This window comes from Triticum dicoccoides, chromosome 7A, assembly GCF_002162155.2.
Source record: "Triticum dicoccoides isolate Atlit2015 ecotype Zavitan chromosome 7A, WEW_v2.0, whole genome shotgun sequence".
NCBI lineage: Eukaryota > Viridiplantae > Streptophyta > Magnoliopsida > Poales > Poaceae > Triticum > Triticum dicoccoides.
This window is the reverse complement of record NC_041392.1, coordinates 303,090,593-303,162,681: the sequence shown is the minus strand read 5'-3', so window position 1 is coordinate 303,162,681 and position 72,089 is coordinate 303,090,593.

Sequence of the window (72,089 nt, the reverse complement as noted above, 5' to 3'; positions counted from 1 at the left end):
AGTTTAACATGGATAAATCCAAATTAAACTATGGGCTAATGTCGGGGATATAGCCCGTGGTATGACCCGGCCGGGCTTAGTGATTCACTGGTGACCCGCCATGACTTGGTGACTCACTAAGTGACCCGCCCGGATCTCTCCACTTGCGGATGACCCGGCCGAGCCTGGCGACTCATTGGTAACCCGGCGGGCGGGTCAGATGGATGACTAGACTCGATGGCCCATAAGGTGGCTCATGGGAAGGCCGACTCGTATTATGGTGGGTCGGCTTAAGATGAAAGGCGCAAGGAATATTCTCCTACAAAGGAAGCAAGACTAGGACTCCACTTGTAATAGAGTAATCCTAATCATAATAGGACTAGTCATGTAAGCCGCCCCTTCAACATATATAAGGAGGGGCGGGGCACCCCAAGAGGGACAAGATTCATAAGTTTTCACAAGTTAGGTTTAGACAGAAAAGTCAATAGCTCTCGAATAGAGCACCTTTGTAATCGTGATCATCATCATCAATATCAATGAAGAAGGATGTAGGATTTTACCTCCACCGTGAGGGGCCGAACCTGGGTAAAACCTCGTGTCTCTCGTCCACTCAACCCCTCTCAAGCTACCACATCGATGCGTTGACCTCATGACTAAGTCCTTTCAACGAGGACATCTTCCATGACAATTCCATGACAGCAAGGGAAAGCAACATCGGCACCGGAGATAATGACACTCCGGACAATGCCAAAGACTCCGACCACCCCGTCGAGCCTATGTTTGAGCAGGATGAGAGGGAAGAGGGACAAGTCAACCCCGACGAACTTGTCGATCATGAGGATTCAGAAGATAGTAACTATCTACTGGCCTCCAAAGAGGATATTAGCCTCGGTAACAAAGATTTCATCATGCCAGAGGAGCCACTAGAACAAGAACGCTTTAAATGACAGCTCATCGCCACTGCATGAAGCCTGAAAAAGAAATAGCAACAGCTTCAAGCCGAACAGGATACACTCAACGATAGATGGACCAAGGTCCTGGTTGCCAAAGAATACGGCCTTGAGCGCCCGACAAAGAGCTACCCAAAATGCAGGCTACTACCACAATTCGACGACGAAGCCTTCGAGCCAATACCGTCAAAATACAATCATGTTGATCAACCGGACTGACTACCACGTGAATAGGACAAAATGGCTAATTACACCGAATACCAGCCCGCGCCCCCTCATTGTAGAGGCAAGGAGACATCGGCCCTGGGTTACACGTACGACCTATTTCAGGACCTAAATAATAGAGCTGATCAGACCCGATCAACCTATGGATCAAGAGGACGCGCACCAACACGAGATGATGGCCATCAGGCCTGGCACGACAATCATAATTGAATACGGGGTCAGCCTTGCACCTTGATCTCATCTGAACTCCGTTGCATTGTTGCCCGATATAGAGGCGTCGTACACCCCATGTGCTTTACCGCTAAGGTAATGCAACACCATTTTTCGGAAGGATTTAAACCCATAAACATCGAGCCTTACGATGGCACGACAGATCCTGCCATATGGATTGAAGATTTTCTTCTCCACATTCACATGGCTCGTGGAGATGATCTCCACGCCATCAAATACCTCCCCCTAAAGCTAAAAGGACTAGCACGGCACTGGTTGAATAGCCTCCCAGAGAATTCCATTGGCAGTTGGGAGGACTTGTAGGATGCTTTTCGAGACAACTTTCTGGGCACTTATGTCCGTCCACCGGACAGTGGTGACCTGAGTCACATAGTCCAGCAACCCAGAGAGTCGGCCCGAAAACTTTGGACTCGGTTCTTAATTAAAAAGAACCAAATCATCGACTATCCGGACGCTGAAGCCTTAGCGGCATTCAAACATAGTGTCTGTGATGAATGGCTCGCCCGACACCTCGATCAGGAAAAGCCGAAGACTATGGCATCTCTTACTGCACTTATGACCAACTTCTATGCAGGCGAGGATAGCTGGTTGGCTCATAGAAGCAACAGTACCAGCGACCCCGGCACCTCTAAGGCCAGGGATGGCAATGGAAGGCCACGACGTGGCAAAAATAACCGTCGGAACAACAACGAAGAAACTGAGGATGCACTGGTAAATGCCGGATTCAGCGGCTCTAAACCCGGTCAACGGAAGAAGACGTTCAAAGGAAATAGGGACGGTCCATCCAATTTGGACGAAATATTGGATAGGCCTTGCCAGATTCATGGCACCCCGGACAAGCATGCAAACCACACCAACAGAAACTGCTGGGTTTTTACACAGGCCGGTAAATTAAATACTGAACATACAGGGAAAGGACCTCAAAGCGAGGACAATGAAGAGCCCCACCCATCGAACACAGGGGGACAGAAGAAGTTTCCCCCTGATGTGAAAATGATGAAGATGATATATGTCACCCACATCCCCAAGACGGAGTGCAAACGCGCATTAAGGGACGTCTACACCGTAGAGCCCGTCGCCCCAAAATTCAACCCGTGGTCGACTTGTCTGATCACCTTTGATCGCAGGGACCACCCAACCAGTATCCATCACGGAGGTTCGGCGGCCCTGGTGCTCGATCCCAGCATCAACGGATACCATCTCACTAGAGTGCTTATGGACGGCGGAAGCAGTCTCAACTTGATCTATCGAAACATTGTCCGTAAGATGGGTATTGACCCGTCAAGAATCAAGCCTAGTAACACCACCTTTGAAGGAGTGATACCTGGCGTAGAGGTCCGCTGCACGGGGTCCTTAACACTGGAAGTAGTATTTGGCTCTCCAAATAAATTTCGAAGTGAAGAATTGATATTTGATATCGTCCCTTTCCGAAGTGGTTATCATGTGCTACTTGGACGAAATGCTTTTGCCCGCTTTAATGCCGTCCCACACTATGCTTATTTGAAGCTCAAAATGCCCGGACCGTGCCATGTCATCATAGTAAATGGAAATATGGAGCGCTCCCTCCATACCAAGGAGCACACCGTGGCCCTAGAAGCCGAGGTACAGAGCGGCCTCATTAAGCCAAATAGCTCATCGGTCAACAAGACCCATGACATTGCTAAGCGAGTCTGATCCGTATTAAAAGCGGTAGCTCGGCGGATCCGGAGTTGGAATAGCAGTTTAGCCTCCGCCGATCACCCTATAAGGTTGTGGCATACGTACCGCGCGTACATAATTATGCACTTCAAATACCTTGGGCATCGCCGGAGGCACACCGTGGAAAAGGTCTATAGTATGGCTTGACCCAATTCGTACCTCAATATTTTCCCACTTAAAGTTCAGAAAAACCTGCCCACTCTACGGTTGTACAAGGGCTCTTTTATAGGTCCTTCCTTCTTACAGACGACCACCGACCTCTCCTCTCAAAGGATTTCTCACCAAGGAGAAACGGCGCAGACGTGAGGTAGGGCATTATTGGGATCTTCAAACCACTACTTTTAGGCCCTGTGTAAAACTTTCCCTTGTGTAAACCCTCGGCATGTAAAATAACCTCAAAATTTATGACATTATCTGTAATAAACGTCTCGCCGTATTAATCAGGGTATAAAGGCAACAGTTGATCACCACTTTCGTTTGGTACTGATTTATTTCATATTGCCATATGTATTCCCTCCTTATTTCAGATTACCACACGTGCTTTAGTCCGGCCTTAACACCGGGGGTTGTATTCGGCTCCACACGTTTTTAAGTCTAAACACCTATAGGGTACTCTTCGGCGTCCCGGATATTGCATTATATGCATCGGCTCCGAGTCATGTCTTTCGTCTATAGTTGGGTTGCCCGGCTCCTGTGCTTACCACCTTACGTTCCACTCGTTCAGCTAAGGTAGTAAAGGGAGAACTACTGTGATTGTATTTCTGGTTCGTCTGGTCAAGTACCTCAGTAGATAAAGCCAAAAATTAATGATAAGCGAGAGCTGGTCGGCGATTCTATGACTTGCTACCTCTTGAGCATGCGTTGGTTTTCCATTGAAGAGGAAAGGTTGATGCAGCAAAGTAGTGTAAGTATTTCCCTTAGTTTTTGAGAACCAAGGTATCAATCCAGTAGGAGACTACATGCAAGTCGCCTAGTACTTGCACAAACAATCATGAACCTCGCAACCAACGCGATAAATGGGTTGTCAATCCCTTCACGGTCACTTACGAAAGTGAGATCTGATAGAGATAAAAAGATAAATATTTTTGGTATTTTTGTTGTATAGATTGAAAAGTAAAGATTGCAAAATAAATAGTAAACTATAATTGTAGATCGGAAACTTCTATGATGTAAAGTAGACCCGGGGGCCATAGGTTTCACTAGTGCTTCTCTCAATATAGCATATATTACGGTGGGTGGACAAATTACTGCCGAGCAATTGATAGAAAAGAGCATAGTTATGATGATATCTAGGCATGATCATGAACATAGGCATCATGTCTGTGACAAGTAGACAGAAATGATTCTGCATCTACTACTATTACTCCACACATCGACTGCTATCCAGCATGCATCTAGAGTATTAAGTTCATAAGAATAGAGTAACGCATTAGGCAAGATGACATGATGTAGAGGGATAAACTCAAGCAATATGATATAAACCCCATCTTTTTATCCTCGGTGGCAACAATACAATACGTGCCTTGCTGCCCCTGCTGTCACTAGGAAAGGACACTGCAAGATTGAATCCAAAGCTAAGCACTTCTCCCATTGCAAGAAAGATCAATCTAGTAGGCCAAACCAAACTGATAATTCGAATAGACTTGCAAAGATATCAAATCATGCATATAAGAATTCAGAGAAGAATCAAATATTGTTCATAGATAAACCTTAATCATAAATCCACAATTCATCGGATCTCGGCAAACACACAACAAAGAGAATTACATCGAATAGATCTCCAAGAACATCAAGGAGAACTTTGTATTGAGATCCAAAGAGAGAGAAGAAGCCATCTATCTAATAACTATGGACTCGAAGGTTTGTGGTAAACTACTCACACATCATCGGAGAGGCTATGGTGTTGATGTAGAAGCCCTCCGTGATCAAATCCCACTCCGGCAGATCGCCGGAAAAAGGTCCCCACATGGGATCTCACGGGTACAGAAGGTTGCGGCGGTGGAAAAGTGGTTTCATGGCTCCCCTCGATGTTTTCAGGGTATAAGAGTATATATAGGCGAAAGAAGTAGGTCCATGGAGCTGTGAGGGGCCCACAAGGGTGGGGGCGCGCCGCCCTACCTCGTGGCCGCCTCGCTGCTTCGTTGACGTCCACTCCAAGTCTCTTGGATTGCGTTTTTTCCAAAAAAGATCCTCGCGAAGTTTTCATTCTATTTGATATTCCTTTTCTGTGAAACACTGAAATAGGCAAAAAATAGCAATTTGCACTGTGCCTTCGGTTAATAGGCTAGTCCCAAAAATAATATAAAAGTGCATAATAAAGACCATTAAACATCCAAACAGATAATATAATAGCATGGAACAACCAAAAATTATAGATACGTTGGAGACGTATCAAGCATCCCCAAGCTTAATTCCTGCTCGTCCTCGAGTAGGTAAATCATAAAAACAGAATTTTTGATGTGGAATCCTACCTAACATAATTTTCAATGTATTTTCGGCATGAATGTTTAGATCCGAAAGATTCTAGATAGAAGTTTAATATTGACATAAAAATAATAATACTTCAAGCAATGATAACCAAGCAATCATGTCTTATCAAAATAACATAGCCAAAGAAAGCTTATTCCTAGAAAATCATATAGTTTGGCCATGCTTCATTTTGTCACACAAAATTCTCCCATCATGCACAACCCCGATGAAAAGCCAAGCAATTGTTTCATACTTTAGCCTTTTCAAACTCTTTCAACTTTCACACAATATATGAGAGTGAGCCATGGACATAGCACTATGGGTGGAATAGAATATAATGATGGAGGTTGTGTGAGAAGACAAAAAGGGAGAAAGTCTCACATTGACGTGGCGAATCGACGGGCTATGGAGATGCCCATCAATTGATGTCAATGCAAGAAGTAGGGATTGCCATGCAACAGATGCACTAGAGCTATAAATATGAAAGCTCAACAAAAGAAACTAAGTGGGTGTGCATCCAACTTGCTTGCTCACGAAGACCTAGGGCATTTTGAGGAAGCCCATTATTGGAATATACAAGGAAAGTTCTATAATGAAAAATTCCCACTAGTATATGAAAGTGACAACATAAGAGACTCTCTATCATGACGATCATGGTGCTACTTTGAAGCACAAGTGTGGAAAAAGGATAGTAACATTGCCCCTTCTCTCTTTTTCTCTCATTTTTTTCTTTGGCCTCTCTTTTTTTTCTCTTTTTTCGAAGAACTTTCCTCACATGGGACAATGCTCTAATAATGAAAATCATCACACTTTTATTTACTTACAACTCAAGAATTACAACTCGATACTTAGAACAAAATATGACTCTATGTGAATGCCTCCGACGGTGTACCGGGATATGCAATGAATCAAGAGTGACATGTATGGAAGAATTATGAAGGTGGTTTTGCCACAAATATGATGTCAACTACATGATCATCCAAGGCAATATGACAATGATGGAGCGTGGCAAAATAAACTGAACGATGGAAAGTTGCATGGCAATATATCTCGGAATGACTATGGAAATGCCATAATAGGTAGGTATGGTGGATGTTTTGAGGAAGATATAAGGAGGCTTATGTGTGATAGAGCGTATCATATCACGGGGTTTGGATGCACCGGCAAAGTTTGCACCAACTCTCGAGTTGAGAAAGGGCAATGCACGGTACCGAAGAGGCTTGCAATGATGGAAGGGTGAGAGTGTGTATAATCCATGGACTCAACATTAGTCATAAAGAACACACATACTTATTGCAAAAAACTACAAGTCATCAAAACCAAGCACTACGCGCATGCTCCTAGGGGGATAGATTGGTAGGAAAAGACCATCGCTCGTCCCCGACCGCCACTCATAAGGAAAGCAATCAAAGAACACCCCATGCTTCAAATTTGTCACACAACTTTTACCATACGTGCATGCTACGAGACTTGCCAACTTCAACACAAGTATTTCTCAATTCCACAATTACTCAACTAGCACAACTCTAATATTACCATCTTTATATCTCAAAACAACTATCAAGTATCAAGCTTCTCATAACATTTAATGCACTTTATATGAAAGTTTTTATTATAACCATCTTGGATGCCTATCATATTAGGACTAATTTCATAACCAAAGCAAATTACCATGCTGTTCTAAAAGACTCTCAAAATTATATAAGTGAAGCATGAGAGATCAATAATTTCTATAAAATAAAATCACCACCGTGTTCTAAAAAGATATAAGTGAAGCACTAGAGCAAAATTATCTAGCTCAAAAGATATAAGTGAAGCACATAGAGTATTCTAATAAATTTTGATTCATGTGTGTCTCTCCCAAAAGGTGTGTACAGCAAGGATGATTGTGGTAAACTAAAAAGCAAATACTCAAATCATACAAGACGCTCCAAGAAAAACACATATCATGTGGTGAAAAAAAATATAGCCTCAAGTAAAGTTACCGATAAATGAAGACGAAAGAGGGGATGCCTTACGGGGCATCCCCAAGCTTAGGCTTTTGGTTGTCCTTGAATTTTACCTTGGGGTGACTTGTTCCGAAATCCATCAAATCTTTACCCAAAAATTTGAAAACTTCACAACACAAAACTCAACAGAAAATTTCATGAGCTCCGTTAGTATAAGAAAACAAATCACCACCTTAAGGTACTGTGATAAAGTCATTCTTTATTTATTTTGGTGTTAAACATACTGTATTCCAACTTCTCCATGGTTCATACCCTCTGATACTAGCCATGGATTCATCAAAACAAGCAAACAACACACGAAAAATAGAATCTGTCAAAAACAGAACAGTCTGTAGTAATCTGTAGGTTTCGAATACTTATGTAACTCCAAAAATCCTGAGAAATTAGGACATCCTAAATAATTTGTATATTGATCTACTGCAGTTGGAATCTGTATTTTACTGCTCCTTTCTTAAAATGAAAATTATTCTCGTGAGCGCAAACTTTCTGTTTTTTCCAGCAAGATCAAATAACAATCATCCAGAAAGATCCTAAAGGCTTTACTTGGCACAAACACTAATTAAAACATAAAAACACAATCATAACAAAGGATAGATGATTTATTTATTACTAAACAAGAACAAAAAGCAAGGAACAAAACTAAAATTGGGTTGCCTCCCAACAAGCGTTATCGTTTAACGCCCCTGGCTAGGCATAAAAGCAAGAATAGATCTAAGTATTGTCCTCTATGGTGTTGGGAAAGAAAAGAGAAAATTTCTTGTCTATAGCATTTATCTTTCTATTTTGAGAAAGCACAGGGCCATTAATGGTAGAAGAAAGATTAAGCACGTTACAAAAATTTGCATCTAAGCTAGCCTTCATCTCTTTGATAATTTCATTTTGATAAAAGCACAAAAGAGAGGTGGATTCAACCTTATCACTCATGGGGTGGCCAAATATAGTTTTCATATTTTCATAGGTATCTATGGCATCCCCCTCAAGAAAACCTTCTTCAAAAATAGAATCTAAAACTTTCTTGAACGAAGAAGGTAAGCCAACATAAAAGCTTTTTAAGTATATCTCAATTTGATATTGGGGCACATAGCAAGCTCGGATCCTTAATAACCTATCCCAAGCGTCTTTCAAAGACTCATCAAGCAGATAACGAAAAATTCCGGGATCATCTTCATCGAAAGTATCCAAAGTCTCATTGATAACCCCGGTAGGTCTTTCCATAGCATCATTATTTATGAGCTTATAATGGACAGAGGGTCTATCCAAAGTACTAGAACTCTGGAGACAACCCTTACCCCTTTTCGATTCGGCCATGGCAAAAGAAAGGCAAACGGGAAATAGGAAAATAAAATGGCGAGGGTGAAGTGGGGGCGAGGAAAACGAGAGGCAAATGGAAAATAATGTAATGTGAGGAATAAGAGTTTCTGATGGGTACTTGGTATGTCTTGACTTGGTGTTGATCTCCCCGGCAACGGCGCCAGAAATCCTTCTTGCTACCTCTTGAGAATGCGTTGGTTTTCCCTTGAAGAGGAAAGGGTGATGCAGCAAAGTAGCGTAAGTATTTCCCTCAGTTTTTGAGAACCAAGGTATCAATCCAGTAGGAGACTACACGAAAGTCGCCTAGTACCTGCACAAACAAACAAGAACCTCGCAACCAATGCGATAAAGGGGTTGTCAATCCCTTCACGGTCACTTATGAAAGTGAGATCTGATAGAGATAATAAGATAAATATTTTTGGTATTTTTGTTGTATAGATTGAAAAGTAAAGATTGAAAAATAAATAGTAAACTAGAATTGTAGATCGGAAACTTATATGATGTAAAGTAGACCCGGGGGCCATAGGTTTCACTAGTGGCTTCTCTCAAGATAGCATATATTACAGTGGGTGAACAAATTACTGCCAAGAAATTGATAGAAAAAACGCATAGTTATGATGATATCTAGGCATGATTGAGGGATTCCTAGATTAGGGGGGCTCGGGCATCCAGACTATGGTATGTGGGCTGGACTGATGGGATGTAAAGATATCGGGCTGAAGATTATCTCCCGTGTCCGGACGGGACTCTCCTTGGTGTGGAAGGCAAGCTTGGCGTCCCAATATGAAGATTCCTTTCTCTGTAACCGACTTTGTACAACCCTAGTCCCCCAGTGTCTATATAAACCGGAGGGCTTAGTTCGTAGAGACGAAGAATCATATTCATAGTCATACAGGCTAGACTCTTAGGGTTTTAGCCATTACATTCTTGAGGTAGATCAACTCTTGTAATACTCATATTCATCAAGATCAATCAAGCTGGAAGTAGGGTATTACCTCCATAGAGAGGGCCCGAACCTGGGTAAACATCGTGTCCCATGTCCCCTGTTACCATCGACCTTAGACGCACAGTTCGGGACCCCCTACCCGAGATCTGCCGGTTTTGACACCGACATTGGTGCTTTCATTGAGAGTTCCGCTATGTCGTCGTCAAGAGGTTCGATGGCCCCGTCAATCATTCACAACAACATTGTCCAGGGAGGAACCTTCCTCCCCGGACAGATCTTCATGTTCGGCAGCTTCGTACTGTGGGCCAACTCACTTGGCCATCTAGAGCAGATCGATAGCTACGCCCCTGGCCCTCAAGTCAGGTTTGGAAGATTGAATTACGTCGCGCACATCCGTGGAGGCTTGATCTTTGACGGATTCAAGACCGCGGCAGTAGCCGCTCCCTATCACCACGATGAACGTGACTTAAATCTGTCATTGAACCACACCCAGGAGATAGAACCTGCAACTTCTCTGGCTCTAGATCCGGAGCAGATCTCGCCATCCGACGACAGGATGCTTAACCCCGCCACGAAGGCCGCAGACTCAGTGGCATTGGAGCCGAACACAGACCCAACCTCAAGTGAGATCTGTGTTACTAGAACCTCGGACACATTTCCGGCTACAGGTTCCGAAGCATGTGCATCCGCGCACGACGAGCTTGATCGGGCGTCGATTGTTGAATTCAGCTCCACGGACATCTTCCAGCACTCGCCTTTAGGCGATGTGCTAAACTCATTAAAAACACTCTCCTTAGTGGGGGACTCACAACCGAATTATATCCAGTTCGAACTAGAGGCTGATGACGGAGAATTTCACTTCCCACCCCCCGCCCACTAAATAGCCACTATCGAAGACTTAACTGACATGCTCGATTATGGCTCCGACGACATCGATGGTATGGACGGCGATTCCAGAGAAGAAGAGGCCCAAAACCCGCCATTTACCGGACGCTGGACGGGTACTTCCTCGTATGACGTATACATGGTGGATGCACCAAAAGAGAATAGCGGCGATGACAAGGAAGATCCAGTTGAGGATAAACCTCCCGAGATACAACCAAAGCGCCGGCATCAGCGGCGCCGCTCTAAGTCACGCTGCAGCAAAGACAGCAACACTGGCACGGGAGAAGATAACACTCCGGACGGTGCCGAAGACAATGAAGACCCCGTTGAGGCAACTTCCGAACAAGATGAACGGGAAGACGAGCAAGTTAGCCCTGATGAACAGGCCACGCATGAAGACTCAAAGGACAGTAATTATCTTCCGCTCTCTGAGGTTGAGGCGAGCCTCGGCGCCGAGAATTTTATCATGCCTAAGGAACCTCTCGAGCAGGAGCACTTCAAGCGCCAGCTAATAGCCACTACAAGGAGCCTGAAAACAAAATAGCAGCAGCTTCAAGCTGATCAAGATCTTCTCAATGATAGATGGACGGATGTCCTGGCAGCCGAGGAATACGGTGTCAAGCGCCCAGCCAAAAGTTACCTGAAGCACAAATTGCTACCTCAGTTCGATAACAAGGCGTTGGAGCCCGTACCATCATCACGCAATGCGGCTGACCAACCAGCACATGGTCGGGATAAAGCGGCAACTCAAGCCGAACACCAGCCTGCCCTACCTCACCGTAAAGGCAGAGATAAAATAGCTCGGGGACACACATATGACCTACGACAGGACTTGGACAGTAGAGCAGGTCAAAACAGATTGATCTATGGATCACGGGGATGTGCCCCGACAAACGATAACGGCTATCTAGCCGGACACAATAGTCATTCTCACGCCCGGGCCGAGAACCGCAGATGGACTCCATCCGAGCTATGTCGCGACGTGGCCCGATATAGAGGCGCCGCTCACCCACTTTGCTTCATCGGCGAAGTAATGGAGCACGAATTCCCAAAAGGGTTTAAACCCGTAAACATCGAATCATACAATGGGACAATAGACCCCGCGGTATGGATCGAGGACTTTCTTCTTCACATGCATATGGCCCACGGCGATGATCTCCATGCCATGAAATACCTCCCACTAAAACTCAAAGGACCAGCCCGGCACTGGTTGAGCAGTCTGCCTGAAAACTCCATCGGCAGCTGGGAGGACTTGGAAGAGGCCTTCCTTGACAACTGATGTATACTACACAACCTTCTTCTTATAGACGTTGTTGGGCCTCCAAGTGTAGAGGTTTGTAGGACAGTAGCAAATTTCCCACAAGTGGACGACCTAAGGTTTATCAACCCGTAGGAGGCATAGGATGAAGATGGTCTCTCTCAAGCAACCCTGCAACCAAATAACAAAGAGTCTCTTGTGTCCCCAACACACCCAATACAATGGTAAATTGTATAGGTGCACTAGTTCGGCGAAGAGATGGTGATACAAGTGCAATATGGATAGTAGATAAAGGTTTTTGTAATCTGAAAATATAAAAACAGCAAGGTAACTAATGATAAAAGTGAGCGTAAACGATATTGCAATGATAGGAAATAAGGCCTAGGGTCCATACATTCACTAGTCCAAGTCCTCTCAACAATAATAACATAATTGGATCACATAACTTTCCCTCAACATGCAACAAAGAGTCACTCCAAAGTCACTAATAGCGGAGAACAAACGAACAGATTATGGTAGGGTACAAAACCACCTCAAAGTTATTCTTTCCAATCAATCCGTTGGGCTATTCCTATAAGTGTCACAAACAGCCCTAGAGTTCGTACTAGAATAACACCTTAAGACACAAATCAACCAAAACCCTAATGTCACCTAGATACTCGAATGTCACCTCAAGTATCCGTGGGCATGATTATACGATATGCATCACACAATCTCAGATTCATCTATTCAACCAACACATAGAACCTCAAAGAGTGCCCCAAAGTTTCTACCGGAGAGTCAAGACGACAACGTGTGCCAACCCCTATGCATAGGTTCATGGGCAGAACCCCCAAGTTGATCACCAAAACATACATCAAGTTAATCACGTGATATCCCATTGTCACCACAGATACGCACGGCAAGACGTACATCAAGTGTTCTCAAATTTTTAAAGACTCAATCCAATAAGATAACTTCAAAGGGGAAACTCAATCCATTACAAGAGAGTAGTGGGGGAGAAACATCATAAGATCCAACTATAATAGCAAAGCTCACGATACATCAAGATCGTACCACCTAAAGAACACGAGAGAGAGAGAGAGATCAAACACATAGCTACTGGTACATACCCTCAGCCCCGAGGGAGAACTACTCCCTCCTCGTCATGGAGAGCGCTGGGATGATGAAGATGGACACCGGAGAAGGATTTCCCCCTCCGGCAGGGTGCCGGAACGGGTCTAGATTGGTTTTCGGTGGCTACGGAGGCTTCTAGCGGTGGAACTCCCGATCTATTGTGCTCTCCGATCGTTTTAGGGTATATGGATATATATAGGCGGAAGAAATACGTCAGGGGAGCCACGAGGGGCCCACGAGGGTGGAGGGCGCGCCCTTGGGGGGAGGGTGCGCCCCCCTGCCTCGTGGCTCCCTCGTTTTTTCCTGACGTGCACTCCAAGTCTACCGGGTAGCTTTCCTTCCAAAAATAACTTCTCTAGAAGGTTTCATTCTGTTTTGACTCCGTTTGATATTCCTTTTCTTCGAAACACTAAAACAAGGGAAAAACAGGAACTGGCACTGGGCTCTGGGTCAATAGGTTAGTCCCAAAAATAATATAAAAGTGGATAATAAAGCCCAATAATGTCCAAAACAGAAGACAATATAGCATGGAGCAATCAAAAATTATAGATACGTTGGAGACGTATCAGCATCCCCAAGCTTAATTCCTTCTCGTCCTCGAGTAGGTAAATGATAAAAGCAGAATTTTTGATGTGGAATGCTACCTAACATATTCATCATGTATTTCTCTTTATTATGGCAAGAATATTCAGATCCATAAGATTCAAGACAATAGTTTAATATTGACATAAAAATAATAATACTTCAAGCATACTAACCAAGTAATCATGTCTTCTCAAAATAACATGGCCAAAGAAAGTTATCCCTACAAAATCATATAGTCTGTCTATGCTCCATCTTCACCACACAAAGTATTTAAATCATACACAACCCCGATGACAAGCCAAGCAATTGTTTCATACTTTTGATGTTCTCAAACTTTTCAATCTTCACGCAATACATGAGCGTGAGCCATGGACATAGCACAATAGGTGGAATAGAATGGTGGTTGTGGAGAAGACAAAAAAGGAGAAGATAGTCTCACATGCATCAACTAGGCGTATCAACGGGCTATGGAGATGCCCATCAATAGATATCAATGTGAGTGAGTAGGGATTTGCATGCAACGGATGCACTAGAGCTATAAATGTATGAAAGCTCAACAAAAGAAACTAGTGGGTGTGCATCCAACTCGCTTGCTCACGAAGACCTAGGGCATTTTGAGGAAGCCCATCATTGGAATATACAAGCCAAGTTCTATAATGAAATATTCCCACTAGTATATGAAAGTGACAACATAGGAGACTCTCTATCATGAAGATCATGGTGCTACTTTGAGGCACAAGTGTGGTAAAAGGATGGTAGCATTGCCCCTTCTCTCTTTTTCTCTCATTTTTTTATTTTTTTATATTTTTATTTTGGGCCTTTTTGGCCTCTTTTTTCTATTTTTTTCGTCCGGAGTCTCATCCCAACTTATGGGGGAATCATAGTCTCCATCATCCTTTCCTCACTGGGACAATGCTCTAATAATGATGATCATCGCACTTTTATTTACTTACAGCTCAAGAATTACAACTCGATACTTAGAACAAGATATGACTCTATATGAATGCCTCCGGCGGTGTACCGGGATGTGCAATGACTCATGAGTGCCATGTATGAAAGAATTATGAATGGTGGCTTTGCCACAAATATGATGTCAACTACATGATCATGCATAGCAATATGACAATGATGGAGCGTGTCATAGTAAACGGAACGGTGGAAAGTTGCATGGCAATATATCTCGGAATGGCTATGGAAATGCCATAATAGGTAGGTATGGTGGCTGTTTTGAGGAAGGTATATGGTGGGTTTATGGTACCGGCGAAAGTTGCGCGATACTAGAGAGGCTAGCAATGGTGGAAGGGTAAGAGTGCGTATAATCCATGGACTCAACATTAGTCATAAAGAACTCACATACTTATTGCAAAAATCTATTAGTTATCGAAACAAAGTACTACACGCATGCTCCTAGGGGGATAGATTGGTAGGAAAAGACCATCGCTCGTCCCCGACCGCCACTCATAAGGAAGACAATCAATAAATAAATCATGCTTTGACTTCATCGCATAACGGTTCACCATACGTGCATGCTACGTGAATCACAAACTTTAACACAAGTATCTCTCAAATTCACAATTACTCAACTAGCATGACTCTAATATCACCTTCTCCGTATCTCAAAACAATTATCAAGTATCAAACTTCTCATAGTATTCAATGCACTTTATATGAAAGTTTTTATTATACCCCTCTTGGATGCCCATCATATTAGGACTAAATTCATAACCAAAGAAAACTACCATGCTGTTCTAAAGACTCTCAAAATAATATAAGTGAAGCACGAGAGGTCATCTATTTCTTCAAAATAAAACCACCACCGTGCTCTAAAAGATATAAGTGAAGCACTAGAGCAAATGACAAACTACTCCAAAAGATATATGTGAAGATCAATGAGTAGTCGAATAATTATGCAACTATGTGAAGAGTCTCTAACATTTAAAAATTTCAGATCTTGGTATTTTATTCAAACAGCAAGCAAAACTAAATAAAATAAAAAGACGCTCCAAGAAAAACACATATCATGTGGTAAATAAAAATATAGCTCCAAGTAAAGTTATCGATGAACGAAGACGAAAGAGGGGATGCCTTCTGGGCATCCCCAAGCTTAGGCTCTTGGTTGTCCTTGAATATTACCTTGGGGTGCCTTGGGCATCCCAAAGCTTAGGCTCTTTCCACTCCTTATTCCATAGTCCATCGGATCTTTACCCAAAACTTGAAAACTTCACAACACAAAACTTAACAGAAAACTCGTGAGCACCGTTAGCGAAAGAAAACAAAACACCACTTCAAGGTACTGTAATTAACTCATTCTTTATTTATATTGGTTTTAAACCTGCTGTATTCCAACTTCTCTATGGTTTATAAACTATTTTACTAGCCATAGATTCATCAAAATAAGTAAACAACACATGAAAAAACAGAATCTGTCAAAAACAGAACAGTCTGTAGTAATCTGTATCAGACGTATACTTCTGGAACTCATAAAATTCTCAAATAAATTGCTGGACGTGAGGGATTTACCTATTAATCATCTGCAAAAAGAATTAACTAAACAACACTCTCCAGTAAAAATGGCAGCAATTCTCGTGAGCGCTAAAGTTTCTGTTTTTTACAGCATGATCATAAAGACTTCACCCAAGTCTTCCCAAAGGTTCTAATTGGCACAAACACTAATTTAAAACATAAAACTACATCTAAACAGAGGCTAGATGAATTATTTATTACTAAACAGGAGCAAAAAGTAAGGAAGAAAAATAAAGTTGGGTTGCCTCCCAACAAGCGCTATCGTTTAACGCCCCTAGCTAGGCATGATGATTTCAATGATGCCCGCATAAAAGATAAGAATTGTAACATAAAGAGAGCATCATGAAGAATATGACTAGCACATTTAAGTCTAACCCACTTCCTATGCATAGGGATTTTCTGAGCAAACAATTTATGGGAACAATAATCAACTAGCATAGGAAGGCAAAACAAGCATAACTTCAAGATTTTCAACACATAGAGAGGAAACTTGATATTATTGCAATTCCTACAAGCATATGTTCCTCCCTCATAATAATTTTCAGTAGCATCATGAATGAATTAAACAATATAACCAGCACCTAAAGCATTCTTTTCATGATCTACAAGCGTACAAATTTTATTACTCTCCACACAAGAAAAATTCTTCTCATGAATAATAGTGGGAGCAAACTCAACAAAATAATCATCATGTGAGGCATAATCCAATTGAAAACTATAATCATGATGACAAGTTTCATGGATATCATTATTCTTTATAGCATACAAGTCATCACAATAATCATCATAGATAGCAACTTTGTTCTCATAATCAATTGGAACCTCTTCCGGAATAGTGGATTCATCACAAAATAAAGTCATGACCTCTCCAAATCCACTTTCATCAATATAATCATCATAAATAGGAGGAATGCTTTCATCATAATAAATTTGCTCATCAAAACTTGGGGGACAAAAAATATCATCTTCATCAAACATCGCATCCCCAAGCTTGCGGCTTTGCATATCATTAGCATCATGGGTATTCAAGGAAGTCATACTAACAACATTGCAATCATGCTTATAATTCAAAGATTTAGTGCCAAACATTCTAATGCATTCTTCCTTATGAGTGGAATCCTTATTTTCACGGAAGACATTGAAAAGATGAAGCGTATGAGGTAAACTCAATTCCATTTTTTATAGTTTTCTTTTACAAACTAAACTAGTGATAAAACAAGAAACTAAAAGACTCGATTGCAAGATCTAAAGATATATCTTCAAGAACTCACCTCCTCGGCAACGGCGCCATAAAGAGCTTGATGTCTACTAAACAACCTTCTTCTTGTAGACGTTGTTGGGCCTTCAAGTGCAGAGGTTTGTAGGACAGTAGCAAATTTCCCTGAAGTGGATAACCTAAGGTTTATCAACCCGTAGGAGGCGTAGGATGAAGGTGGTCTCTCTCAAGCAACCCTGCAACCAAATAACAAAGAGTCTCTTGTGTCCCCAACACACCCAATACAATGGTAAATTGTATAGGTGCACTAGTTCGGCGAAGAGATAGTGATACAAGTGCAATATGGATAGTAGGTAAAGGTTTTTGTAATCTGAAAATATAAAAACAGCAAGGTAAATAATGATAAAAGTGAGCATAAACGGTATTGCAATGATAGGAAACAAGGCCTAGGGTTCATACTTTCACTAGTGCAAGTCCTCTCAACAATAATAACATAATTGTATCACATAACTATCTCTCAACATGCAACAAAGAGTCACTCCAAAGTCACTAATAGCGGAGAACAAACAAAGAGATTATGGAAGGGTACGAAACCACATGAAAGTTATTCTTTCCAATCAATCTATTGGGCTATTCCTATAAGTGTCACAAACATCCCTAGAGTTTGTACTAGAATAACACCTTAAGACACAAATCAACCAAAACCCTAATGTCACCTAGATACTCCAATGTCACCTCAAGTATCCGTGGGTATGATTATATGATATGCATCACACAATCTCAGATTCATCTATTCAACCAACACATAGAACCTCAAAGAGTGCCCCAAAGTTTCTACCAGAGAGTCAAGACGAAAACGTGTGCCAACCCCTATGCATAGGTTCATGGGCGGAACCCACAAGTTGATCACCAAAACATACATCAAGTTAATCACGTGATATCCCATTGTCACCACAGATACGCATGGCAATACATACATCAAGTGTTCTCAAATCTTTAAAGACTCAATCCGCTAAGATAAATTCAAAGGGGAAACTCAATCCATTACAAGGGAGTAGAGGGGGAAAACATCATAAGATCCAACTATAATAGCAAAGCTCGAGATACATCAAGATCGTACCACCTCAAGAACACGAGAGAGAGAGAGAGAGATCAAACACATAGCTACTGGTACATAGCCTCAGCCCCGAGGGGAACTACACCCTCCTTGTCATGGAGAGCGCCGGGATGATGAAGATGGCCACCGGAGAAGGATCGCCCCCTCCGGTAGGGTGGCGGAACGGGTCTTGATTGGTTTTCGGTGGCTACGGAGGCTTCTGGCGGCGGAACTCCTGATCTATTGTGCTCTCCGATCGTTTTAGGGTATATGGATATATATATATATAGGCGGAAGAAATACGTCAGGGGAGCCACGAGGGGCCCACGAGGGTGGAGGGCGCACCCTAGGGGGGTGGGTGTCCCCTGCCTCGTGGCTCCCTCGTTTCTTTCCTGACGTGCACTCCAAGTCTATCGGGTAGCTTTCCTTCCAAAAATAACTTCTCCAGAAGGTTTCATTTTGTTTTAACTCTGTTTGATATTGCTTTTCTTCGAAACACTGAAACAAGGGAAAAACAGGAACTGGCACTGGGGTCTGGGTCAATAGGTTGTCCCAAAAATAATACAAAAGTGGATAATAAAGCCCAATAATGTCCAAAACAGAAGATAATATAGCATGGAGCAATCAAAAATTATAGATACGTTGGAGACATATCAACATCCCCAAGCTTAATTCCTGCTCGTCCTCGAGTAGGTAAATGATAAAAACAGAATTTTTTATGTGGAATGCTACCTAACATATTCATCATGTATTTCTCTTTATTATGGCAAGAATATTCAGATCCATAAGATTCAAGACTAGTTTAATATTGACATAAAAATAATAATACTTCAAGCATACTAACCAAGTAATCATGTATTCTCAAAATAACATGGCCAAAGAAAGTTATCCCTACAAAATCATATAGTTTGTCTATGCTCCATCTTCACCACACAAAGTATTTAAATCATGCACAACCCCGATGACAAGCCAAGCAATTGTTTCATACTTTTGATGTTCTCAAACTTTTCAATCTTCACGCAATACATGAGCGTGAGCCATGGACATAGCACAATAGGTGGAATAGAATGGTGGTTGTGGAGAAGACAAAAAAGGAGAAGATAGTCTCACATCAACTAGGTGTATCAACGGGCTGTGGAGATGCCCATCAATAGATATCAATGTGAGTGAATAGGGATTGCCATGCAACGGATGCACTAGAGCTATAAATGTATGAAAGCTCAACAAAAGAAACTAGTGGGTGTGCATCCAACTCGCTTGCTCACGAAGACCTAGGGCATTTTGAGGAAGCCCATCATTGGAATATACAAGCCAAGTTCTATAATGAAATATTCCCACTAGTATATGAAATTGACAACATAGGAGACTCTCTATCATGAAGATCATGGTGCTACTTTGAGGCACAAGTGTGGTAAAAGGATAGTAGCATTGCCCATTCTCTCTTTTTCTCTCATTTTTTTATTTTTTTATATTTTTATTTTGGGCCTTTTTTGGCCTCTTTTTTCTATTTTTTTCGTCCGGAGTCTCATCCCGACTTATGGGGGAATCATAGTCTCCATCATCCTTTCCTCACTGGGACAATGCTCTAATAATGATGATGAAAGTGCATTATATCGACTAGAGGGGGGTGAATAGGCGATTTTTATGAAAGTCTTCAAAACGTGAGAGTTATGAAGACAAACAGCGAAGATTATGCCTTTTACTATGCAGCGGAAGTTAGATTACACTAGGCCAGCCATGGTCATGTATTCAATAGAGTGAAAGCACAATGACAAACAACTGCAATGTAATAAGGATCAGGTAGGAAGAAGTTATGAAGCCAAACAGTTCATACATACACGTTGTGAAGACAAAAGATAAAGCAAGCATGCAATGGCTTCACAATGTGTAACAGTAAGAAAAGGAAGTGAAGATGAAACCAGTGACTCGTTGAAGACAATGATATGTTGGACCAGTTCCAGTTGCTGTGACAACTGTACGTCTGGTTGGAGCGGCTAGGTATTTAAACCTTAGGACACACAGTCCCGGACACCCAGTCCTGAACACACAGTCCAGGACACCAAGTCCTCACCGTATTCTCCTTGAGCTAAGGTCACTTAGTCCTCGCCCAATCACTCTGGTAAGTCTTCAAGGTAGACTCCCAAACCTTCACAAACTTCGTTCACTGGCAATCCACAATGTCTCTTGGATGCTCTGAACGCGACGCCTAACCGTCTGGAGGATTCACAGTCCTCAAGTGTAATAAGTCTTCAGATCACACAGACAAGAAGACTCAAGTGATGCCCAATTTGCTCTGGCTCTGGGTGGTTAGGGGTTTTCTCCTCACTAGGAATTTTCTCTCAAAGGCTTCGAGGTGGGTTGCTCTCAAACGACAAAAGGCGTGCACTGAAATCTGAGTAGCCAACCGTTTATGGGTGTGGGGGTGGGCTATTTATAGCCACTTGGCAACCCGACCTGATTTGTCCGGAATGACCCTGGGTCACTAAGGAACTGACACGTGTCTCAACGGTCAGATTTCAAACTCTCATGGCAACTTTGCTTGGGCTACAAGAAAAGCTGACTTGTCCGGCTCTGGACAAGATTCGCTCTCATTGTCTTCGCTCGAAGACATAGGTTTTTGATTTAGGCATCACTTCAGTCATTCTGACTGGTTCTCCTGGACCCCACTTAACAATACGGTGGTTCCTATGACTCAACACAAAAGAAAAAGAACTACGAAAGATCTAAGTCTTCGAGCTCCATAGGCTTCATAACATGTCTTCTTTTGTCATAGTCTTCAATGTGAATATCTTCATATACCACCTTTGTCTTCAATGTCTTCATACATTTTTAGGGGTCATCTCTGGTAGTAAAACCGAATCAATGAGGGACTTCTACCTGTGTTTTCCTGCAATTCTCACAAACACATTAGTCCCTCAACTAGGTTTGTCGTCAATACTCCAAAACCAACTAGGGGTGGCACTAGATGCACTTACAATCTCCCCCTTTTTGGTGATTGATGACAAACTAGTTGAAGTTTTCAACGGGGAATATAATGTGTGAAGTTTGTAAAGGATAGGGAATTGTCTTCATAAGTTGCAAAGGCTCCCCCTGAAGATGTGCATATAAGTTAATTTGCTTTTGGGATGCAAATGCACATGGCAGGTTGTACTTGTGGAGATCCTCTTCAGCTTATGATGACAATCCACTATGCATGTGAAAGTATATGAAGATAATGACATGCATAATGGAAAATGGACGTCTGCAGAATGAGATAAGTGCGGAATTTATCGTCGCACATGCGGAATTTATCTTCGCAAACAGAGTGGCAAACAAGTAGCAGACGACCATCGAGTTTTAGTGTTTACAACTCAAAGAACCAAATGAAGCAAAAACAAGAGTTGTAAACACGAAGCAAAATATGACAAAACATAAGGCACCCGCCCATATTGACCCGCTTGAAGACTATAAACATCATATGCTTCTCCCCCTTTTGTCAGTAATGACCAAAAAGGTTTGAAGACATAGAGTTTGCTATGCGTTCCCAGGCACAGCAGGGTCGGTGGATTTGTTTGGCGGTGCAGAGCTGGGATGTGCTGAAGCAGGTGGTGGTGATGTGGCATCGTCGTCTTCATCAATGATCCTTGCAGTAACTGTGGCAGCAGATGAAGAGAACTCAGAGTCTTCTAGTGATGGTGTGTTGCGCATCACAGCCCTTCTAGGAGGTGTGGTGTCAAACTTGAAACGCTCTGTGAAGCCATCCTCTTCAAGTTCAGCTTCAACACATATCATTGAGAGCCCTTTCCATGTACGACGGCAGGTTTCGTGTGTAACGAAGGCATTCTTGGTGCCAAGGTTTCGAAGACGATTGACATCCACCAAGAGGCTCTTCATCTGACGTTTTAGTCAGTCGTGATGCCTATCTTGCTTTTGGTGAAGGGCCACAAGAAGCTCTCGGTCAGTGAGGACACGAGCACGCTTCTTGGGTCTTGGAGCATTTGTGCTGTCTGTGGCTTCAGTAGATGCTGGTGCACGTGTAGTGCCGGCCAACTGATATACCCTGGATATGGCTTCAACACCTTCAACATTCTGCGTGAAGCTTTGGTGTTCTGCATTCTGAAGACTTATCGGTTGCTTGGCAGGCTCAGGGTATATTGCTTCAGCAGAGATATCCACATCTGGCAAGAAGATCCGATGGTTTTGGGCAGAGGGCTGATACGAGATCTCAGAGTGCAGTTTGATTAGCCTCATCACCCAAGGAGCATAGAACTTCAAACCAAATAATTCCGAGCCTGACGCTGCAAGTTGGCGTATGAAGAGATCCTGTGCGTTGAAGCATTTGCCATGCAGGATATAGAATATGAGAGTCTTCATTGCACCCTCGATCTTGGCATGTGGTGAGTGTCCCTTAATGGGCCAGAGAGTCCGCCGGATGATGTGATATATGGTCCTGGGCAGGTACTCTAGGTCTTCAACAAAGAACTCAGTTGGATAGGGTGCATCCTGAGGCCATGGCTTCATCATTGAGAGCATCTGACTCATATTGGGTTCAGGCCTCTAGAATATGCTCTCAATAGCTTCAGAATGTAGTTGACAGCCTTCCTCGAAGAATTCGCCTGGAGTGGGCAGGCCGGTGAGCTCAATGATATCAAATGCATTGGCTTCATGATGGACATTGCCGGTCATCCACTCCAAGATCCAAGTCTTCGGATCTCTGTTGTATCCTTTGATATGGAGAGTGGCATAGAACTGAAGCAGAAGCTCTTCATTCCGGTGCTCTTCATCAGTCACAAACGGCAGCAGACCCACTTGCTTGAAGCAATCCAAGGCTTCCTCAAGACATGGCAGACCAGCAATGGCTTCAACCTCAAGGCGCTTGTGTGGAAAGATGCGACCTTGGTTGTATAAGATGCATGAGTAATAGCTGCGCTGAGAATAGCTCCAGAACCTGTCTGATACAATCCTTTCCCTTGAATAGGGGTTCTTGGAGCTATTGAAAAATGTATTGTCTGCCTTGAAGCTGTTAATATCAAAGGAGCCAGGTGTTGATGCAGGACCTGGAAACCTTGGAAGCCTTGGGACTGGCTTCTGGACATGAGGCCTGTGCTCAATATGATAATCAAACTGTGGACCTGCAGCAGATTCAGGGACTAAAGTGTCTGGCTCAGTAGCTTCGCTGTCCGCTGAAGCATTTGGTGGGGCGGGCTCCACATTGGCTTCAGTGTTTGTGGTGGCAGTCGCAACATTTTCTTCCTCCGCTTGTGTAGTTGGAGGGACAACCTCAAGCACGTTCTCGTGAAGAACTGCATCTTGATGGAGCGGGGAAGTGGGTTCTGGTGGTGCTTCTTCATTGTCTTCGGCTGATGCAGCCGGAATTTCTGCAGTATGGAGTTGAGGCCGTGGACCTTTGCGAAGCCTACGGAACGCAGACGACGCTTGTGGGGTCGGAGTGGGCTGGACCTCAAAGTCTTCTTCCTCCTGAGGGCGATCCGCCCATGACTCATCTTGTGCCATTGGCATCAGAGGACGACCAATACTGATGAGTTCGCTTGTTTCAAGCTGAGGAAGGGCTGCATCATCTTGTACATTGTCTTGATGACCAATGTCTTCAGCAGCTATGGGGTCGGCGGCTGGAATATCTTCAGCTTCAGGAGCCTCTGTGGGAGCAGGCTCATGAACTGTCAGTCTTCTTTCTGCATTGGGGTGAAGGACAGAGAGGGGTTGAACTATCAAGGGCTCTGTGGGAGCAGCCCGAGATTTCTTGATCTTGCGTTTCTTTTTGCTGGGGGCAGTAGGAGAGGCTTCAGAGCTTTTCCTTTTCTTGGCTTCAGCCTCTGCATTCCGTGTCTTCTTAAGCTCAGAAGCGGTTGACCGGCTCTTTGGCTTTGAGCCAGTCGTGAAGGTTGGGAAGACAATCGGAATAGCTTCTTGTCTTGGTGCCTCTGGTTCATTCACAGCAGGCTGCTTCTTCTTCTTTGCGGCCATCTTGGGGTCGATGCCAAGACGCCCAAGTGCCTTGCGCTTCTCGGCCTCATTGTAGGCCTGCACACATTGTTCTGCCAGAGACTTCATCCGCTCACGTGAGCCCTGAGCTTCAGCACGCTTCTTCAGGAAATTTTCCTTGAGCTCATGCAACATGGTTTTGAAGCTCTTTACTTCCTGCACGCTGAGCCTGGCCATGTGCTTCTTGAACTGAGCCTTTTCATGATCAATTTTCTGCTTCAGCTCAACTATGCGCTGAGCAATGGCAAGTTCTGAAGCAATTGCGCCTTGGAAGGCGACGCTTAGACCGACAAGCAATTGCGCCTTCGAAGCTGATGTCTGGTGAGGCAAACCATTCATCGATGAAGTTGTGGATGATGGCGACATCAAAGAGTGGTAAATTGTTGAAGATTTCAGCTTCTTCTTTGCTTTTGATAAGCCGCTCTAGAGCGTCATCTCCCAAATCTTCATCGCTTGATAGATCAATGGCTTCGCTGCGCAGAATGGCAGCAGCAGTGAGCTCTTTGCCTGTTTGTTGCTGGGGCTCCTTTTCCTTCTGGGGCTTGGAGACGCGGGATACATCTTCAGACTGCACACTGACTTCAGGAGGTGCAGTTTTCAATGGCTTCGCCCTTGAGATTTTTGAGGCAGGGGCCGGCTTTGAAGCTTTTGGTTTCTTCGTCTGCTTTGGCTTCGGCACAGCAGGAACTTCATCAGACTCAGAGTCAGCTGGAGGGTCATTTACGGCAGTCCCTTGGACTAAGATGTGAGTGATCAGGCCCTCAAGATTGGCAAACGGACCGATGACATTGGGTTCCGCGTCGCGTGTGCCATCTGCCCTTGGTGCGGAGGGACCATGGTTGAAGTCTAACCCAAATTTCTTCTTGTTTAGCTTCGCTGACTGTTGGGCAAACTGAAAGTTGCGCTTGAAGAGATTGTCATCACGACACCAGAGGAGTGACGACGGATGCGCTTCATCAGGCTGTGGTCCTTGGACCATGCATGGGTAGAAGCCTTGAGCAATGGCTTTATCTCTGGTCCTGGGCAAGAGATTCTTGAAGCGGATGTCCCCCCATGGTCTCCTGATGGCACTTTCCTCAGCATACTCCTCGGTGACGAAGCGGTATTTGAACCACTGTTCTGCCCAATAGCGTCGAATCCATTGGATTCGTGCCTTGCGCTGCCCATAGCTCTCTTCTGGATATGTTTTGTACATTTCTACCAAGTCTTCAGGCAGATCCTTGGAAGTTCCCTCACGTCTCTGTCTGCCCCCCTTCCTTGCTGCTGCTTCTGAAGCCATAAACTTTAACTTGAAAGGCTTCAAACCTTTCAAAGGCTTCAAAGGCTTTCTTTTTCTGGACCAACAGGAACTGGCTTCAGGAGAGTTTATGTGATGTTGTAGGAATTCTGCAAATGAATGCAGACTATGAGAACCGAAGGATTCTCCCACGGACATGTACCTGTGACAGCATTAAGGTGCGAGGGAACATGAAGAGGTCATATGCATTCTCAGAAGGTTTTGAAGATTAATCAGTTTAGAAGACATTGACATCATCATGCGAAGACATTCACTCATAGATAAGAAGTTGGTTCCAGATTTGTACGAACCCACAGATCAATACAAGTGAGGAATCTAACTACTTTCTGAAGCACAAGTGAATATACTAGGCATGTTATGAGATGCAGAGAGAGATCTAACTAGTGTGAAGAGAAACTTCTTATGGTAGAAAGTGACAGAACCATGAGATCAAAAGAGGCTGTAAAAAGAAGTTTTATTTACCACACTGGAACTACTAGACGGAAGGGAGTTGGTGCCGAGCAGTTCAGTCCTCCGTGCCCTAACTTGGTGACGAAAAACACCTACGGCGATGGCGGAGAGGACGATGTCCGCGGTCGGCGTGAGGACGGCGTTGGAGAGGTTGCGGCAGCGAAGTGCTTCGTCTCCGGCGTCGTTGAGTGCTAGCGGTGGCGCTAGGGTTCTTGTGAGGGTGGAAGAAGGAGATAATGACTGCGGTAAGTGTGAATTTATAGGCTCAGGGGCGGCACTATGCTATTACACAGGTGCCCCTAGCGGTTCGCATTTGGGGAACGCGTGGCCAGTTAGCAGAAGTTTGGGGTTTGTTCCACGTCCCACGCACGCCTAAATTGTCGGGCGGTCGTTCCTGCTTCTCCGGATTTTATGTGGAGGAATGAGCATTCAAAATGGACTTTATGGTTGTCTCTATATCTTCAGCTGACAAGGACACGGTGAAGACATTCGACAGTTTCAACAGAATGCATATGACTTAGAGAGATAGAGTTTGAGATAGAAAGCATAGAGAAGTTTGGGGTCATCACATTCACTTAGTTCAAAAGATTCAACACGAAGACATAGCTATAAGTGAATGCTGTAGAGGACAGAGCACTAGCATGTATATATCTATACAACCAACATAGTGAAGATAATCATGAAGACATGTTCGAAGCCAAACCAAATGTGAAGACAACCAAATGTGAAGATATTGCAAGGTAATGCCATGAGTGGAACACTTCAAAATAGAACATTTGGTGGTGGCGTTACCCACCGTATAGGAAGTATTAGACCCAGACACGGCGCACAATTATCGTGGCGCTCCGAAGTCAAATTCCACATTAATGTATTCACACTTAGAATGTATGTCTTCATTGAATGAAGATATACTTTACTTTGTGTGTTGCACATCTAAGTCATCAATATGCATAAGTGTTAGGATGTGTGCCTGATCACAGGACATTTGAGGATTCCAAGATATTTAGCTCACACCGTAACTTGCAAAATCTCTTCTCATCCAAGGGCTTGGTGAAGATATCCGCCAATTGCTCTTCAGTGTTGACGTGTATGATATCAATGTCTTCCTTCACAACATGATCTCTGAGAAAGTGATGACGAATTTCAATGTGCTTTGTCTTCAAGTGCTGAACTGGGTTGTTGGCAATATTGATGGCGCTTTCGTTGTCGCAGTAAAGTGGCACTTGCTTCAGATGAATGCCATAGTCCTTGAGTGTTTGCTTCATCCACAGAAGCTGAGCGCAGCAAGATCCAGTAGCAATGTATTCAGATTCAGCAGTGGAGAGAGATACACAGTTCTGCTTCTTTGAAGACCAACATACAAGTGATCGTCCCAGAAAGTGACATGTGCCTGATGTAGACTTGCGATCAACCTTGTCACCAGCATAATCAGCATCCGAAAATCCAACCAAATCAAACTCTGAGCCCTTTGGATACCATAATCCTAGAGTTGGGGTGTGAGCCAAATATCGAAGAATTCGCTTCACAGCTAAGTGATGCGACTCCTTTGGTGCCGCTTGAAATTGAGCACACATGCAAACACTAAGCATGATATCTGGCCTAGATGCACATAAATAAAGCAAAGAACCAATCATGGAGCGGTATAACTTTTGATCGAACCCTTTACCATTGTCGTCAGGACCTAGATGATGTTTGGCTGGCATTGGTGTTGTGAAGCCTTTGCAGTCTTGCATACCGAACTTCTTCAGGCAATCTTTGAGATACTTCTCTTGAGATATGAAGATGCCATTGCGTTGTTGTCGTATTTGAAGGCCGATGAAGAACTTCAGCTCCCCCATCATGGACATCTGATATTGCTCTTGCATCATATATCCAAATTCTTCACTGTACTTCTGATTGGTGCAGCCGAAGATAATGTCATCCACATATATTTGGCACACAAACAGTTCACCATCATATGTCTTCATGAAAAGAGTGGGATCCAGGGAACCAGGTATGAAGCCTTTGCTCTTCAGGAAGTATTTGAGTGTGTCATACCAGGCCCTAGGGGCTTGTTTGAGGCCATACAGTGCCTTGTTGAGCTTGTATACCATGTCAGGATGTTTTGGATTTTCAAAGCCAGGTGGCTGTGAAACATACACTTCTTCTTCAATCTTGCCATTGAGAAAGGCACTTTTCACATCCATTTGATATAGAAGTATGTTATGATGATTTGCATAGGCCAGCAGTATGCGTATAGCTTCAAGCCTTGCCACAGGAGCAAATGTTTCATCGAAGTCAATGCCCTCCACTTGAGTATATCCTTGAGCAACGAGACGAGCTTTGTTTTTGACAACTTGACCATGCTCATCTTGCTTGTTGCGGTATATCCATTTGGTGCCTATTATGTTGTGCTTCCGTGGATCAGGACGCTTAACCAGTTCCCATACATTATTCAGCTCAAATTGTTGAAGCTCTTCTTGCATAGCTTGAATCCATTCAGGTTCCATGAAGGCTTCTTCAACTTTCTTGGGTTCTGATATTGATACGAATGCGAAGTGCACACAGAAATTTGCTAGCTGAGTTGCCCTTGAACGAGTGAGTGGACCAGGTGCATTGATGTTGTCAATTATTCTGTCAATCTGCACTTCATTTGCAACACGAGGATGTACAGGGCGAAGACTTTGCTCTTGCTGATCTGTGTTGTTGTTGGAAGGAATGTCTTCAGGCTGAGCATTGTCTTCATGTTGATCAGGTGCTGAGATGATAAGTTCTTCTTCAGGATGAGCTTCAAAAGGTATAGTCTCTCCAGTTCCCATAAGCTTGATTGATTCACTAGCTGGAACTTCATCTAGCACATTTGGCAGTTGCTCTCTTTGTGAACCATTTGTCTCATCGAACCGCACATCCACTGTTTCAACCACTTTGTAATGAAAGAGATTGAAGACTCTGTAGGAGTGCGAGTCCTTTCCATATCCAAGCATAAAGCCCTCATGTGCTTTAGGTGCAAATTTTGAAGTGTGATGTGGGTCCTTGATCTAGCACCTTGAGCCAAATACTCTGAAGTAACTGACATTTGGCTTCTTGCCAGTTAGGAGTTCATAAGATGTCTTGTTCAGAAGCTTGTGAAGATAAACACGATTGATTGTATGGCATGCAGTATCAATGGCTTCAGTCCAGAATTTTCTTGGAGTCTTGTATTCATCTAGCATCGTTCTGGCCATCTCAATGAGTGTTCTGTTCTTGCGTTCGACGACGCCATTCTGCTGTGGCGTGTACGGAGCTGAGAATTCATGTGTGATGCCCAAGGTATCAAGATATGTATCAAGGCCAGTCTTCTTGAATTCAGTGCCATTGTCACTTCTTATGTGCTTTATCTTGGCGCCAAAATTGTTCATAGCTCGATTGGCGAAGCGTCTGAAGACATCCTGCACTTCAGTCTTGTAAAGGATTATGTGCACCCAAGTATATCTAGAGTAATCATCAACAATCACGAAGCCATAGAGGCAAGCAGTGGTAGTAAAAGTTGAGTAGTGAGTGGGACCGAAAAGATCCATGTGGAGCAGCTCGAAAGGTTGAGTAGTAGTCATGATTGTCTTCGAAGGATGATTTGCCCTTGTCATCTTCCCTGCTTCACAGGCACCGCATAAGTGATCTTTCTTGAACTTGACGCCCTCGATGCCTATGACATGCTTTTTCTTCGCAAGGGTGTGGTGGTTCCTGATGCCAGCATGCCCAAGCCTCCGATGCCAAAGCCAGCATTCTGAAGCTTTTGCAAGAAGACATACTGCAAGTTGTGGTCCTGCTGAGAAATCTACCACGTACAAATCACCTTTCCGATACCCTTCAAACACTAGAGACTTGTCAGATTCCATTAGTACCAAGCAATGATATTTTCCAAACATTACGATCATATTCAAATCGCAAAGCATTGAGACAGACATTAAGTTGAAGCCAAGGGATTCAACAAGCATGACTTTATCCATGTGTTGATCCTTTGAGATTGCAACTCTACCTAGACCCAATACCTTACTTTTACCAGTGTCAGCAAATGTGATGTGGCTCTTGTCGGATGGATGTAATGTTGAGTCCATAAGAAGGCTTCTTTTGCCAGTCATGTGATTTGTACACCCACTGTCAATAATCCATTCTGAAGACTTTGAAGTCGCTGGTGTCGTACCCTATAGTGCAGTTAGGGGGATAGGCTTCATGAAGAGAATTGTGAAGCATAAACATTTGACGAACTAGTGGGTTATGAAAACTTAGATCCAGATTGGGACTAATAGGGAGAGTAACATGTGATTCAGGAACGAAGTACATAATGATGCCATTCGGGCATTTTATCTTGCGCCCTACAAGAATTTTAAGGTCCCCAGCAATACCATCAGATGATTTTGTTTTTCTGCTGGAGACCTTTCCCTGCAAAAGAGAGTTAAGCTTTCTTAACCACCCACATCTTCAAGGGTGGCTTAGAAGCGATAAGTCTAAGTGCAGCATCTGAGAATTTTGGCTTTGAAGCCTTAGCAAACAGTCTAGCAGGTGGACAATAGTACTCATAGGAATAGGCAGAATAATTTTTGGTCATATGAACATGACGATTCGAAGAACCACTCTCATATTCATATGCCTGAGTATGGTTTCCCTGCAAAACATTTGCATTAGTGTGACTCAGGTGAGTCCTCTGTTTGTATGAAGCCTTTGGACCATATGAAGCCTTTGGTCTGAGGTTTGTCTTCTTCAAGTGAGGTGTCATAAAGACATTCACAGGAAGATTTTCAAGACATTTTTTCGGAACCTAGATCTTCTTCATAGGCGGTCCATTCCTACAGTTAGTACCAATGTACCTGGCAAACACTTCACCATTCTGATTCTTAAACAGTTTATAGTTTGCATCAAAGGATTCATCAATGATAATGGGGTTAGCACAAGTGAAGCCAGATAAATTGGATGGATCTGCTGAAAGTTCCTTTGCAGCAACCCATGTGGTTTTGAGGTACTGCTCAGGTTTCCAGTAAGAGCCATCTGCATTTATTTTCCTCACAAACCCAACACCCTCTTTCCTAGGGTTTCGATTCAGAATCTGCTTCTTGAGGACATCACATAATGTCTGATGTCCTTTAAGACTTTTGTACATCCCTGTTTCCAGCAATGTCTTCAACCTAGCATTCTCATCAGCAATAGCAGTGGTATCCTCAGCAGAGGGGTTAGTTACCACATCAACAGTTGAAGATATTGGAACAGCAGTAGCAGTGGAACATTCAGCAACAGAAGTAGCATTATCATGTTCAATGCATTTAAGACATGGTGGTTCAAATCCTTCCTGAGCGGGACTGATTTGTTCGGCGCGAAGTGACTCGTTTTCCTTTTGAAGATCTTCATGAGCCGCTCTCAATTTCTCAAGTTCTTGCTTCCTTTGAAGATAATCATAGGAAAGCTTTTCATGAGTTGTTGAGAGAGTATCAAGACGATCTTCAAGTTCCTGATACTTAACGTGAAGGTTTTTTTATGTCTTCAATTAAGGATTCAGATCGAGTCATTTCAGCACCCAACAGATCCTCGCTTCTGTCTAACAGTTTTTGAGTATGTTCCATAGCTTTCTGTTGTTCAGTTGCAATTTTAGCAAGTGTTTTGTAGCTGGGTTTTGAATCACAGTCAGAGTCATCGTCACTAGATGTTTGATAGCGAGTAGTGCGTGTGTTTACCTTGGCACCGCGTGCCATGAAGCAGTAGGTAGGAGTGGAGTCATTCTTGTCATTTGCGTCGGTGTCGGTGATGCAGTCATTGTCTTCAGTGTTGAAGATGGACTTGGCGACGTATGCTGTAGCCAGACTCGCAATGCCCGAATCAGACTCCTCCTCAGACTCCACCTCTGCCTCCTCAGATGCGGACTCCTCCTCTGAATCCATCTCCTTGCCAACAAACGCACGTGCCTTGCCAGATGAGCTCTTCTTGTGTGATGAAGACTTTGAGGAAGACTTGGAAGAAGACTTTGAGTATTTCTTCTTCTTCTTGTCGTCAGAATCATATTCCTTGCTCTTCTTCTTCCTTCTGTTCTCATTGTCCCACTGTGGACACTCAGAGATGAGGTGTCCAGTTTTCTTGCACTTGTGACATGTTTTCTTCTTGTAGTCATGAGCAGAAGCTTCATCATTCCTTGAGCTTGATCGTGAAGATTTTCTGAAGCCTTTCTTCTTGGTGAATTTTTGGAACTTCTTCACTAGCATTGCAAGTTCCCTTCCAATGTCTTCAGGATCATCAGAACTGCTGTCAGATTCTTCTTCAGATGAGGAAACAGCTTTTGCCTTCAAGGCACGAGTTCGTCCATAGTTTGGACCGTAGATATCTCTTTTCTCAGAAAGCTGAAACTCATGTGTGTTGAGCCTCTCAAGTATGTCAGATGGATCGAGTGTCTTGAAATCAGGACGTTCTTGAATCATCAGGGCTAGGATGTCAAACGAACTATCAAGTGATCTCAGCAGCGTCTTGACGATTTCATGTTTGGTGATCTCAGTGGCGCCGAGGGCTTGAAGCTCATTTGTGATGTCAGTGAGCCGATCAAATGTGTGCTAGACATTCTCATTGTCATTTCGCTTGAAGCGGTTGAAGAGGTTGCGAAGGACACTGATTTTTTGATCTCTCTGGGTTGAGACGCCTTCATTGACCTTGGAGAGCCAGTCCCAGACCAGCTTGGATGTCTTCAAGGCACTCACACGGCCATACTGTCCTTTTGTCAGATGGCCACAGATGATATTTTTGGCGGTAGAGTCCAGTTGAGTGAACTTCTTGACATCAGCAGCAGTGACACCTTCTCCAGCCTTGGGAACGCCGTTCTCAACGACATACCATAGGTCGACGTCAATGGCTTCAAGATGCATGAGCATCTTATTCTTCCAGTAGGGATATTCAGTTCCATCGAAGACGGGGCACGCAGCGGAGACTTTGATTATCCCTGCAGTCGACATAGCTAAAACTCCAGGTGGTTAAACCGAATCACACAGAACAAGGGAGCACCTTGCTCTGATACCAATTGAAAGTGCGTTATATCGACTAGAGGGGGGGTGAATAGGCGATTTTTATGGAAGTCTTCAAAACATGAGAGTTATGAAGACAAACAGCGAAGATTATGCCTTTTACTATGCAGCGGAAGTTAGATTACACTAGGCCAGCCATGGTCATGTATTCAATAGAGTGAAAGCTCAATGACAAACAACTGCAGTGTAATAAGGATCAGGTAGGAAGAAGTTATGAAGCCAAACAGTTCATACATACACGTTGTGAAGACAAAAGATAAAGCAAGCATGCAATGGCTTCACAATGTGTAACAGTAAGAAAAGGAAGTGAAGATGAAACCAGTGACTCGTTGAAGACAATGATATGTTGGACCAGTTCCAGTTGCTGTGACAACTTACGTCTGGTTGGAGCGGCTAGGTATTTAAACCTTAGGACACACAGTCCCGGACACCCAGTCCTGAACACACAGTCCAGGACACCAAGTCCTCACCGTATTCTCCTTGAGCTAAGGTCACTTAGTCCTCGCCCAATCACTCTGGTAAGTCTTCAAGGTAGACTCCCAAACCTTCACAAACTTCGTTCACTGGCAATCCACAATGTCTCTTGGATGCTCTGAATGCGACGCCTAACCGTCTGGAGGATTCACAGTCCTCAAGTGTAATAAGTCTTCAGATCACACAGACAAGAAGACTCAAGTGATGCCCAATTTGCTCTGGCTCTGGGTGGTTAGGGGTTTTCTCCTCACTAGGAATTTTCTCTCAAAGGCTTCGAGGTGGGTTGCTCTCAAACGACAAAAGTCGTGCATTGAAATCTGAGCAGCCAACCGTTTATGGGTGTGGGGGTGGGCTATTTATAGCCACTTGGCAACCCGACCTGATTTGTCCAAAATGACCCCGGGTCACTAAGGAACTGACACATGTCTCAACGGTCAGATTTCAAGCTCTCATGGCAACTTTGCTTGGGCTACAAGCAAAGCTGACTTGTCCGGCTCTGGACAAGATTCGCTCTCATTGTCTTTGCTCGAAGACATAGGTTTTTGATTTAGGCATCACTTCAGTCATTCTGACTGGTTCTCCTGGACCCCACTTAACAGTATGGTGGTTCCTATGACTCAACACAAAAGAAAAAGAACTACGAAAGATCTAAGTCTTCGAGCTCCATAGGCTTCATAACGTGTCTTCTTTTGTCATAGTCTTCAATGTGAATATCTTCATATACCACCTTTGTCTTCAATGTCTTCATACATTTTTAGGGGTCATCTCTGGTAGTAAAACCGAATCAATGAGGGACTTCTACCTGTGTTTTCCTGCAATTCTCACAAACACATTAGTCCCTCAACTAGGTTTGTCGTCAATACTCCAAAACCAACTAGGGGTGGCACTAGATGCACTTACAGATGATCATCACACTTTTATTTACTTACAACTCAAGAATTACAACTCAATAATTAGAACAAGATATGACTATATATGAATGCCTCCGGTGGTGTACCGGGATGTGCAATGACTCATGAGTGACATGTATGAAAGAATTATGAACGGTGGCTTTGCCACAAATATGATGTCAACTACATGATCATGCATAGTAATATGACAATGATGGAGCGTGTCATAGTAAACGGAACGGTGGAAAGTTGCATGGCAATATATCTCAGAATGGCTATGGAAATGCCATAATAGGTAGGTATGGTGGCTGTTTTGAGGAAGGTATATGGTGGGTTTATGGTACCGGCGAAAGTTGCGCGATACTAGAGAGGCTAGTAATGGTGGAAGGGTGAGAGTGTGTATAATCCATGGACTCAACATTAGTCATAAAGAACTCACATACTTATTGCAAAAATCTATTAGTTATCGAAACAAAGTACTACACGCATGCTCCTAGGGGGATAGATTGGTAGGAAAAGACCATCGCTTGTCCCCGACCGCCACTCATAAGGAAGACAATCAATAAATAAATCATTCTCCGACTTCATCACATAACGGTTCACCATACGTGAATGCTACGTGAATCACAAACTTTAACACAAGTATCTCTCAAATTCACAATTACTCAACTAGCATGACTCTAATATCACCTTCTCCATATCTCAAAACAATTATCAAGTATCAAACTTCTCATAGTATTCAATGCACTTTATATGAAAGTTTTTATTATACCCCTCTTGGATGTCCATCATATTAGGACTAAATTCGTAACCAAAGAAAACTACCATGCTGTTCTAAAGACTCTCAAAATAATATAAGTGAAGCACGAGAGTTCATCTATTTCTTCAAAATAAAACCACCACCGTGCTCTAAAAGATATAAGTGAAGCACTAGAGCAAATGACAAACTACTCCAAAAGATATAAGTGAAGATCAACGAGTAGTCGAATAATTATGCAACTATGTGAAGAGTCTCTAACATTTAAGAATTTCAGATCTTGGTATTTTATTCAAACAGCAAGCAAAACTAAATAAAATAAAAAGACGCTCCAAGCAAAACACATATCATGTGGTAAATAAAAATATAGCTCCATGTAAAGTTACCGATGAACGAAGACGAAAGAGGGGATGCCTTCTGGGGCATCCCTAAGCTTAGGCTCTTGGTTGTCCTTGAATATTACCTTGGGGTGCCTTGGGCATCCCCAAGTTTAGGCTCTTTCCACTCCTTATTCCATAGTCCATCGAATCTTTACCCAAAACTTGAAAACTTCACAACACAAAACTTAACAGAAAACTAGTGAGCTCCGTTAGCGAAAGAAAACAAAACACCACTTCAAGGTACTGTAATTAACTCATTCTATATTTATATTGGTGTTAAACCTTCTGTATTACAACTTCTCTATGGTTTATAAACTATTTTACTAGCCATAGATTCATCAAAATAAGTAAACAACACATGAAAAAACAGAATCTGTCAAAAACAGAACAGTCTGTAGTAATCTGTATCAGACGTATACTTCTGGAACTCATAAAATTCTCAAATAAATTGCTGGACATGAATGATTTATCTATTAATAATCTGCAAAAATAATTTACTAAATAGCACTCTCCAGTAAAAATGGCAGCAATTCTCGTGAGCGCTAAAGTTTCTGTTTTTTACAGCATGATCATAAAGACTTCACCCAAGTCTTTCCAAAGGTTCTACTTGGCACAAACACTAATTTAAAACATAAAACTACATCTAAACAGAGGCTAGATGAATTATTTATTACTAAACAGGAGCAAAAAGTAAGGAACAAAAATGAAGTTGGGTTGCCTCCCAACAAGCGCTATCGTTTAACGCCCCTAGCTAGGCATGATGATTTCAATGATGCCCGCATAAAAGATAAGAATTGTAACATAAAGAGAGCATCATGAAGAATATGACTAGCACATTTAAGTCTAACCCACTTCCTATGCATAGGTATTTTTTGAGCAAACAATTTATGGGAACAATAATCAACTTCCATAGGAAGGCAAAACAAGCATAACTTCAAGATTTTCAACACATAGAGAGGAAACTTGATATTATTGCAATTCCTACAAGCATATGTTCCTCCCTCATAATAATTTTCAGTAGCATCATGAATGAATTCAACAATATAACCAGCACCTAAAGCATTCTTTTCATGATCTACATGTGTACAAATTTTATTACTCTCCACACAAGAAAAATTCTTCTCATGAGTAATAGTGGGAGCAAACTCAACAAAATAATCATCATGTGATGCATAATTCAATTGAAAACTATAATCATAATGAAAACTTTCATGGATATCATTATTCTTTATAGCATACAAGTCATCACAATAATCATCATAGATAGCAACTTTGTTCTCATAATCAATTGGAACCTCTTCCGGAATAGTGGATTCATCACAAAATAAAGTCATGACCTCTCCAAATCCACTTTCATCAATATAATCATCATAAATAGGAGGCATGCTTTCATCATAATAAATTTTCTCATCAAAACTTGGGGGACAAAAAATATCATCTTCATCAAACATAGCATCCCCAAGCTTGTGGCTTTGCATATCATTAGCATCATGGGTATTCAAGGAAGTCATACTAACAACATTGCAATCATGCTCATAATTCAAAGATTTAGTGCCAAACATTCTAATGCATTCTTCCTTATGAGTGGAATCCTTATTTTCACGGAAGACATTGAAAATATGAAGCGTATGAGGTAAACTTAACTCCACTTTTTATAGTATCGTTTTACAAACTAAACTAGTGATAAAACAAGAAACTAAAAGACTCGATTGCAAGATCTAAAGATATATCTTCAAGCACTCACCTCCTCGGCAACGGCGCCAGAAAAGAGCTTGATGTCTACTACACAACCTTCTTCTTGTAGATGTTGTTGGGCCTTCAACTGCAGAGGTTTATAGGACAGTAGCAAATTTCCCTCAAGTGGATAACCTAAGGTTTATCAATCCATAGGAGGTGTAGGATGAAGATGGTCTCTCTCAAGCAACCCTGCAACCAAATAACAAAGAGTCTCTTGTGTCCCCAACACACCCAATACAATGGTAAATTGTATAGGTGCACTAGTTCGTTGAAGAGATGGTGATACAAGTGCAATATGGATAGTAGGTAAAGGTTTTTGTAATCTGAAAATATAAACACAGCAAGGTAAATAATGATAAAAGTGAGCGTAAACGGTATTGCAATGATAGGAAACAAGGCCTAGGGTTCATACTTTCACTAGTGCAAGTCCTCTAAACAATAATAGCATAATTGGATCACATAACTATCCCTCAGCATGCAACAAAGAGTCACTCCAAAGTCACTAATAGCAGAGAACAAACAAAGAGATTATGGAAGGGTACGAAACCACCTCAAAGTTATTCTTTCCAATCAATCCGTTGGGCTATTCCTATAAGTGTCACAAACAGCCCTAGAGTTCGTACTAGAATAACACCTTAAGACACAAATCAACCAAAAACCTAATGTCACCTAGATACGCCAATGTCACCTGAAGTATCCGTGGGTATGATTATACGATATGCATCACACAATCTCAGATTCATCTATTCAACCAACACATAGAACCTCAAAGAGTGCCCCAAAGTTTCTACCAGAGAGTCAAGAAGAAAACGTGTGCCAACCCCTGTGCATAGGTTCATGGGCGGAACCCGCAAGTTGATCACCAAAACATACATCAAGTTAATCACGTGATATCCCATTGTCACCACAGATACGCACGGCAAGACATACATCAAGTGTTCTCAAATCTTCAAAGACTCAATCCGATAAGATAACTTCAAAGGGGAAACTCAATCCATTACAAGAGAGTAGAGGGGGAGAAACATCATAAGATCCAACTATAATAGAAAAGCTCGCGATACATCAAGATCGTACCACCTCAAGAACACGAGATAGAGAGAGAGATCAAACACATAGCTACTGGTACATACCCTCAGCCCCGAGGGATAACTACTCCCTCCTTGTCATGGAGAGCGCCGGGATGATGAAGATGGCCACCGGAGAAGGATTGCCCCCTCTGGTAGGGTGGCGGAACGGGTCTAGATTGGTTTTCGGTGGCTACGGAGGCTTCTGGCAGCGGAACTCTCGATCTATTGTGCTCTCCGATTGTTTTAGGGTATATGGATATATATATATATATATAGGCGGAAGAAATACGTCATGGGAGCCACGAGGGGCCCACGAGGGTGGAGGGCGCGCCCTAGGGGGGTGGGAGTCCCCTGCCTCATGGCTCCCTCGTTTCTTTCCTGACGTGCACTCCAAGTCTATGGGGTAGCTTTCCTTCCAAAAATAACTTCTCCAGAAGGTTTCATTCCGTTTTGACTCCATTTGATATTCCTTTTCTTCGAAACACTGAAACAAGGAAAAAAACAGGAACTGGCACTGGGCTCTGGGTCAATAGGTTAGTCCGAAAAATAATATAAAAGTGGATAATAAAGCCCAATAATGTCCAAAATAGAAGATAATATAGCATGGAGCAATCAAAAATTATAGATACGTTGGAGACGTATCAACAACTTCCAAGGTACATATGTTCAACCTCCGGATGCTGATGACTTAAGTCACATAATTCAACAGCCCAGCTCCTGTGCTAGGTTCTTAACTAAAAAGAACCAGATCGTCGACTGTCCGGATGCCGAAGCCTTGGCGGCCTTTAAACACAGCATCTGGGACGAATGGCTCACCCGACACCTCGGCCAAGAGAAGCTGGAGTCCATGGCAGCCCTTACGGCACTTATGACCCGCTTTTGGATGGGCGAAGATAGCTGGCTAGACCGTAGCAATAATTGTGCAAGCGAACCTGGCACTGCGGAAGCCAAAAATAGCAACGACAACCCCCACGCAACAGACACAAGCGTCGAAACAACGCTGATAACACCGATGACACGGCGGTCAACCCTGGATTTAGCGGCTACAAGTTCGGCCAGCGGAAGAAGCCGTTCAAAAGGAACAATTCGGGCCCATCCATCTTGGACCGCATACTCGATTGCCCATGCCAGATACACAGCACTCCTGACAAACCAGCCATTCACACCAACAGAGACTATTGGGTTTTTAAACAGGCCGGCAATTTAAATGACGAGAACAAGGAGAAGGGGTCACAAAGCAGAGATGATGGTGAGGAGCCCCGGCCATTGAACATAGGGGGACAGAAGAAGTTTCCCCCCAAGTTAAAATGGTAAACATGATATATGCTACCCACATCCTCAAGAGGGAACGCAAGCGCGCACTCACGGACGTCTACGCGATGGAGCCAGTCGCCCCAAAGTTCAACCCATGGTCTTCCTGCCTGATCACTTTTGATCGCAGGGACCATCCGACCAGTATCCGTCATGGCGGTTTAGCCGCACTGGTCCTCGACCCAATCATTGACGGATTTCACCTCACGCGAGTCCTCATGGACGGTGGTAGCAGCCTAAACCTGCTCTATCAGGATACATCACACAAAATGGGCATTAATCCATCAAGAATTAAGCCCACAAAGACTACCTTTAAAGGAGTCATACCAGGTGTAGAGGCCCACTATACGGGCTCAATCACACTAGAGGATGTCTTTGGATCTCCGGACAACTTCCTAAGTGAAGAGCTGATCTTTGATATCGTCCCCTTTCGCAGCGGCTATCATGCACTACTCGGACGAACCGCATTTGCACGCTTCAACGTGGTGCCACACTACGCTTATCTTAAGCTCAAGATGCCCAGTCCATGCGGCGTCATAACAGTCAATGGAAACATGGAACGCTACCTCCATACCGAGCAGCAAACCACTGCGTCAGCAGCAGAAGTACAGAGCGGCCTCCTCAAGAAGAACCTTAATTCGTCGGTTGAGCTCCCGGACACTGTCAACCGAATCCGGACTACTTTGCTGCAAGACAGCCCAGCTCGTCAAGAGCTCGACTAGCAATTCGGCCTCCATCCCAGTCCCAACCAAGAAGCGGCATTCGTACCGCCCGTACATAACTACGCACTCAAAATACCATGGGCATAGACGGAGGCATAACTGTCGGTGTTCTGGGAACGGTGGTCCCCAGACTTGCCTGCCTGCGGCCTGCGGCATGGCTCGGGTGGGGGTCCAGCGCGGCCCATCTTCATCAGCCCAAGCTCAAGACCCTCATGAGGGGCCAAGCCTCGCGGGGCGAACGACATGAAGCTTCCTCAAGAGCGGCCTCATCAGGTAGGTTCGCGAGGAGGCGGAGGAATAAATGCAAGAGTACCTCGCGAGGATCCCATGACGCAAGCCATGACAATCAAGGCTAGGCGGGCACCAGGCGGGCGCCGGCCTGCTCAGGGTCCTTGTTTCCCCTTTGGTGCAAAGGGGGCAAGCACAGGCCAAGGTATCATGCAAAGGTTACCATTCCGGTGCAACGAGACCAAGACCAGCCGGACGGCCGGACGGAGGTCACCATGGAGCCCAAGACGACGTCATCACCAGTGCTTTTGGCAGCCGAAGACCACCTTTGGTCAGGAACTTGTACTAGATGTTCCCCTTCAAAATGGCCAATTGTTGGCGCCCTTCCCGCCCAATTATTCGGGGAGAGGCCCAGGGCCTCTATAAATAGAGCTAGCCTCCACAAAGAGACGGGGGCAGCAGCAGAAGGAGGAGAGAGAAGAAGAGAGAAACCCAGTAGAGACTAAGTAGAACATACCGCACCAGCTCAAGAACACCCCTCGTGAGGCTGTTCTTCCCTTGTATTGTCCATCATCAGCCCCAGAGGCAATCCACCACACCACACACTGGAGTAGGGTATTACACCACAACGGTGGCCCGAACAAGTATAAACCTCGTGTCTCTTGTGCTGATTCATCATTTTTGTCTTAGTTCGCACGAGAGGATCGGACGTAGATCAGTAGGGGAGAGATCTCCGCGTGCACCCCGGTGTTCGAACCTCAAGGGTCTGCTGGAACCCGAAATCCGACATTTGGCGCGCCAGGTAGGGGTGCGCCGGAGTCCTCCCTCCTGACGACCCGCTCTCCACCGACATTGCATCCCGCCCTCATGGCGGACAACGCGCCGCCCGCTCCAGCAACGTATGCCGACACTGGGGCCAGGGGGCTCCGGGCCTTGGCCCCCGCCTTGCGACAGGTGCAGTGGCCGCACAAGTTCAGGCCCGAGATGCCGCCACGCTACGACAGATTGACGGACCCGATGATTTTCCTGCTGGCGTACGAGGAGGCCGTCCTCGGAGCCGGGGGCGACGATCGGGTGATGGCCAACTGGTTACCCATGGCCCTCACCGGCATCCCGCGCGCATGGCTCCTCCACCTGCCGACGGCCTCTGTCACCTCCTGGGAGGAGCTGCGCGACCTCTTCCTCGCCCGTTTCGCCGCACCAGCGCCGCCCGTCGTCGCAGCTCTCCTGGGTGGCTCCCAGGCACCACCCTCGAGTCATCACGTCAAGTCGTTCGCCCGTCGAATCAGCGCCGCCTCCAAGTGCCGAGAAGCCCCCCGGGCAGGGTGGCGCCCGAGGCCGATCTAACCTTCGACTCAGAGGGCCACCCCTTCAACCCCATTGGTTCGGGCGTGCTCCCGATGTTGTGCACCCCCACCATGTGCCAGGTGGCCGTCACCAAGACCCTCATTGACGGTGGTGCCGGCCTCAACGTACTCTCGGTGGAGGCCTTCAGCCTCATCCACGTGCCATTGGAGCAGCTCCAACCCAGCAGGCCTTTCTCGGGCGTCGGAGCCGGTTCCACCGCCTCCTTGGGACAGATCCGCCTCCCAGTGACCTTCAGCACCTGCGACAACTTCCACACGGAGCTGATCAACTTCGACATCGCCACCATCAGCCTCCCCTACAACGCCATCCTCGGCTATCCGGCCTTGGCTCGGTTCATGGCAGCAACTCACCCGGCGTACAACCTCATGAAGATGCCCGGGAGCAGCGGCGTCCTCACTGTGTCAGGAGACACAAGGGATGCACTGCAGGTGCTCCGACTTGTTTTCAGGGTGGCCGCGGTGGCGCAGCCCACTAGCACCGACGCCCTAGAGCCCAAGGGGGCTGCACCGGCTAAAAAGAAGCAGTTGTTCACCCAAGACAAGGCGGAAACCAAGTAGGTACCAGTCGATGAGGACGGGTCCACTGGCGCCACCTTCACCATAGGGGCCAACCTCGAGCCCGAGCAGGAGAAGGCCCTGGTCAGATTCCTACGTGCGAACAAGAAGGTGTTCGCGTGGGAACCAGATCAGTTAGTGGGGGTCCCAAGGGAAGTGATTGAGCATCACCTCAACGTGTGCCCCAATGTGCGCCCCGTGAAGCAGAAGGCAAGGCGGCAGTCTACTGAGAAACAGACTTTCATCGTTCAAGAGACCCGGAAGCTAGAGGTGGCAAGGGTTATTCGCGAGGTTCGCTACCCTGATTGGCTGACTAATCCGGTCGTTGTGCCTAAGAAGGGAGGAAAATAGTGCATGTGCGTCGACTTCACCAACCTCAACAAGGCCTTCCCGCAGGATCCATTTCCGCCCCCCTGCATCGACCAGATAGTCGACTCCACCGCAGAGTGTGACCTATTGTGCTTCCTGGATGCCTACTCGGGCTATCACCAGATCAAGATGGTGGTAGAAGATGTGGAGAAGACGGCTTTCCTGACCCCGTGTGGAGTGTACTGCTATACGTGCATGCCGTTTGGGTTGCGCAACACAGGCGCAACCTTTCAGCGGCTGATGCACATCGCTTTAGGCCGGCAGCTCAGGAGGAACGCTGAGGCTTACGTCGACGACATCATGGTGAAGTCTCGGGAGGCAAAAACCCTGATACAGGACCTGGAGGAAACCTTCGCGAGCCTCAACGAAGTGGATCTACGGCTCAACCCGGAGAAATGCGTGTTTGGAGTCCCCTCGGGCAAGCTCCTGGGCTTCCTAGTATCCCACAGAGGCATAGAGGCCAACCCGGAGAAGGTCAAGGCGGTCGAGGACATGAGCCCGCCGAAGACCCTCGGGGAGATGCAGAAGCTCACCGGGCGTGTAACCGCGCTAGGGCGCTTCATATCCAAGCTAGGGGAGCGAGCGCTGCCCTTCTTTAAGCTTATGAAGAAGAAAGGCCCCTTCGAATGGACTGGAGAGGCCGACAAGGCGTTCCAAGAACTCAAGAGGTACCTTACCAGCCCACCGTTGACGGTAGCCCCTCACCCTCAGGAGCCCCTGGTGCTCTACCTTGCGGCCACGCCCTACTCCGCTAGCGCAGCTCTGGTGGCGGTCAGGGAGGAGCGCCGGGCCAAGGCCGCGTCGACTGACCAGGCTTAAGCAGAGCGAGGCCAGGAGGGCCTCGCGAGGACCGCGACCACAGCCAGAGAGGGGCAGCCGTAGTAGGAGGGCGCACCCGGGGCAGGGGAGGCCCCTTCAAACGATCAAGAGCTGGGGGCTCCGTTGCCTCAGGAGACGCCTCGACCCCTGGAGGACCCAAGCTGTGTCAGCACCCTCAACCTCGTCGAGCACCCCGTGTATTTCGTCAGCACAGTGCTACAGGACGCGAGGGCAAGGTACCCCATGCCTTGGAAGCTCCTCCTCGCGCTATTGGTGGCCTCACGCAAGCTGCGGCACTACTTCCAAGGCCACCCCATCAAGGTCGTCTCGGCATACCCCTTGGAGAGGGTACTCAGGAGCCCCAAATCAGCTGGAAGGGTCGCTGAATGGAACATCAAACTACAAGCATTTCAGCTGGAATTCAGTACGACCAGGGTCATCAAGGGAGCCGCACTTGCGGATTTCGGTGCAGAATGGGCAGAAGCACCGGGTCTCGAGGCAGGCGAAGACCGGTCACTTTCCCCAGGAAGCGAAGCGCCGGACGGCTGGGTCATGTACTTCGATGGGGCGTTCTCCCGACATGGTGTAGGAGCTGGCGCGGTGCTCGTATCCCCCACTCAATACAAACTCTATTATGCCGTGCAACTCTGCTTCCAGCACGGAGAGAAGGTCTCCAACAATATAGCAGAGTACAAAGGCCTGATAGCCAGCTTGAAAGCCGCGATCGCCTTAGGGGTAAAGCGCATCACCATCAAGGGTGATTCACAGCTCCTTGTCAACTTCTCAAACAAGATATACGAGCCAAAGGACGAGCACAGGGAAGCTTACCTCACTAAAGTCCGCAGGATGGAGAAACATTTCTGGGGGCTGGAGCTGCAGCATGTGCCTCGCGGCACCAATCAGGAGGCCAACAATAATGCCAAGAGGGCGTCTAGGCGACTGCCGCAGGAACCTGGCGTCTTCGAGGAGCGGCTCTTCAAGCCCTCGGCGATGCCTTCGCTATCGGGCACGGTGCAACCAAGAGAGGAGCCTCCTCAGCCGCCTGCCTCGGGAGCTCCGGTCTGCGGCCCGGCCTCAGGGGCACGCCTGCTCCTGACGTTGGAGCCTCAGGAGGGATGGTAGATCCCAGAGCTCAAGGACTACTTGATGCAAGGGATTCTGCTGGAGAATGAGGAGGAGGCAGAGCGTGTGGCACGGCAGGCCACGGCTTATTGCATCCAGGATGGCGAGCTCTACAGGAAGCGACCGAATGACATGTCCCTACGCTGCATCTCCCGAGAGCAAGGGAAGGAGCTACTGGCGGACATACATGGCGGAGACTGCGGGCACCACTCGTCATCGTGAACCCTCGTCGGCAAGGCATTCCGCAGTGGATTCTACTGGCCCCCGGCGCTCAACGACGCCGTTGAGCTTGTGAAGGCTTGCGAGGCCTGCCAGTTTCACGCTAAGCAGATCCATCAGCCTGTGGGGGGTCTACAGACTATACCCCTATCATGGCCGTTCACAGTTTGGGGGCTGGACATTCTGGGCCCGTTTCCTCGGGCGTCAGGGGGCTATCGCTACCTCTACACCGCCGTGGACAAATTCACCAAGTGGGTTGAGGTGGAAGCCGTCCGCACAATCCCGGCAGGCTCTGCGGTCAAATTAATCAAGGGCCTCATGAGCCGATTTGGGGTGCCCCACCGCATCATCACCGACAAATGGTTCGCAATTCACCAGTAATCTCTTCAAAATGTACTGTGCTAACCTTGGAACGCAGATATGCTACGCTTCGGTAGCACACCCCCGGAGCAAGGGCCAGGCCGAGCGGGCCAACACGGAGGTCCTAAGGGGCCTCAAAGCCAGGACCTTCAAGAAGAAGCTGGAGGCCTACTGCAGGGGCTGGTACGACAAGCTCCAGTCTGTGCTGTGGTCAATCCGCACAACTGCGACCAAGCCGACTGGCGAGACCCCATTCTTCCTCGTCTACGAAGCAGAGGCTATCCTCCCTCACGGGGTCAGGCGTCGCTCCGCACAGGTCCTGGCATTCGATGAGACGCAGCAGGACGCCATGCGGGGGACGGATCTCGTGTTGGGGGAGGAACACCGTCGAGAAGCCGCGCTGCGAGCGGCAAGGTATCAACAGCCGCTGCGACGATACCACTGCCGCAACATCCGCAGACGGGTTCTCTCTAGGGAGGGGCTGCACAAGCTCTCTCCCATGTGGGAGGGCCCGTTCAAGGTTGTTCATGTCTCCAGGCCTAGCTCCGCGCGCTTGGAGACCACGGAGGGGGTACCCATCCAGAACGCGTGGAACATTCAACATCTCCGGAGGTTCTATCCCTGAGCGAGGCCTAACTCCTAGGAAAGGCCCGATGCCTGTGAAGAAGGCGAATGCCTATGAAGCTGCGTTTTGGAAAAGGCCCGGTGCTTGTGAAGAAGGTGAGTGCCTGTGAAGCTGCGTTTTGGAAAAGTTCCCGTGCCTATGAAGAAGGCGAATGCCTATGAAGCTGCGTTTTGGAAAAGGCCCGGTGCCTGTGAAGAAGGCGAATGCATGTGAAGCTGCGTTTTGGGAAAGGCCCGGTGCCTGTGAAGAAGGAAAATGCCTGTGAAGCTGCCGCATTTCGAGAAAGGCCTGGTGCCTGTGAAGAAGGCCAATGCCTGTGAAGCTCGCAGCCTGTGACACTCTCATGTAATAATGAGTGGGGCTGTACACGCCCCAGAGTCTCTGGAGTGCCGCCCTTGGGCCTCGGGGGCTCCCGCCCACGCCCAATGGCAGCACTTAGCTCCGCACTGGTGAGAAGACGTTGAAGACTAGAATAGGTGTCGGACGCGGCTTTTTCATTTGCTTTCTACAGTTGGCGTGTTTATTCCCGTTTGAAGTCTTATTGGAGTTGTTGGCGTTCCTGGCTTGTGACTCTCTGTCTTTTTCATCCACTCGCCTCGTTTTCTCTCGCACAAGTCTCGCGAGGGATGTTCACGGGCGCCCTCGCGAGCGTCTTCCGCCCCGATCGTCTAGAGCTTTCCTGTCCGAGTCCTCTGCGGGAGCACCCCTCCCAGTCCATGCCTCACGGGCATCGCGACACAAACGCAGGACCTAGGCTGATCGCTCCCGCTGCCGGGACCAACGGTTACCCCTCTAACTAATCCTTGTAGGGCATGAAGCGCATGGCGAGGCCTCAGCCTCCGGAGGCGAGGGCCGCTTCAAGCTCCACCAAGCTCAAATGACTCCCGCACATGGACACGCAGCATGGAAACATAGCGCAGAAATGGCAAAAGCAACGCGACACTTGACAACAATAGTTCTAACACGCCCCCACGGGGCCCTGTACTACCTTCTTCTTACGCAGGAAAGGAAGGAAACAAAATGGACACGACCTGTCCAACACCAACCTACAACAAAAGCTTGAGCTGCTCCTGGAGTTCAGGCGGACGCCTCCTCTCGCTTCACCAGGGCGCGGCGGCGGGTGGACCCGCTGCCTTCACCCAGGCGGCCGTGACGGCGCGGGGGCTAGTCGCGGCCACCGCTGGAGGAGCTGCTGCCTGAGGGAGAGTCGCCAAAACTTGGCGAGACCCGCGCACCGCCGCCGGCACGCCTGGCACTGTCTTCATCCTGGTCGGTGCCGTGGCTGGGCAGGCGGCCGCGGTCACCATCTTCGGGGCAGCACCCGGCGCGGCGACCATCTTCCCCAAACACCCTCGCGTAGAAGGTGGCATAGCCATCGAACTTGAAGTGCAGGGTGCACCGCTGACCCAGGCCGCGCGTGCGGGCAAACGTTTGCCAGCCGCCAGTCAGGGCCCCATTTTCGGAAGGGGAGACCTCCAGCGAAGCCTAGAAGTCCCTGCTGCAGCACCCATCCGCCTAGAGCCAGAAGCTGCACCGGGCGCTGGCCGGCAGCTCACCTACGAAGAAGCGAGGGAGCTGGAGCCAGGTGCTGGTCGGGTCCGCCGACCAGATGACGAACTCCCGCAGCACCTCCGCCGAGCGAAAGCGTGGCCTGGGATCCGCGCGGTCACGACATGCCTCCCCTCGGCAGCCGAGCGCTCACCACCGCGCAGGGAACCACCTCCGTGGCCGCGGGAAGCCGCTGCGGGGACCGTGGAATACTTGCGAGGACGACCCCGGCCGCGCCTGGCCGGGTGGGAGTCGGGCCCTGCCTGGCGGGCCTTTCCCTTCTCTACGGCTGAGAATCTCTTCGTAGCCATGAAAACGGCGAGTGGCTGAGAAGAAGAAGGGAGTAGCAGAAAGGGGTGAACTGAGGAAGCTCACACGGCCCCGTACTTATAGCCAGGGAAGGCCAACCGCCGAGCACCATGACCTCAGGTAATCATGACCCATATCTCTGCATGCAGGGACTTGTCAAGTCATGTAGTTACCGAGGCGTCGTGGGAAGTGCAGACGCCCACGTCCAATCAACTGCCACGCGGCGCCCAAGGCCGCAGGTTGTTAGGGCCCACGGCGCTTCGCGCTTGCCCCTTCGCTTCTCTGCTAAGCCAAGCCCACGCGCACCTTGGGCCCGGGGGCTACTGTCGGTGTTCTGGAAATGGGGGTCCCCAGACTTGCCTGCCTGCGGCCTGCGGCGTGGCTCAGGTGGGGGCCCAGCGCGGCCCATCTTCATCAGCGCAAGCTCAAGACCCTCGGGAGGGGCCAAGCCTCGCGGGGCGGACGACAGGAAGCTTCCTCAAGAGCGGCCTCATCAGGCAGGCTTGCGAGGAGGCGGAGGAATAAATGCAAGAGTACCTCGCGAGGATCCCATGACGCAAGCCATGACGATCAAGGCCAGGCGGGCACCAGGCGGGCGCCGGCCTGCGCAGGGTCCTTGTTTCCCCTTTGGTGCAAAGGGGGCAAGCACATGCCAAGGTATCAGGCAAAGGTTACCATTCCGGTGCAACGAGACCAAGACCAGCCGGACAGCCGTACGGGGGTCACCGTGGAGCCCAAGACGGCATCATCACCCGTGCTTTTGGCAGCCGAAGACCACCTTTGGTCAGGATAACTTGTACTAGATGTTCTCCTTCAAAATGGCCAATTGTTGGCTCCCTTCCCGCTCAATTATTCGGGGAGCGGACCAGGGCCTCTATAAATAGAGCTAGCCTCCACAAAGAGACGGGGGGCAGCAGCAGAAGGAGGAGAGAGAAGAAGAGAGAAACCCAGTAGAGACTAAGTAGAACATACCGCACCAGCTCAAGAACACCCCTCGCGAGGCTGTTCTTCCCTTGTACTGTCCATCATCAGCCCAGAGGCAATCCACCACACCACACACTGGAGTAGGGTATTACACCACAACAGTGGCCCGAACCAGTATAAACCTCGTGTCTCTTGTGTTGATTCATCATTTTTATCTTAGTTCGCATGAGAGGATCGGATGTAGATCGGTAGGGGAGAGATCTCCGCGCGCACCCCAGTGTTCGAACCTCAAGGGTGTGCCGAAACCCGAAATCCGACAATAACTATCATGTGATCCATAATACGGCTCGACCGCTCCTGGACACACATACTTTCATTTTTTTTCTTTTTTCCCTTTTTAGGTCTTTTTTCCGCAGGTTTCTTCTGACGACCTGATCATCGGCCCTCTCAGCAGGATGGATACACCAAGATGGCAAGAAGCACTGGCGTACAAGGGAATTCTTGGATGGTCTCTTTAACGATCACTCTACCTACTTTCAGGACCCGCACGCAGCTCTCCCTTGGTTGTGGCATGTTAAATAGCCCAGTTGCTTATTGCACCACTTGTGCAAATACGCTTTAACGTATTAATCAAACTATAATGGAAATAGTTTGCGGCCCAACTTCTGCGGCACTAGCTTACTACCCTTTTTCCTTTTTTTTCTTTGATGATTTTCTCAAAGTTGCGACCGTACACTTTGGTACGCTTTAATCTGCCAGGGGCTTCATCGCGACCCATAATACGGCAACAAAGTCCGAACAGTTTCTACAACATAGTTCGGCACCCCGAATTTAGAATTATATGCATTGGCTCTGAATCATGTCTTTGGTTAATAGTTGGGTTGCCCGGCTCCTGTGCTTACTACCTTACGTGTCGCTATATCGGCTAGGTTAGTAAAGGGAGAACTATTGCGATTGTGTCCTGGTTTATCCGGATGAGCACCTCAGTAGAGAAAGCCGAAAACTGACTGTCATGATGCGGCGAGAGCTGGTCAGCTCTTCGGAGGTTTCAAATCTTTAGTGATTTTTCCGCATTATGTGATGAATCAGCTTTTTACCCGATCAGGTGTTTACAGTACCCTAGTTCGAATACTAGGGGCTACGCCTAAATTTTCATTGTAGAACTCCTATGGCTAAGTGAGGGTGATAAAGCCACATAGTCCGATTGCCTGGTTCGTTGCGCTAAACACCTCCTTTAAGGACCAAACAAATTGGATCAAGAGTGTTTAGATTCCATCCCGAACACCCCCGTACTACCTACATGGGGGCTGAAGCCGACAACTGGCCAACCCTCAAAATTTCATAAACACGGCCGCACAGGAGGTAAAATATTAAGCAAACATTATATTACATAGCCGAACTTGTTTTTATAATACAGGGCGAGACAATATAGTTGTATTCATTCGAAGATTACATCCTTCGTACACTGCTCTGCCACAATGCGGGATTCCTCAAGGACTTCACTAAAATATCGCTCGAGCGTGCGGTGCTCCTTGCCCACGGGCGGTCCTTCGGTCGCGACCGTGGCAGCATTCATCTTCGCCCACTGCATCTTGACACGGGCGAAGGCCATCCGTGCACCTTCGATACAAACCGACCACTTGATGGCGTCAAGCCGAGGGAAAGCGTCAAATAGCCGCTTCACGAGACCGAAGTAGCTGCTGGGTATAGCTTCGGCTGGCCACAGCCGGACTATCAAGTCCTTCATGGCCAGTTCGGCCACCCTATGCAGTTCGACCAGCTGTTTTAGCTGGTCGCTCAAGGGCACCGAATGTTCTGGCACAAGGTATTGCGACCAGAACAGCTTCTCCGTCGAGCTCCCCGCTTCGGCTTGAAAGAATTCAGCAGCGTCAGAAATGTTGCGCGGCAGATCCGCAAACACCTCTGGAGAACTCCAAATCCGGGTCAGTAAGAGATACCTCTTCTTCACATACTTTCTTTGCATAATAAAAGCCTTACCCGCTGCGATCTTTTTGGCCTCCTGGATTTCCTGGAGGGTGCCTTGGGCTTCGGTCTGGGCCTCTTGTGCGCTCTAGCGGGCCTTCTCAAGTTCGGACTCTTGGTCTGCATGCTGACGGTCCAAGGACTCGTATTTCTTCAAAGCGTCCTGGAGCTCCTGCTGAACCTCCCCAACCCGGCCTTATGCTTTTTTCGGATGGCTTGTTCCTTTGCCGCCCTCTCCTCGGCCTCGGCCAGCGCTTTCTTGAGGGTTTCAACCTCAGTCACCACTCGTACAAATATCACGGCACTACAATCAATATACATCATTTATACTTTCCAAATATATAGCAAGTCTCCACATACCTTGCTTGTCCTCCAGCTGCCTTTTCACAAGTCCGAGCTCTTCTTCGGCCCGCTCTAGACTCTTCTTTACTCCGGAGACCTCAGCGGCATGAGAGGTGGCGGCCAGCAGCGACGCCTGTGTTCATAAGACATATTTAGTTAGTTTCATGTGAAAATTACATGATCCTCTATCCGGATTTTCTTTCCGAACACCCGACAGTGTCTCAGGGGCTACACTGTCTATACTATGACCTTCTCTTTCGCATCGCTTACCTCAAAGTCTGTCAGCAGGCTGGTGCAGGCTTCGGTCAGTCCGCTCTTGATGGACTGAACTCTCTCAACCACCGTACCCGTAAGGATACGGTGTGCCTCCACAATGGAAGCGCCTCGCAGCGCTTCCAGCAGATTATCCGGTGCCTCTGGCTGGACAGAGGTCACTGGCGGAATAGGCACACCTCCTTCTTTTGAACCAGAGCCGTATAGGTCTCCGAAACCGTATTCGGCTTGGTCTGAACTGGACACGGCCCCCATCGCCAGTCTCCATGGGGGTTCTCTCTCCCAGGTGTCCGGCGGCCGAAGGGTCACCCTCTGGCGCCACCTGGATAGCCTCCTGAACCTCTCTCTAGCCCGAGAAGGTCCTTTGGGACAGCACCTCGTTGTCGCCCTTTGATGTGGGAGATTGAGCGGCCGGCGGTGACTCACTGGCCATCGCCTTTGAATCCAGCAAACCTCCTGATGAGGATCGCAGGGAGCTGTCGTGGGCCGGACTACAAGTGCATGATTTAACGCGTTAAAACTACGAACCGAAGAGCCTGAATATATGAATATGTCAGAGTCTTTTGAGTACTCACGATGCGGCCAGGGGCTTATTTCGGCAGCGCGGCTCTAGGCTGCTGTCGACGTCCCATGCGGAGATATCCGCGAGGGAGCTCTTCCCCCTCTTGGACGCCTCTGCCTCCATATTTTTGGAAGCCGCTGTCGGTGTCAAAACCGGCGGATCTTGGGTAGGGGGTCCCTAACTGTGTGTCTAGGCCGGATGGTAACAGGAGGCAAGGAACACGATGTTTTACCCAGGTTCGGGCCCTCTTGATGGAGGTAAAACCCTACGTCCTGCTTGATTAATATTGATGATATGGGTAGTACAAGAGTAGATCTACCACGAGATCAAGGAGGCTAAACCCTAAAAGCTAGCCTATTGTATGATTGTTGTATGATGAAGTTGTCCTACGGACTAAAACCCTCTGGTTTATACAGACACCGGAGAGGGTTAGGGTTACACAAATTCGGTTACAATGGTAGGAGATCTTGAATATCCGTATCGCCAAGCTTGCCTTCCACGCCAAGGAAAGTCCCATCCAGACACGGGACGAAGTCTTCAATCTTGTATCTTCATAGTCCTGGAGTCCGGCTACCCAAACACCCCCTAATCCAGGACTCCCTCAGTAGCCCCTGAACCAGGCTTCAATGACGACGAGTCCGGTGCGTAGATTGTCTTCGGCATTGCAAGGCAGGTTCCTCCTCCAAATTCTTCATAAAAGTTTGTAAACACCAAGAGTAGTGTCCGGCTCTGCAAAATAAGTTTCCACGTATTGCCACAGAGAGAATAATATTAACACAAATCTAATCTGCTGACGTATTCCACAGCGTGACATCACACTACGGCTAAGCCTTTATTCGAATCATTTTCACTTTTCCACCTCAGCGTGTTTTGCGAGGCAGTTTCCTTGGCACGTCTTGTCAAAGCAGAGATCGTGTTCCCCATTTATGGGATTCTCATCAATATGGACGTGGGTAACCCAACGGTGCCATTTATCACGGCGCTTGGGAGGCAAGCGAGTTTTACTAGGCTGGTGGGGACGCATAGTCGCATCCGCTCATATAAGGGGATAAGGATCCACCTTTTACCTACGCCTTCTTCCTCCTTTGCCTATCCATCTTCTGCGCACCCGAGCTCCAGCGCCCAAGCCCGCACTTCCTACCTCAACCTTCTCCAACAATGTCCGGAGCGGGAGGCAAGTGGATGGTCTCCTCCGTCACGGAGGGCCATGTCAAAAGGCTAAGGAAGGCCGGATACCTGTCCAAAGACATCGCGCACCGGCTTCCTGAGGACGGGCAGCTTCTCCCCACCCCAAGGCCCCATGAGAGGGTAGTATTTCTTCCCCACTTCCTCCGCGGACTAGGTTTTCCTCTCCACCCATTTGTCCGCGAGCTCATGTTCTACTATGGCCTAGATTTCCATGACCTGGCCCCGAAATTCATCCTCAATATCTCGGCGTTTATCGTCGTGTGCGAGGCTTTCCTCTGCATCTGCCCCCATTTCGGCCTCTAGCTCAAGACCTTCAACGTCAAGCCAAAGGTGGTGCGCGGCAACCAGGCGGAGTGCGGAGGTGCCATGGCGGGCAAAATAGCCAACGTCCTATGGCTCGAGGGCTCCTTTGTGGAGACCTTGAAGGGGTGGCAGTCGGGGTGGTTTTACATCACCGAGCCACACGATCCGAAGTGGATCGCACGCCCCTGAATTCCGATCCAGACCCCCTACGCAGCTCATGTCCTGGAAGGAGACGGGCTTGTCGTGGGGCAACGAAGAAGAGGTGACCGGACTGCAAAAATGCATCCAGTCCCTGGTGAACAAGCAACTCAAGCTTGTCAATGTAGTCCAGGTCATGCTTGTCCGCCGGATCCTTCCGTGTCAAGAACGGGACTTCAATTTGTGGGAGTTCAACCCGGCGCAGCATCGAACTCTGAGCAGGCTCTTCGACATGACGTATGAAGATGTCTGGAAGGGGCTAACCAAAGGCGCCGAGGCTCCCACATCCGCCTCCGAAGACCGCGGATTCAGCTCACAGCGTCCTGCTGGCGAGGTAAAATATTTTCATCTTTTACAGGATGTTAAGTTTTCTTCATAGTTTGACTCTATGCGGGATCTAAACTCCCTCACCTTTGACAGGATTGGCAGGCGAAGTCCGGACTGTTTAACTGTCCGTCTCCCTTGCCCGAAGACCCAGCCCCTGCTCTCCTAATGAAGCTGCTGGTTCCGACACCTTATGTGGTGCCAAAGAAGAAGGCCACGGGGACTTGAAAGAGTTCCCGGCATATGGTGGTGTTGGACTCGTCGTCCGACGAATCCGAGACGCACTCCTCCCGTGAAGACGAGGAGGAGGAAGAAGAAACCTCCCCCCTCCAGCGGGGGGAGGAAAGAAGAGGAACGTCGCCCCAGTAGGGGAGGCTGAGGGCTCCAAGAAGAGGAAAACCGCTCCGCCGGACTACGCCGACGAGGACGTAGAGGAGTGGCCGGACAGGGCCAAGCGTCCGGCGAAATCGTAAGTGTTCGGATACTAGAGTAACTCATGATATTCCTTTTGTTGCACAGCTTTCCCTAATGTCGAATATAATCATGCAGCCCGCCCAAGGACGGGCTCGACGAGTCGTCGAGCGGCTCCCTGGATTCATCGGACGTGAATTCAGTTCCGCCCGCTGCCTCCCCCTGTGCCGTGGATGACGCCGAAGTGGCGTCGCGACAAGCTCCGGGGCAAGAGGAGGTAGTCCAGGAGGAGCCGCGAGGCGACCTCCCGGACTCCAGGAGTAAAGGGGACAAGACCCCCCAGGGCTCCAAGTCCGGCTTTAAGCCGGACACCGCGCCGGAATCATCAACGGTTCCGGACCGCGGCAGGCGAACTCCTGCCAAGAGGAGCAAGCCTATTGAGCCGGCGTCCTCCGCCCAACCGGAGGCGCCGGACAATCTGCTGGAGGTGCTTAAGGGCGCCTCCATCACGAGGAGCACCGTACCATTATGAGTACGGTGGTCCAGAAGGTTTGGTCCGCCAAAAGCGGACTGACTGAAGCTTGTGCTAGCCTTCTAACAGGCTTCAAGGTAAGTAAAAATATGTAAAAATATTACCACATAGACAGTAGCCCCTGATGCTCTGTTTGGCGTTCAGAAAGAAAAGCCGAATAGAGGATCTATTAAATATCGCAGGAGTCTAACTAAAAAGGAGACAATATACGTATGCAGGCTTCGCTGCTGGCCACCACCGCATTGACTGCGGAGGTGGGTGCCCTGAAACAGGGCCTCGAGCGGACCGAGCAAGAGCTCGGCCTTGCCAAACGGCAGCTCGAGGAGAAAGAAGGTAAGAGATACCTTATAGAGAAAATGCCTATAAGAAGACACAATTGCAAAAAATGACAGGAGTATACTGCTTATTGTAGGGGCCACAACTGAGGTGGCGACCCTCAAGCAGGCGTTGTCCGAGGCCAAGAAGAAAGCGGGCACGGAGCGCACCGAACGAGAGAAATTTGAGGCGCAGGTCGGCAAGGTGCAGCAAGAGCTTCAGGCTCTCATGAAAAAACATGAGAGTTTGGAGCTCGACTCGAAGACGCGAGCGTCCGAGCTTGCTGCAGCCCTTAAAACTGCCAAATCTGCCAAGGCCGAAGCCCAGAAGGCCCTCCAGGAATTGGATGCGGTGAAAAAGATAGCGGCGGGTAAGGCATTCTCTATGCACAGCAGACATATAAAAGTAAGCTACTTGTTACTTACCCGAACCCGGAGCTCTCCAAGGGCATTCGCAGATCTTCCCCGCAGCGTATCCGATGCCGCCGCATTCTACCGAGCCGAGGAAGGCAGCTCGACGGACAAGGTGTTCTGGTCTCAGTACGCTGAGGCCGGACACCCCGTGCCCTTGAGCGACCAGCTAAAGCAGCTGGTCGAGCTCCACAAGGCGGCCGAACGGGCCCTGAAGGGCTTCATAGTTCGGCTGTGGCCTGGAGAGGCCCTGCCTGGGAGCTCTTCGGACTGGTGCGGCGGCTAGTGGAGGCTTGTCCAAGGCTCGAGGTCATCAAGCGCTCCGTCTGCATCGAAGGTGCCCGTAGGGCCCTTGCCCGTGCAAAGGTGCACTGGGGTAAGCTGGACGGTGAGAAGCTTGTGAGGGACGGGCCGCCGCCGGGGAAGGAGCATCGCAAGCCCGAGAACTATTACAAGGATGTTCTGGCCGGTGACCGCCTTATGGCGGATGAATGCACCAAGGATGTAATTTTTGAATGAACTCGCTCGTGTTATCCTGTGCGCTGAAAACTTGTTCATATGCACTAAGCAATGCTTGAATTTAAAATATTACTTTCTGTGCGGCCGTTTATCAAAAAATTGAGAGATGGCCAGTCGTCGGCTTCTGCCCCCATGCCACTAGTGCTGGGGTGTTCGGGATAAACCTGAGCGCTCTTTTTCCCATGGTTGGGTCCGTCGAGAGAGGCGCTCAGCACAACGAACAAGGCAATCGGACTATAATGCTTGAACACTCTCACTTAGCCATAGAACTCTATAATTTTAAATTTCGGCGAAGCCCCTAGTATTCGGAAGACCGAGTTCGGGGCACTATCCACGCCTTGGCCGGACAAAGCCGGTTCCTCGCTCGAAGCGGCATAAGTCTTTAAGGACTCGAAAAACCTCTCGAACAGCGACCGGTCTCTCGCCTCATCATGACAGTCAGTTTTAGCTTTCTCTACTGAGGTGCTCAGCCCAGCTCAACTGGGGCACAATCGCAGTAGTTCTCCTAGTGCTACGTTAGCCGATATAGCGGAACGTAAGGCACCAAAACATAGGAGCCTGGCAAACCCAACTATTGACCCAAATCATGATTCGGAGCCGATGCATATAGTGCTATAAGTTCGGGGTGCCGCACTTGTGAAAGTGCACGGACTTCTCACGCCATATTGATGGGTACTGAAGCCCCTGGCGTATTTTTGCCGTACCACGGTGTACGGATGCAACATGTTATTGATAAACATATATATATAAGAGGATAATGCGAAAAATAGACAAAAAGCTATGCATTGTTTATAGAAAGGCTGCTATGAAAGCGGAACGATACAAATAGTGCGATAAGCAAAAGAATTGGACTATGTAACATGTCCTGGCCAGGGGCAGGCCGCGGAATTGTATTAAAAAACAGGTATACTGCTCGCAATAAAGACCACCTGGGAGTTCCATAATGCGGTGTGGCTTGTCTGCTTTCCTGGATCTTGTATCGTTTGTGCGGCAGTTGAATTGCCGAACGGGTCATCCGAAGTATGGAGTCCTGAGAGTAAGAGGAAAAAAAGAAAAAAAAGGAATCCGACAGCCCCTGGTGCGGTTTAAGCCGTATTTCGGGCGTGCCGTGATAGTGCCCCTTCCCCTGTGCCCATGGTATTTCAAGAGCGTAGTTATGTACATGAAGCACTGGTTTCGCTATATCGCGAGGGCTAGGGTTGGGGCCGCATTGCTACGCTAGCTCAGAACGTGCCAGGCGGTCTTGTTGTAGGGTACTCCGGGCGCGCTTGACAGTGTCCGGCTTTTTGAAGGCCAAACTGGAGAACTGCCTAGAGAGGCTGCTTTGTACTTCTGCTACGAGCGCTGCCGTGTGCTCCTCCGTTCGGAGGGAGCGTTAAGTGTTCCCATTTACCATGATTACTCCTCTAGGGCCTGGCATCATGAGCTTGAGGTATGCATAGTGCAGTACCGCATTGAATTTTGCGAATGCGGTTCGCCCGAGCAGTGCGTGATAGCCACTATGGAACGGGACTATGTCGAAGATTAACTCCTCGCTTCAGAAGTTATCCGGAGATCCGAAGACCACTTCCAGTGTGACTGAGCCTATACAGTTGGCTTCTACACCTGGTATGACGCCTTTAAAGGTCGTTTTGGTGGGCTTGATCCTCGAGGGATCTATGCCCATTTTTTGCACTGTATCCTGGTAAAGCAGGTTCAGGCTGCTGCCGCCGTCCATGAGGACTCTTGTGAGATGAAATCCGTCAATGATTGGGTCTAGAACCAATGCAGCGAAGCCCCCGTGGCGGATGCTAGTGGGGTGGTCCCTTCGATCAAAGGTGATCGGGCAGGAGGACCATGGGTTGAACTTTGGGGCGACTGGCTCTATCGCATATACGTCCCGTAACGCACGCTTCCGCTCCCTCTTGGGGATGTGGGTTGCGTATATCATGTTCACCATCCGCACTTGTAAGGGAAATCCCTTCTGTCCATTGTTGTTCGGCGGCCTGGGCTCCTCCTCGTCGTCGCTATGCAGCCCCTTGTCTTTGTTTTTGGCTCTTAACTTGCCTGCCTGCTTGAACACCTAACAGTCCATGTTGGTGTGATTGGCTGGCTTTTCGGGGGTGCCATGTATCTGGCACAAGTGGTCGAGTATTCGGTCCAAACTGGACGGGCCCTGAGTATTTCTTTTGAATGGCTTTTTCCGTTGACCGGATTTGTAGCCTCGGAATCCGGCATTAACTGCCGTATCCTCGTTGTTGTCGCTGTTAACGCGGCGCTTTTGTTTGTTCCGACGTGACCTGTCACTTTTGTCCTTGGTATTTGAATTACCAGGGTTCTTGGTTAAGTTGTTGTTGTGAGCTAGCCAGCTGTCTTCTCCTGCGCAAAAGCGGGTCATGAGTGTCGTGAGGGCTACCATAGATTTCGGCTTTTCCTGTCCCAAGTGCCGGGCAAGCCACTCGTCCCGGATATTATGCTTGAAGGCCGCTAAGGCCTCTGCGTCCGGACAGTCGACTATCTGGTTTTTCTTTGTTAGGAACCGTGTCCAGAATTGCCTGGCCGATTCCTCTGGCTGCTGAATTATGTGGCTTAGGTCATAGGCGTCCGGTGGTCGCACATAAGTGCCCTGGAAGTTGTCAAGGAATGCGGCTTCCAGGTCCTCCCAAGAACCGATTGAGTCTGCTGGCAAGCTGTTAAGCCAATGTCGGGCCGGTCCCTTAAGTTTGAGTAGGAGGTATTTGATGGCGTGTAGATCATCACCATGGGCCATGTGGATATGAAGGAGATAATCCTCGATCCATACCGCAGGATCTGTTGTGCCATCGTACGATTCGATGTTTATGGGTTTGAAGCCCTCAGGGATTTCATGATCCATTACTTCATCTGTGAAGCATAGTGGGTGTGCGGCACCTCTGTATCACGACGTAGCTCAAAGGAGCTTTGTCTGTTGAGTTCGGCCTGGCCGGATTTATTGCATCCGGAGTGACGATCACTGTCACGTGCCATGGGGCGCCTGCGCGATCCGTAGATCGATCTTGTTTGCCTTGCCTTGTCCTCCAGTATGTCGCGCAGGTCGGGCGCATTTTCCCGTGCCTTAGTATGCTTGACGCGGCGTCGGGGCACGGCTTGAGTGGAGGGCCAAGAGGCCTCTCTGTCGCGGCCACGAGTTGGCCGGTCGGCCATGTCATGCACTAGTGATGTAGGTGCTTCCTCCTCTAGTCGGGGTAGCAGCCTGCGCTTTGGGTAACTCTTGGAGGGGCATTCGAGTTCACACTCTTCGGCCGCAAGGACTTCAGTCCATATATCAGCTAGCAAATTCTGATCAGCTCTAAGCTGTTGCTGCTTTTTCTTGAGACTGCTTGCCGTGGCCATAAGCCTGCGTTTAAAACACTCTTGTTCGACGAGATCCTCTGGCACGACGAACTCGTCGTCGTCGAGGCTTGCCTCGTCTTCGGAGGGAGGCGTATAATTATCGTCCTCAACCTCTTGGTCCGCCGCCCTCTCGTGAGGGCTGGCTTCTCTGTCCTCCTGTGCTAAATCTTGCTGGAGGGGGTGTTCTTCGGCGCTATCCGGAGTAGTATTATCTCCCGTGCCGGAATCACCGTTTTTGCTTTGGCAGGATTTAGAGCGGCGCCGCTGACGCCGGCACTTGGGCTGTTTCTTAGAGATATCGTCCCCCGCTGTTCCGTCGCCATCTCCATCCTTTGGAGTATCCACCATATATATGTCATATGACCATGTGGCCTTCCAGTGCCCTACAGGTGCTGGTTCTTGTTCATCTCCTGCATCGTCGTCCATGCCGTCGATGTCTTCGGAGTCGAAGTCAAGCATGTCGGTTAAGTCGTCGACAGTGGATACGAAGTGGGTGGTGGGTCGGTTTTGAATTTCTTCATCGTCCGTATCCCAACCTTGCTGACCGTAGTCCGGCCAGGGCTCTCTTGATAAAGAGAGAGACTTTAGAGAATTCAGGATGTCGCCGAAGGGCGAGTGCTGAAAGATGTCCGTGGTGGTGAACTCCATTATCGGCGCCCAATCGGATTCGATCGGCGGGGGCGCGGGGGGCTTGGAGTTCGTAGAGGAATCCGGCTCCTCGGAGTCACGGGCCATGCGGAGTGCATGGCTGGAGTTCGGCTCGATCGCCTGTGAGATCGCAGCCCCTGAGGCAGCATCCAACCGCTGATCCTCGATCAGCGCAGTAGGCTCCAAATCAATGGTTGGAACCGATGCATGTGCGGCCTCCAAGGCGCTGTTCAGCGGCAGAGCTATATCATGCCCATCGAGACAGTGCAGCGCGCTTGGCTGTGGCTCGAATCCGTCGAAGATCAAGTCCCCGCGGATGTCAGCCGTGTAGTTTAGGCTTCCAAACCCGACCTGATGGCGAGGGGCGTAGATTTCGATCTGCTCAAGGTGGCCAAGCGAATTGGCCCACAGTGCGAAGCCGCCGAAGACGACGATCTGTCCGGGGAGAAAAGTCTCACCCTGGACCGCATCGTTGTTGATGATCGAAGGAGCCATCGGGCCTAAAAGCGACAACACAGAGGAACTCTCAATGAAAGCACCAATGTTGGTGTCAAAACCGGCGGATCTCGGGTAGGGGGTCCTGAACTGTGCGTCTAGGCCGGATGGTAACAGGAGGCAAGGAACACGATGTTTTACCCAGGTTCGGGCCCTCTTGATGGAGGTAAAACCCTACGTCCTGCTTGATTAATATTGATGATATGGGTAGTACAAGAGTAGATCTACCACGAGATCAAGGAGGCTAAACCCTAAAAGCTAGCCTATGGTATGATTGTTGTATGATGAAGTTGTCCTACGGACTAAAACCATCCGGTTTATATAGACACCGGAGAGGGTTAGGGTTACACAAAGTCGGTTACAATGGTAGGAGATCTTGAATATCCGTATCGCCAAGCTTGCCTTCCACGCCAAGGAAAGTCCCATCCGGACACGGGACGAAGTCTTCAATCTTGTATCTTCATAGTCCTGGAGTCCGGCTGAAGGTATAGTCCGGCTACCCGAACACCCCCTAATCCAGGACTCTCTCAGCCGCCCTCTTCTTCTTTCCCCCCTCAGGGGGAGAGCTGCTTTCCTCCTCGTCCTCATCGTCTTCTTCGGCGGCGGAGGAGGGGGTCTCGTTGTCTTCGGACGTCCTGTCTGAAGCTCCTTTGCGACGGAGGCCACTCCGGGCCCCCTTGGCCTTCTTCTTCGGCGCCTGGTAAGGCGCCGGAACCAGCATCATCGTCAGAAGAGGGATGGCTGGTTCCTTGGGCAGCAGAGCCGGACACTTAATCCACTCCGCTTTCTCTGTCCATACCTGAAAAAATAACTAATGGAGTTTAGGTATCTTCCTTGAATAAGCAAGTAGAGGATACACCTTGAAACGCGAAAGACTTACCGCACTGGCAGGATGGGCCAGATCGTGCCTGCGGTCCTCGTCCGTCTCCGGCGGTGTCTCATTGCCCTTGAAGAGCAACTTCCAGATATCTTCTTGCGTGGTTCCGAAGAGCCTCTCCAAGGTCTGGTGCTTCTCCGGATCGAATTCCCACAAAGGGCAAGTCTGGCTCTGGCATGGAAGGATCCGGCAAACTAACATCACCTAGATCACATTGACAAGCTTGATGTTTTCGTCCACCATGCTTTGGGTGCGTGTTTGTAGCGCGATCAGCTCGTCCGACGAGGACCAATTGGGCCCTTCTCTATCCAGGAGGTGAGCCGCATTGGAGCTCCAGACTTGAATTCGGGGCCGCGGCCCAGGTGGTATCTCGGGGCTTTGTGATATAGAACCATAGTTTCTGCCACTCTTTGACGGTCTCCACAAAAGTACCCTTGGGCCATGTGACGTTGGGCAGTTTGCTCACCATGGCACCTCCGCACTCCGCGTGTTGGCCATCCACCACCTTCGGCTTCATGTTGAAGATCTTGAGCCACAATCTGAAGTGGGGTGGAATACGGAGGAAAGCCTCACAGATGACAATGAACGCCAAGATGTTGAGGAAAGAGTTTGGAGCTAGATCATGGAAATCTAGCCCGTAATAAAACATGCGTCCGCAGATGAAAGGGTGGAGAGGAAACCCTAACCCATAGACGAAATGGGGGATAAACACCACCCTCTCACTGGGCTTCCGGGTGGGGACGATTTGCCCCTTGGACGAAAGCCGATGGGCAATTTCCTTCGCCAGATACCCGGCCTCCCGAAGCTTGGTGATGTCCTTCTCCTTGACGGAGGAGGCCATCCATTTGCCTTGCGCTCCAGATCCGGACATGGTCGAGTGCTTCCTTGAGCCGGAAAAGATGAGGACTCGGACGCTGGAGCTTGAGAATGGGAGGGCAAAGAGAAGGAGAAGGCATGGGTGAAAGAAGAGAATCCTTATCTCCTTATAAAGGCAGTGAATATCAAGTGCCTCCCCACTCGCCTTGAAACTCGCCTGTTCCCAAGGGCCGTGCGAAGGGCGCGATTGGATTACCCATGCCCATATTGATGAGAATCTCGCAATAAGGGGACACAATCTCTTCTTTGACAAGACGTGCCAATGAGACCGCGTCTCGAAGCGCCAGGCCGAAAAACGGTTCAAAATAATGACGGGTGGTGACGTGTTGTCACATTACCAATAGTTGTCAGCGGATTGGACTCAAGATATATTATACTCTCTGCGGTTGTGTGTGGAATTTGGTTTGCAGAGCCATACACGTTCGTTGCGTCCGAAGACTGTGTTGAAGTATTCAGAGGAGGAACACGCCTTGCAATGCCGAAGCCAGTTTGCGCGCCAGACACCTCGTCATTGAAGCTGGGTTCAGGGGCTACTGAGGGAGTCCTAGATTAGGAGGTCCTCGGGCATCCGAACTATGGTACATGGGCCGGACTGATGGGCTGTAAAGATACTGGACCGAAGATTATCTCCCGTGTCCGGGCGGGACTCTCCTTGGCGTGGAAGGCAAGCTTGGCGACCCAATATGAAGATTCCTTTCTCTGTAACCGACTTTGTACAACCCTAGTCCCCCCCTGATGTCTATATAAACCGGAGGGATTAGTTCATAGAGACAAAGAATCATATTCATAGTCATACAGGCTAGACTCTTAGGGTTTTAGCCATTACGATCTCGAGGTAGATCAACTCTTGTAATACTCAATTCATCAAGATCAATCAAGCAGGAAGTAGGGTATTACCTCCATAGAGAGGGCCCAAACCTGGGTAAACATCGTGTCCCCTATATCCTGTTACCATCGACCTTAGATGCATAGTTTGGGACCACCTACCCAAGATTCGCCAGTTTTGACACCGACAATGATCATGAACATAGGCATCATGTCCGTGTCAAGTAGACCGAAACGATTCTGCATCTACTACTATTACTCCACACATCGACCACTATCCAGCATGCATCTAGAGTATTAAGTTCATAAGAATAGAGTAACACATTAGGCAAGATGACATGATGTAGAGGGATAAACTCAAGCAATACGATATAAACCCCATCTTTTTATCCTCGATGGCAACAATACAATATGTGCCTTGTTGCCCCTGCTGTCACTGGGAAAGGACACCGCAAGATTGAACCCAAAACTAATCACTTCTCTCATTGCAAGAAAGATCAATCTAGTAGGCCAAACCAAACTGATAATTCGAAGAGACTTGCAAAGATATCAAATCATGCATATAAGAATTCAGAGAAGAATCAAATATTGTTCATAGATAATCCTAATCATAAACCCACAATTCATTTCATCTCGGCAAACACAACGCAAAAAGAATTACATCGAATAGATCTCCAAGAACATCAAGGGGAACTTTGTATTGAGATCCAAAGAGAGAGAAGAAGTCGTCTAGCTAATAACTATGGACCCGAAGTTCTATGGTAAACTATCACACATCATCGGAGAGGCTGTAGTGTTGATGTAGAAGCCCTCCGTGATCGAATCCCCCTCCGGCAGATCGCTGGAAAAGGTCCCCAGATGGGATCTCACGGGTACAGAAGGTTGTGGCGGTGGAAAAGTGGTTTCGTGGCTCCCCTCGATGTTTTCAGGGTATAAGAGTATATATAGGCGAAAGAAGTAGGTCAGTGGAGCTACGAGGGGCCCACGAGGGTGGGGGGCGCGCTGCCCTACCTCGTGGCCGCCTCGCTGCTTCCTTGACGTCCACTCCAAGCTCCTGGATTGCGTTTGTTCCAAAAAAAAGATCCTCTCGAAGGTTTCATTCCGTTTGGATTCCATTTGATATTCCTTTTCTGCAAAACACTAAAATAGGCAAAAAAACAGCAATTTGCACTGGGCCTTCGATTGATAGGTTAGTCCCAAAAATAATATAAAAGTGCATAATAAATCCCGTTAAACATCCAAATAAATAATATAATAGCATGGAACAATCAAAAATTATAGATACGTTGGAGGCGTATCATGACTTACTACAAATCGTTAGTGATTCACTCTGTGTTATACGAGGGGCTAGTCTTTGTCCAGCCGCATGGAAAAGGCACCTTAGTTTGGATTTCCCCACATGCACAAGGGGCTAGTACTTAGCCCCACCGTCAAACTCCTATGGCTAAGTGAAAGTAATAAGGCCGCATAGTCTGATTGCCTGGTCCACCTTGCGGACACCTCCTTTACTGATCAAGACGTTGCATAAAGTGTGGTCGCGCGTCACGACGAACAGCACCGTAGCATCTACATGGGGGATGAAGCCGACGACTGGCAACTTTTATAAGTAAAATGACCGCACAGGAGGTAAATATCGCTTGAAACAAAAGGCGCAACACATAGATATATTACAAGCATGGGTTTATAACATAGTTTTTATAACCCGAATACATCTACTCAAATATGACATCCTTAGAGCATTGGCCCTCAACTATTTGGGCCCCTTCTAGGACGTCATCAAAGTATCTCTCTAGCTTTTGATGATCTTTGCCTTCGGGCGGGCCTGCGGTCGCCACGTCGGTGGCCTTCATCTTTGCCCATTGCATCTTGATGCGGGCAAAGGCCATCCGGGCACCTTCTATGCAGGACGAGCGCTTCATAGCATCAATCCAAGGCAACGCATCAAAAAGCCGCCTCACCAAACCGAAGTAGCTACTGGGAATTAGTTTGGCTAGCCAAAGCTGGACTATTAGATCCTTCATGGCCAAACTGGCCACACTATGCAGCTCCATCAGCTGCTTCAGCTGGTCGTTCACGGGCATTGGGTGCTCTGGCACAAGAAACTGCGACCAGAACAGCTTCTCAGTCAAGTTCCCCTCCTGGGCTCGGAAGAACTATGCGGCATCAGTAGCACTCCTTGGAAGATCCGCAAACGCATCTGGAGAAATCCACACTCGAGTAAGCAAAGCATATCTTTGACTTCCAAAAATACTCTGCAAAGGAAAGGCCTTACCAGCCGCTATCTGCCTCACCTGACGGATCTCTTCACGAGCACTCCTGGACTTGACCATGTGCCTCTTTAGCCTCCTGGAGAGCTTTGGCGAGTTTGGACGATTGGGCTGAAGTCTTCTCCTCCAAAGCCTCACATTTGCTGATGGCATCCTTCAACTCCTGCTCGACTTCGGCCACCCGAGCTTCGTGTTGGTGGCGGGCGGCCTGCTCGGTCTTCAGTTCTGCAGCCTCTTTGTCAACGGCTGCCTTGTTTGCCTTCACCTCTTTCTGGGCTTGGGCAAGGGCGCCTTTGAGAGTCTCTACCTCAGCTGCAACAACTATGCTCATAATCAAAGCATTAAATGAGTTAACCTCTAAACATATATATCACTTTTGATATACAAGTAATTTTTTTAAACATTTACCTTGCATCTCGTCGAACCGCTTGTTAATTCGGTCGATTTCTTCATCGGCCACCTGAAGCTTCCGATTGAGTTCGGAAACTTCGGCAGCCTGGGCGGTCGCCGCAACAAGGAAACCTGTTGCAACAACAGAGTAGTATGTTAACTCTCCCGAATACTATGTTGATCCTATTTACGGTTTCTTTCAAACCGGACAGAGCCTCAGGGGCTATTGTCTATGTACATGTATATTCATCTATATGAAACAAAAATGTTTAGGATATTATGTCGCATACATCAAAGCCCGTCAGTAGGCTAGTGAAGGCTTTGTTCAGTCCGCTTTTTGCAGACAGAACCTTCTCCACCACCGCACCCATCAAGGTGCGGTGCTCATCCATGATGGAAGCACGTTGCAGTGCTTCCTCTAGAGCGTTCATCACCTCCAAATTAGTGGAGGTTGCCGGTGGAGCTGATGCTCCTCCCCCTCCTTCGAAGGGGGCTGCCCACCCGATCCCGGAGCCGTGTTGTTCTCTGGAATGGTGTCCGGTTGAGGCCCGGACTGTTGGGGGTCCCCACCGTCGGTAGTCATAGGGGTCGCCTCCCCTATGTATTCAGCAACCGAGGTATTAACCTCGGGCGCCTTCTCGACAGCCTCGTCCGCACCTCCTCGGCTAGGAGAGGTCCTTTGAGATAACACCTCGATGTCATCCATGGTGATAGGCGAGGGGCTCGTGGCGGCGTCTCGCTCTCTGCCATCTCGGGTGGCAGAGAGTTCCCCTCCGATAACGGAGTGTTCGGTAGCTTGCGTGGAGGTCTGAAAGGCACACAGCAAAATAACTTATATAATAGAAAGGGAGAAATGAAGATAAACAATGAGTATCTGAATACTTATGATTCAGCCAGGGGCTTCACCCTAGGAGGTTTTTTGGGGACCAGTTCGGCATCAAAGTTCAAACTGTCCTGCAGGATCACCTTTCCTCTCTTGTCCGCCTCCCCCTCTGGGTCTTCAAAGGGCGCCCTCTTTTTCTTCCTCCCCTTACAAGGGGAGTCACTATCCACCACCTCCTCCTCTTCTTTATCGTCTCCCTCATGGGAGAAGAGGGCTTCAGTCTCTCCAGACATGGAGTCTGAAGGACCTTTGTGGCGGGGTCTCCCTTGGCCTCCTTGCCCTTCTTCTTCTTGGCCTTCTTCTCCGGCGCTTGATACGGCGCCGGGACCAACATCTCCGTTAGCTGGGAGGTGGTCGGGTTCTCCGGCAGCGGCGCCGGACAGTTGATCCGCTATACCTTCACCGTCTAGCCCTATATGGAAAGAGGATAATATAAATCTTCATCATCATCCGAAGCATTAGCCAAATAAGTCTTTGGAAAGGTTATGCTTACCACTGAGGCCGGGATCTCGCTGTCGAGTCCGATGTCTTCGGTCTTCATCGACCAACTCTTCTGAGCCTTGAAAAGCTACTTCCATATATCTTCGTGCGTGGTGCCGAAGAAGCGCTTCAAGGTTCGTGGTTCTTCCGGATTGAACTCCCACATGGGGGAGGCCTGGAGTTGGCAGGGAAGGACATGGCGGAAGAGCATCACTTGAATCACGTTTGTGAGACCAGTGTCTTTACCGAACATGTTGGGGATGCGCTTCTGCAGCATCATCACCTCCGGTTGGGACCCCAATCAAGGCCCTTGGCGGTCCATGAGGTGAGTCTCGTGGGGGATCCGGATCTGAAGTTAGGCATGGCCGCCCACTTGGCGTCGCGAGGTTCGGTGATATAGAACCACTCCTGCTGCCACACCTTGACTGTCTCCATGAAAGCCCCCTTGGGCCAGACAGCATTGGGAAGCTTGCTCACCATAGCCCCGCCGCAGTCCGCATGTTGTCCATCGACCACCTTCGGCTTCAGATTGAAGACCTTGAGCCATAGGCCGAAGTGTGGGGGAATGCGGAGTAGAGCCTCACACATGACGATGAACGCCGATATGTGGAGGAAGGAATTCGGGGCAAGATCATGGAAATCTAGCCCGTGGTAGAACATGAGGCCTCTGACAAAGGGGTGGAGGGGAAACCTTAGCCCTCGGAGGAAATGGGGAATAAATACGACCCTCTCGCCGGGCTCCGGAGTGGGGATGACCTAATCTTTGGCAGGGAGCTTGTGCGCGATATCTGAGGACAGATAGCCCCTGCTCCGGAGCTCCTTCATGTCCTTCTTAGTGACGGAGGAGGCCTCCCATTTGCCCTTGGAACTGCATCTAGCCATGGCTGGGGAGGTTGGTGGCGATGGGAAAGATTGAAGTTTTGGGCGCTGGAGCTCAGATATGGGAAGGCAGGAGCTAGAAGAAGGCATGGGGAAAAAGAAGGGATTTTTTACCCTCTTATAGGCCGTGAAATACCAAACGCCCCCCTCTCAAGCCTTAAAACTCGCCTGTTCCCAAAGGGATCGTGCAAATGGCGCGGTCACATTACCCAAAACCGTATTGATGAGAATCCCGCAATGGGCGGCCACGGTCTCTATTTTGACAAGACGTGCCAATGGAGGCTATGCCTCGAAACGCGAAACGGGAGGCATGAAAACAGTTTGAAATGTCAAAGAGCCAAATGTGATGCTTCACCGAAAAAGTTGTCAGTAAAAGACACTGTTTATTTTGATATCTTGGCTTCGTGGCTAAGGGTTGTATTAATTATATAGAGCCGGCTACAGTTCCTTTGTGCAGGGAGTTATCCTAAAATGTTTAAAGAGAAGGAACCACCCTTGCAATGCCGAAGACAATCCACGTGACGAACACGTCGTTGTCGAAGACTGGTTCAGGGGCTACTGAGTGAGTCCTGGATTAGGGGGTCCTCAGGTGTCCGGACTATTTGATATGGGCCGGACTGATGGGACATGAAGATAAAAGCAAAAGACTTTCCCCGTGTCTGGGTAGGACTCCTATATGCGTGAAAGGCAAGTTTGGTGTCCGGATATGTTATTTCCTTCCCTTACAAACTGACTCGGTACAACCCTAGGCCTCTCCGGTATGTATATAAACCGAAGGGGTTAGTCCGTAGAGATCATCAGAATTCTCATAGGCTAGACGGCTAGGGTTTAGCCATTACGATCTCGAGGTTGATCAACTCTTGTAACCCCTATACTCATTGAATACAATCAAGCAGGATTTAGGGTTTTACATCCTTTAAGAGGGCCCGAACCTGGGTAAACATCGTGTCCCCATTGTCCCTTGTTACTATTGATCCTTAGACACACAGTTCGGGACCCCCTACCCGAGATCTGTCGGTTTTGACACCGACAGAGAGGGCCGACCTGGCCACCGGAGCTGGACCTGATTCCAGGGGAGGCTGAATCGGAGGAGCTAGGTTTGGGAAAAGGGGAGCAATTGAATCGTCATGGGCTCGGCCGCTTGGGGCAGTACTGAATCTAGGGAGGGAGACAAGCCACTCGCGCGCGTAGCCAGACACTGACTCGGTTGTGTCTGCTCCCGTGCGTAGGTTTTTTGCCGTGGCCCTATTACTTCTACCATATCTGCACTAAAAAATTTTACGCGAAATACTTGGGTATTCCAGGGAAGTCCCAGGAAGACCCCGAGCGCTGCCACTGGATTGGCAGCACTAATGAGTGTTGAACGGCAGATGTCAGTGTACTGCGGGAAATCAACGACTCCAACCGCTCCAATAGCATTTTGGAGGGAAACTGGAGAGGGAAGTGGCAAATACAAATTAAAAGCTACAACACTATAGTAGTAGAGATCATATCTTTTAGTATTAGGAGGTGGATCATTAGGTTCTACCTTGTAACACCCCGGATGTAATTTACCTTATCTATACCCCAACTCTTGTCGTTTCCGGCCTAAGTTATTTTTATTTCTCCGTTGTAGGGTTTTTGTCTCCGTGTATTATTGTCTTTGTCATTCATCTCATATCATGTCATCATGTGCATTGCATTTGCATACGTGTGCGTCTCATGCATTCGAGCATTTTCCCTGTTGTCCGTTTTGCATTCCGGCGCTCCTATGCCCTCCGGTGGTCCTTTCTACCTCTTTTCGTGTGTGGGTGTTAAACGTTTTTCGGACTGGACCGAGACATGTCATGCGGCCTTGGTTTACTACCGGTAGACCGCCTGTCAAGTTTCGTACCATTTGGACTTCGTTTGATACTCCAACGGTTAACCGAGGGACCGAAAAGGCCTCGTGTGTGTTGCAGCCAAACACCCTTCCAATTTGGCCCAAACCCCTCCATCGTCTAGAGCGTTCGATCACGATCGCGTGGCCGAAAACCGCACTCCATTTGGAGCTTCCTAGCTCCCTCTACCTATAAAACTAGCCCCTCCTCCGAAATTTCGGGTCTCTCCTTCCTCAAAACCCTAGAAATCCTCCTCGCGCCGCGCCGGACATGTCCGTCCGCGTCGGACGCCTCACCGCCACCACCCACAGCCAATCATAGGCTGCCACGTGGCCTCCCGCCACCGCCGTCGCCCGTGGCCCGCCGAAGCCCGGGGAGGGCCCTCGCGGCCCATCCGGTCGCCGCCGCCGCCTCGTTCGACGTCGCCCGCGTCTCCTCGCTGTTCCCCCGCGCCGCCGCGCCTCTCGCCGCCCGGCGACGCTGCCGCCATCGCCGGCCACCGCGGTGACCTTGTCGCCTCGCCGGCGACCACGCCGACCGGAGCCACCTGCCGCCGCCAAGTCCAGCTCCGGTGTCGTCCCGAGCTCCGGCCGATGACCTCGCCTGCCTCCTCCTCTTCTCGAGCTCCGGCGCATCTCCGGCCAGCCATCCTCGGGTCGCGCGCCCTGCTGCTACAGTAGATCGCCGGATCCAGATATGAGGAGACGGTTGACTTTTTCCTCTCCAAACCCTAGCTAATTTGCATACTTTGACATGCCATAACTCTGCATCTGTAGCTCCGATTTGTGCGTGTAGCATATCAAAATGGTCACCTCGATGAGTATATCATTTCATCTCATTGCATCATTTTCATTTGAGCTCATCTTGATACCCGAAATGCTATTGGAAGAGGGCTATGTGAGGAAAGTTGTAGATCTGTTTCAGCAAATAACCTTTTGTCATTTTTGCCATGATTAATGTGTGCATGCTATGATCTTGAGCTCTACATGTGTTTTGTAGAATTCCATGTCATCTCTACAGAGGTGTATGCCATGTATTTTTGTGATATTTGTGGTGACTAGCACAAGCATGCAAAGTAGCGTAATCATTGATGCTGATTTCAGGGACTTAGAATTTCTCTAAGTCCTTGTTCTGATATTGTTTTTTATGCCATATGTTCATGTTGTTTCCTAGTGATCTGTGCCTCTTTCGAGGATGATCAGTAAGGATGTTTCATTAATATTGTGGTGCTCTATCCATCCATGTCTTTGTGTGCAATTATGGAGCACCCTATCAGTCAATCGAGCTCTACGTTTGCTATAAAATGATCCTGGTAGATTGTTGACATGTGTAGCGATTTTGCCGAGGGTGTTGCTATTGATCCGTGCATGCTATGATGTTGTTCTTGCCATGTCTAGCTTCTATGTCATGTCTTCTTCATGGTTGTATGCTTAGTTTGTCATGAAATGCTCTGTAGTGAGTGCATCAAGCTCGTATACATGCCTACTCATTAACTATTTTGCATGCTCCAGTTTTTCACTAAGTCTGAATCTGTTTATGTTTTTTGCCATGTTCGCATGCTTGCAATTGTATTTTATGATCCCTTTTGGCTCAAGGTCACTAAGGGACTTTTGTTAAGTGCTTTGCGTAGCTTAATGCCATGCCTTGATTTGCCATGTTAAGTTCCTGTAGCATGTAGTTTTCATGCTCTAAAGATTGCTTCCTGATGATAAATTCCAGACTTGTGTTAATTTCACCAAGTCTGAAACCTGTTATCATTTGCTCTTTTGCCATGCTTATTTGAACCTGTTAATGGATGAATTAGCCACAGCTCAGTGTTCATCTTTTGTCAAGCATCATGAGTGGATCCCTGCCATGTATTTTGTTGTCATGTTTGAGTG